This window comes from Puccinia triticina, chromosome 10A, assembly GCF_026914185.1.
Source record: "Puccinia triticina chromosome 10A, complete sequence".
NCBI lineage: Eukaryota > Fungi > Basidiomycota > Pucciniomycetes > Pucciniales > Pucciniaceae > Puccinia > Puccinia triticina.
Window position 1 is genome coordinate 2961651 of NC_070567.1, and position 69666 is coordinate 3031316.

Below are 69666 nucleotides of genomic sequence, written 5' to 3' on the forward strand. Positions count from 1 at the left end.
CTCTGAAGTGAGCAATTTGTCCTGCGTTCAACTTCACCGACTACCGCACTCTGATATCCATTTGCTGCCTTCCTATCAGAACCGTTGCCTGAAGACCTTCGACATGAAATATGTCATCCTTGGCACTAAAAATTTAATTAAAACACACGGTCTATACGTTGTTGGACGAGAGGTCAAGATTATTGGCCGTCTTGTTGATTTCGATATGGTGAACAGCATGGCCGTCGTTTTGGTATGCCACCACACTGGTTTTCTTCAACCTCTTACACAACAACCTGACAGGTGTCTCACGTGAGCATAACCAACGGACATCAAATTGGAAAATTCAAACCTACCGGGACAAACCTGTCCTCGCCTGTAGGAGGAGACTCGAAAAAAAAATTGTTCGTTGAACTCAACACAGCTGCGCACCCAAACTGACACAATTTTTCCGTTCATACAGGACAAAGTTTTCCCCAAAGGCGGTCCTCCGCGGCCCTGCCTTGGACGGGTCGCCATCAGCAGGCACATCGAAGAATGGAGCTGTCCCCCTCGCTCGTTGGCCGGCAAAGCCCCTAACTCCCACCCGTCAAGACCCAATCACCACCTCCACCAAGGGTAAAGAGAAAGCCGTGGCGCCTTCCGACGATGAGGAAGAAGACTTGTTCAACAATGACCCGGACCACGATGTTGAGCAAGACGTCGAGCCAAGCAGTCCGCCGCCGGCGGGACCAAAACGAGGCCGTCCCCGAAAATCAATTCTCCAAGACGCTGCCAAACGCATGAAAAAGTTCTGAATGGCGCAGGGACCGCCGGCCATTACCACCCTACCCGAAATCCCGACGGGTTGGCATCATTAAAGCTTGTATCACGGGGCCCCTTGTAAATATACCTCCGAATGTTTTCGGCGGAATGAGCCATCCAGTCTCATGGCCTTTGACTGAATTCACCAAACATGTATATAGATTTTGTAAATAGCACAGCGCTTTAGCATTGCATGTACGTGGCCCCAAACGCTTTAGAGTACAACTCAAGCGCGATATGCTGGTGTCCCCCCAAGTACTCAATGGTTGAATGCTTTCTGCCATCAAATTCGATTCGCCTGGTGGCTAATTATCAACACCCACTAATGCTTAACAGACGGAGTCGGCCCCACACCTTACGGAAGGTGTCGGCGTAATGCCAGAGCTCACTGGTGCGCCGTGAGGATTGTGCTTCGGGCACCTACACAAGCTCAGCCTAAGATGACGCCAATGCACGCGAATAAGGTGTCAATCGGGTCCTTGTTGGTCCTCAGGCTGCCACACTGATCGGTATCGAGTTGAATCACAAACTCCACTCTTGCCTCGCCCGATTTTAGAATGCGCAATGTGCCACGGGGGCTAAGGTGATCTCATCATCAAAATTGCCCCCTATACCCGGCATATTAAGTTTACCATGAAGCTCCTACTCAAACAGGACCACTGGACCGGAATTGTGCATGACAATCCTTACCAATATAGGTCGATTGGGCGTAATATTGCATGACAAGCCCGGGCCTTGAGGACCTGACCCAAATCATCAACTCAATATTTTATCGCACGCGAAATTGATCGCACCCTTCGACAAACGTGTTGGCCTAAATACACTCGATTCAACCGGCCCTCACATTCTATGTCGCCACGGGCACGGGCCTGCAACGTGGAATAGACCGCGCTTCGCTTCAAAAAAACCTGCAAGTTCAACCCCACTCGTTTGACTGCCAGTTTTGGGAGCACTTAAAATATCTACACGCACGCATATTCAGCCAGATTTCCTACCCAAACTACATAATCCATCGCCAGCGAACTTTCTGAACCGCAGAGACCGAAACACCAACAGCATCAAATGATTGAAACCAAAGGGAAAGTTTGGAACAGTACTCATCCGTCATATGAAGCGTCCCTCCGCAACTGTTCTTCTTATTCTGTCCCACATAGTCTCGGACAATGCACTCATGAATGTACCAAGTGCGGGGCGCTACACTTCAAGGACGAGTGCACCATTGCCGATCGCTCAAAAGCTGAAACTTCGTACTCGATGTGTTGTCAAAAGGACAAGGTCACTTTGCCGTCGACGGACCCCTCAGCTCGTGAATATCCAAGCTTCATGCAGAAACTCCTGCAATCCGTTGATAAGAGTAAGTTCCTCCACTCGATATTGCACAAATTTATACTGACTTTTGGCTGTGAGCAGAGTCGAAAGATTACCAAGGCTCCCTGCGAATGTACAACAACGCGCTCTCCTTCACTTCACTTGGCGCCAACGTCGATCCCTCGGTTCAAGGGCCATTCGGGATCAATGTATTCAAAATATCTGGCGCCTTGACCCACCAAATCTCTAGCATCGAACCGGCAAAAGGGACCGATCCTGGGTTCGCGCAAATTTACGTCGTAGGCGATAAAGGACTCGGAGAAGCCCAATATCGTATTGAGAAAGCGCAAGGGCGTGCTGGGAACACGGGCAGAGGGTCAAATATGGAGCCTGGGTTAATATTGAAACTTGTTCAATTTTTATCGGCGAACAATCCGTACGCCAAAGTGTTCCGGTCCGCGAAGGACATTCTTGAGCGCCGCAACGCAATGACTTTGAAGCTGCAAGGTGTCCCAAAGTCGGGCGTAGATCCCAAACAATACAACTGCCCTACTGCTAACGAAGTCGCCATGGTCGTACAGGGCGCCGGAAACGTTATTCAGCCTCGTCAAATTCTGCTTCACCGTAAGGACAACAGCCTTGAATGCATCTCGGATACCCACTCTTCTTACTTTCCTATGCGGTACCCAATTTTCTGGGGAACAACAATGGGATAACTTATTCTGTGCTTCAACGGAAAGGGGTAAGTCAAATGTTCCAAGGCCTGATTTGACTCAACACATCTGAATTATTATTTTGATCCCATAGTTAAGAAGCGTAAAGTCGGCCCGCTCGAATGGTTTGCGTTCATGCTATTCAAGAGGAAGGGGCGATTTTCGCCAATTCTGTACGGACGATCACTACTTCAGGAAATCCTGGTTGACATGTGCGTTTGCGTGGAACGGCAAAGGTTGAAGTTCATTGTTAGCAACCAAGCAAAACTCAAAGTTGGGACCTATACCCGATTGTTGAAAAGCCTTGAGAACCAAGCTACTATTACCGGCCGATGCGTAATTTTACCCGCCACTTTCATCGGCAGTCCTCGCGGCATGGAACAGCTCTACCATGACGCAATGGCAATCACTCAAAAGTTCGGCCCACCTTCACTGTTCATCACAATGACCGCCAACCCAAACTGGCCGGAGATAATTGCCGAAATCCCGGTGGGTGACAGTCCGGTTGATCATCCAACACTGGTGACTCGAGTATTTTACCTCAAAATGTGTTATTTGCTCTATGTGTTGATTAAGATGGATCGTCTTGGTCGAGTGATTGCCTTTGTCTTCACTATTGAATTTCAAAAGCGCGGATTGCCTCACCTTCACTTGATGCTTACATTGGACGAGCGGGACCGACCAACAACGCCTGAGGCGATCGACAAAATAGTTTCTGCTGAGATTCCTGACCCAAAATCTTCCCCAATATTGCACGGTTTGGTAACGGAGTTCATGCTTCACGGGCCATGTACAAGCCGACCATGCTGGAACGGAAAGTCTTGCAAGTATGGTTTTCCGAAGCCTTTTTCGGATAGGACAATTAACATCGATGGAGCTTACCCCGCTTATCGCCGGCGGGATACAGGTCGTTCGATAACTAAGCATACATCAACCTTTGACAACGGCTCAGTGGTGCCGTATTGCCCCTATCTCACTCGGGCGTTTTGTTGCCACATCAACGTTGAAGTTCCTGCGAACGTAGCAGCCATCAAATATTTATATAAATATATAACAAAAGGACATGACAGGCTTTCAATGTCCTTGAGCAGCGACGACGAAGTCCAATCATATATTGATGGGAGATATATCAGCCCCCCGGAAGGTGAGCAAATGTTCTTCTCGATGTCACTCAACTCTTACTGATTGAACCTCAATTAGCTTGCTGGCGGTTATTCAAGTTCCCTTTGTCAGGAAGGTCACCCGCGGTCACCCGGCTCAATATCCACGATCAGGACGAGCAGTTAGTCTACTTTGACGGCAAAGAAGGACTTGAAGGCCAAATAAACAGCGGCAAGGCAATCCAAACCAGCCTTACCCAATTCATGAAGCTCAACGCAGAAGACGCTGTTGGAGCAGACGGACGCAGGGCTCGAACGCTTTTTTATGAAGAAATCCCTGCGTATTTTTTGTGGAGTAAGGCAAATAAGGAATGGACTCCGAGGAAAACAAAGGTCGACGTAGTGGGCCGCATCTTCTCCGTCTCCTACCTGGCGGGGGAAAAATACTACCTTCGAGTTTTATTGCTCCACCGGAAGGCCTTCACATCATATGACGATATGAAGACGGTGAACGGATCGCTGTGTGACGATTATCGGTCGACTTGCAATCAGCTCGGCCTCTTAGTCAACGATTTCCTGTACAATGAGGCTTTGAATGAAGCATCGTTTGTGCAGTCCGGATACCAGCTCGCCATGTACTTCGCGATGATGTGTGTGCATTCGCCGCCATCCGAGCCGATGGTCCTCTTTGAAAACCATTACCTTAACTTTACGGACGATTGCTGCCGGGTCGACATGACCAAGCGCCACAGCCGTCAGCTCGACAACTCGGAACGACGGGTACTAGCGCTATTCCGCGTGGAAACGCTTATATCAGGGATGGGTTCATCTATGTCGACGGTGGGGTTGAAGACGACGCGCAAGGAGCGGAGGTTGCTTGCGACGATTGAGGCAGAGAAGTGCGGGCTTGAAGACCCGAACGTGATCCGGGGAAGGCTAGACCGGAATCTCGCGTCATTCAACCATCGTCAGCAGATATTCTTCAATGCCGTCGACGACGCTATGAAAAATAGGAAACCTAAATGTTTTTACCTGGATGGCCCCGGTGGCACAGGCAAAACCTTTCTGCTCAACACGATCATTGACAGGGCGGATTTGGCTGGGGTGAAATTGACGGTTGTGGCTTCGTCTGGGGTGGCTGCGTTATTGCTCAAACACGGCCGTACGGCTCATTCCGGTTTCAACATTCCAATCGATGTTGCAGAGGATGCTGAATGCAGTGTTGAATTGGAGACGCACCTGGGCGATTGGCTACGGGATACGCGCTTAATTATTTGGGACGAAGTTGTCACCATTCACAGAAATGCAGTTGACGCGGTCAACAAAACTTTGAAGCGCTTATGTCAATCGGATTTGGACTTCGGAGGGAAAGTGGTCATCTTCTCCGGCGACTTCAGGCAGATACTCCCTGTTGTGAAGTACAACGATTTCCCTCCCGCCCAATTTGCCACGATCAAGTCTTCGGCCATCTGGCCCGCAATTGAGAAGTACGGCTTAACGAAGAATATGCGGCTTGCCCAAGGTCGGATGGGAAACTTGACACCACAGAATGTTGCCTTCAGCAGAAATCTACTGTGTCTTGGCGAGGGCAGGGGGCAAAAGGCCGACTTCAGCGTTGTGGATTTATCCGGCGTAGCCGTGAAGTCGTTGGCGACCGCGGCCGAAATGCGGTCGGAATTGATCGCCTTTGTATATGGCGATCTGAGGCCGATCCACGACTCGGGCTTGAGTAGATCAGTCAACTACCTGAACAAGCGGTGCATATTGTCACCGCTGAATCGCGACGTGCGCAAGATCAACGAGGATGTTCTGCAAGCCCTGCCTGGAAAATCAATTGTTGTCAAGTCTCTTGACACGCCGGACCCTGACGCCTTTGGGTCTCTACCCGAGGAGTGTTTAAATAAAATTTCAATATCAGGATTTCCGGAACACGAAATCGTCATGAAGGTTGGAATGCCGTTAGTCATCATCAGAAATATGGCAATGGAAAAAGGTGTTTGCAACGGGTCGCGCATAGTTGTTGAGGACGTCTTGACCGGGTATATAATCGGCAGGCTGATGTCGGGGCCGTTCGCTGGGAATCTCGTGACACTACCGCGTGCAAAGCTGCATAACAAAGGGGATGCGAGATCAGGGCTCTCTTTCTTCCGTTATCAGTTCCCAGTTGCCCCTGCCTATGCGATGTTGGTCAACAAAAGCCACGGCCAAACTCTGAAAAGAGTTGGTGTTTACCTGGAAACCGACGTCTTTTCCCATGGTCAACTTTATGTTGCCTTATCTCGCGTGTCTGATGTACGCAACCTACTGGTGGTTAAACCGGCGGCGAGGGCCGGAGTCATGAATGTGGTTCATAACTCATAAGGCTTTCAATTGCCAAAGTTATCATTTCCGCGCGATCAACTGATGCTCCTTGGGATTAGTTCCTTAGATGTTGCAGGTTGACAGGAGGCGTCCGGACACTTCCTTGAGTTGGTGATTACAGCCGCAAAGACAGCGCAAACCTTAAGATTATTTGACAGTCGTCTTTGTTTCATTTCTCCCGTGAGAGAACATTTGTGTCTTGCCAAAGCTTTAGATGCGGCAAATAATTGGCCTTCTGATCACATCATCTGGGTAAATAGGTGCAATGGCATTTGGTGAGAGCACAATTTCCGAGTCAAAGCCGGCTCGGCTCGGGGGTGCGGATAAAGTTGGTGCTTAAATTTTTGCCGGGTGTCGGACGGAGGGGGAGAATATGTGTGCCAGCTCCTTAACCATGACACCGCTGGCATCTTCTCGTCGTGGCGTACGTCTTTTGGTTAAAAAGCCGGTCGTGTTATGAGGGCGATTATGCCCTCGTGATACGCAAGGTTATTGTTGATGTGCATTAGGTGTAGGGAGTTCATCATACATATAGTTGGGGAGAACAAAAAGGCGCATCGGGTTCGCGTCAAATTATGTTATACAAGCAATCAAAGCGAACAAAGATAGTGGACAGCGGCGAATGGGCGGGGTGTAATGATGCAATTTATAAAGCTGGGTAACCTCCATCGTGCTGGGGTCATGACAGGAAGATGATTCATCCTCGACGAACTTGATCGTGGCGGATAATCTGCCGAATAAGTGTTTACTTGAGTATTCATGAACCCAATGGGAAGGTGGCCAAGACTTACCTTGATCCTCATCATTTCATTTTCCGTTTGAAGTGAAGTGAGATATCCTCGGAACCTGACTCGGACACCGGGCTCAAAACCGCCTCTCAGTTCCAATGGGGCGTCACAATGCGCCATCACTACTCTGATTTTCAAGCCCAACGGGGAATCCTGTACGGTTGTTGTCAATGAACTAGACATTGTGCAACCATTGGAATTTGCTTTACCTTGATCCCCACATTGACAACAAGTTCATGTTGGGCAACAACAGTGTCATCCTTGTCCATTAGCTCGATAACATCGGTAACGCGTCCGACGCCAGTTATGATGAGCCGATTCATTAAATATCGGCAAATGACCGGGTATCGGATCCGGGCAAAAAGCGGGTTTATCTGCCAAGACAAGCCCGTGAAATGGTCAATGTGCATCGTCCCGCGGACAATATAAGTTGTGTCCACCTCTAAGTTGTGGCCAAATTCATGAAGGCAGGGAGCAGTTAACTCAACATGTTGTTTGTTGTTAATGGGGTGGTGGTTGAGGTAACGTGAAATGACGGTACGGGGCGGTCTTATGTAGACTGTGTAATTTTTGTTCAGTTTGCCTATTGCTGATTGATCAGTCGCCTGTAGGATGAGTCGGAGTCAGCTCACGTCGGCATCTATGGGCTTATCACTCACAATGTGCTTAATTTGTACCGCGCCTTCAAAAGTCAGCTCATCAAGAGATTCGTTGTCCGTAACCGCAATTAGGCTGTCCAATTCCGGTTGAGGATATGGCATGACTTGGGGTTTAATGTTGCAAGCTTGTTGGTGGTGGCAGGGTGAGGTCAAGGGTGGATGTTTTGCCGTATGTTCGATGGATGAAAGTCATCGAGGGAGGACTTGCCGTAGATATAGTGTAACTGGTGGCACGATTTCCTCCGGAATTATTGTCATTTCATCTGGCTTGCGTGGCACGACCGGTTTGGCTAACGATGTGTAAACTTTGGGTTCGCCTGGGTTAATCGAAAGATGAGTGTCGACCGGAATGGTCGAGTTAATCAGTAATACAGCAATGCCAGGCAGATCTGCAATGGGACGCGAGCATCGAGTGGCTGAAGCTTGACCCAGAACGTGTCTCTCGGACAACGGCAATAGTGACCCAAACGCGTGTCGGCCGTAATTCATGATTTATTTGCAGGCAAGATGAGCACATATGTATGTACTTATTAAATATGTTTAGTTTTTTTACTACTTGTCAAGGCCCATTGAGCTTGCAGCGGCTAGAATAGCAACCCGATATTTGTTACTTTATCGTTGCGCTACCGCTATGAGTAATGAGTCACCCAGTGTTGCCGTAATGCATGGCTTGCTTGTTACCAATCTCAAGGCTGGATTCCCCAAGTCATAAACACAGCCCCAAGTGATTTTTTGCCTCATGTTCACCAAAGATTACTCTTCATATTGCCTCCGTCTGGACCCCAACTCGAATTGTACTCCAAAGGCCCGGGGAGAGGCCAATTTATTGGATTATGCGTGCCTGCAGGGGAAAACCTGGATCTAGGGAGAAGCCTTGATCTTTGTTTTCATGGTTGGGTGTGTTTAGTAAACTTGGATGGAGGTGGTGCTGCTGGGTCTTGAGAGCTTACAACCCTGCAGCGGCGCAGCCGCCTTTGCCTCTAGTATCACATCCAAATCCTCATCCACAGCAGGCACAAGATTTGAACTTTCCAATAGCATTCAAGGCATCACCAATTCCATTAACTACCGGGTCCACCTTAATAAAATAGTGGGAAGTGGGGGCATGAGGACAGCCTATATCAGCTCAGGTGAAAACAGAGCTTCAAGTTGGAATTGAGCACATCAACAACTGGGTAGCAAAAGTCAGGTTAAATGAATCACACCCATCAATTCACCAACATGAAACTGATGCACTGATGTATGAAGGCTTATCTTATCTACTCACCCAATTCAAGAAAGAACTCAGTCACTGTGAACACTTGAGAGAAATGCTCAAGAGAAAGGGAAACTCCATTGAGGTAAGTGATTGTCCCTTGCACCTGAGGTGATATGTTTGATGCCATGCTAACTAAAATATTTTTGCTTCCAATTCATCATCTTCTCCGCCATTTTGTAGTAGCTGATGGTCCAATCAATTCACCAACAAATGTGCACTTCCTGGAATACTTCTTGCAAGGCCATTATGTCAAATATTCCAGCAAGCATAACTTTTCTGTGCCTCAAAATCAGCCAGGAATGGACCCTGATTTATTCAAACTCATGAATTCATTCACACACTAGTCATACAATCAATCTAAAGGCAAGAACCTATTCAGTAACCTGCAGGGTGTGGGCCCAACCCTTACTGATCCCCAGATTGTTGATATGGATCCCAAGTGTGTTCAAAAATCATCTTTTTTTCAATCATCCTCTTATGACTTCCACCATTTCTTTTGCTGATGTGTTTCCTTTTAGATCTTGGTCTGATGTGAACACCAGCAGTGAAGCACAGGAAATGAAGTTTGTGAAGCACTACATCTGGGAAAAGCAGTGGACTTGAAATGGGTAAAGCCCTGGGGATCACTGGCCCACCTTCTAAAATCCAGAAATGAAGAGCTACCTGAAATCTCTTACTTCAAAGTTTGATTCACTACCCCCTCCACATCACCCATTCAATCCTGGATCAACACAGTTGTAGCATTTTCTTCCAATTTACATTAACAATTCCTCTTGTCAATCCATTCATCTTCAACTTTTTTCTTGTCAATACTTATCAAATTGCCTTCTGGATTTCTTTACACATCTTACATTGTCTTTCAAAATTCTTTCAAAATTTGTATTATACATCCTCAGTCACATTTAACATTTTCTTGTGAATCCCCATCAAATTCCCTGTCCATAACTTGCATCATCTCTCAAACCACTTTCTCATTTTGTATTATACATCCTCATTCACATTGTCAATCATATGTGATTTCCGTTGAATTTCCTTTCAAATGACCTTCTCATCTTGCATCAGAGTCTACAAAACAGATTTTTGCCCCCAACAGTCATGGTTGTTCAACCCCTTGTTGGACATGGTTGTCCCAGGATAGGTCGCGGGACAGCGGCCAATCCGAGGTCTTGTTTGACTCGAGTCTGACTGAGTGCCTGGCCCGGAGTTCATGGGCTGGTTCTGGGTGGAACGGTCGCGGGCATGCTTCAAACCAGGCATGCGGCATGCTTCAAACCAGGCATGCGGGCATGCTTCAAACAAGGCATGGTTGTTCAAAGTTAAAACTGTTGTCGGACATGGTTTTCCGAGGAGAGTTGGGACCGGCGGCCGATCCGAATTCTGGCCAACTCAGTTCGGAGTGTCTGCTTGCATAAACACACGGTACTGATCAGCGGGCCGAGCCCGGAGTTCATGCGCATGTTCTGGGCGGAAGCATCGGGGGGCATGCCCTTCAAACCCGGGCAGGTTGTGGACGTATATACAGACTGCAGTATCTATGTACCGCGGCCTGTACTCGGCTCATTTATCTGACACAAGTGTCGGAATTTGTTTTTCGTTTTCGTTTTGGGTGGCACAACCAATGTCGGGCCAGTCGGCCATAATCAGCAGGACTTGGGGGTCCAGACCTGATTCATACACAAACTTGAACATATTTTAAAAGTTCCTCCTTGCTTGCGAGGCCAGATTCCATTCCTTGATGCACAAGAGACGCTCGATGCTTCTTGGTGCTATGTAGAGGTTGATTCGGATACCAACCGCTACCTGGGTACCGCCGTGTTTTTTGACCAAAAACAGGTAGAATACACATCCCCTCAATGACCGGCCATCAAGGGGCAGTCTGGGGATCCCCTCAACGGGATGACCGGTCGTCGAGACATCCCCTCGATGACCGGCCGTCAAGGGGATGTGTACTCCCGATGACCGAAGGTCCAGGAGATTTGTACTCCCCTCGACGCGGTCATAGAGAGGAATACACACACATCCCCTCTGAAGAGCAAAGATATCAGGATACGGCGAGATGAGATGGAAAAACTCCCCCAAGGGAAGAATAAGATTGCACCACGAGTAGAATATATATACAAGGTTGATTATGTAATTGGGTTGATGAGAAGAAACGTATAAAACCATAATGAAACTATGTGGTAAAGTATGTGATGAAGTAATGAAAATATGTAAAACAATGATAATAGTGTGATACCTAAAATGACGTGCCATAACACTCCCCCCCTCAACAACCCCAAAAAAACAGAAAACAAAGAGAACAAAGAGCCAAAGAATTGAAGGAAAACATAAAATCTGAACAGAGATAGCAAACGTAAGAAACAGATGAAAGAAAACAGAAACACACAAAGAGAAAAATTGAAATAAGAACTGAGATGACTGATGACGAGGGGGAAAATCCAGAAAACGCGCCAACAAAACGAGACCATTAACAACCTGAAGAGACCGACAAGGATGCTGGAAAGGAATAAAGCATTGTTGGTTAACTTCCGTCGAACCAATCATCACAAGGATCTTTAGGGCCTGGAAGGAGACGGACAGATGCGGGGGGCGCATGTCCCTTGCAGCTAGCGCATGCTGTCCCCCCTGTACTTGCCATAGCTTGTGACGGGCACCGCAGTCCCGTCTGAGTGGCAAACTCATTAACTTTCTTCCATCCCAACGCCTTAGTGAAAATATCGGCGAGTTGATTGTTGGTCAAAATCCAGTCAAGGCGGACTTTATGTTGATAAAGTAATTCGTTGATGATGTGAAATTCGCAATCAATGTGACGATGCTCCTTATGAGTACCGCAATCCTTGGAGATATAAACCGCGGCCTTGTTGTCGGAGAGGATTAAGGGAGGAGATGTCGAGAAGAATTTAGAGAGAAGGGAGGAAACATAGCAGGCGTCCTTAGAAGCAAAAGACAATGCCATGTACTCGGCTTGACATGTCGAGCGCGCGCAACATGATTGTCGCTTAGAGTTCCAGGAAACGGGCGCGCCCCAGACGGTAGAGATTAGACCGTGGACAGACCTAGACCCCTTGCCCCCCCAGTTGGCATCAACAAATGTCTTAACGGCATCAGAAACATCGCCTCCCGCTATTATCGGCAGGGACGCTGCAGCAGTGAAGCGAATGTAGCCGACAAGATGGTCGAGAGCAGCCCAGTGAGACGTATCAGGCGCCATTGAGAACCTTGCCAAGAAGTTGACGGCGAAGGTGATGTCGGGTCTTGATCCCTGAGACAAGTAGAGAAGGCAACCGACGACTGAAAGGTATTGTTTGTCCATTTCTCGAGAAGGATTGGATAGAAGATCAGAAGAGAGAATTGGGGTACGAGTCTTAATGCTGGAGGGAATTAAACTAGTGATTTTGTCGACTAGGAGAGGCTGGTCAATGCGAAAGCCGCCTGGTACCTCGCGCACTCTCAGGCCAACGATGCTGGACAAGTGGGAGTCCCATTTCAGATCAAGAACTGAGCTGAGTTTTGATTTGAGGCGTTCCAAAAGTGACTTAGAATTGGCCGTAAATATTCCGTCGTCAACATGCACCCAAAGAAAAGCCATCTCCGAACCATTGCGATATGTATAAGTTGACTGATCCTCTAGGTTTGGAAAGAAGCCAATGGAGGAGAGCCGGTCCTTGAGATGTAACCACCAGCAACGACTCGCCTGACAAGTCCCATAGAGGGCCTTGCGGAGCTTGAGCACACAACCAGGTGAAACCTTTACACCGGGAGGCGGATGAATGTAAACGTTGTGATCGATATCGCTATGAAGAAACGCCGACTTGACATCAAAAGACGCGACCGGCCAGGAGAAACGAGAGGCAATCGCAAGAAGGACTCGCAAGGACGTGAAAGTCGGAGTGGGAGCAAATGTCTCCCCAACGTTGACTCCATGAACTTGACGGAAACCTTGAGCCACAATCCGTGCCTTGAAACGAGTGATTTCCCCTTCTTGATTTCGTTTAAGTGCAAAAACCCAACGGCAGTTGATGACATCGAAATGAGTCAACATGGGAACCTCGTCCCAGACGTGAAGAGAGATCATCATTCCGACCTCATCTTCGCACGCGCGCATCCAATGAGTGCAGGAATCAGATTTAAGCGCCTGGTGATACGTGTCCGGAGCGCCGGAGATGAAAGGAGCAACAGAGACGGCGGAGTCCAGGCAGGCATCTTGAATGTCAAATTCTTTCATTAACACAAAATCACCGAGACAATTAACGGTGATGGCGCTTAAGACAGCAGTCAAATCGCCAGGAGCACTTAACGTGTACGGCAACTCGTTTTCATGAAAGGCAACCGACGCTCCACGCTCGAGCTTGTTGGAAACCGGATCCCAAAGTATCCACCCGTGCGCGACATCAGAGATGCCAACGTGAATCAGCTCCTTCGCACGAGCAACGAACTGCTTGGGATAATTAATGTCATGTAGATAAGCCCGGCAGCCGAAAACACGCAACATATCCAAAGACGGTTTAGAGTTGATACAAATCTCATACGGAGTCTTGGTTGCACCATCATGCACAACACGGTTGAACACAAACGTCGCCTGTTTCAGAGCTTGAAACCAAAGATGAGCAGGAAGCTTGGCATGCACAAGCAGAGTCCTCGCCATGTCGAGCAAAGTCCGATTGGTCCGCTCCACATTCCCGTTTTGGTGATGCTTGTAGGGAACCGACATCTCATGACGAATTTGATTTTCCTTCAAGAAGTTATTGAATTTGTTGGAGATGAACTCTCCGCCATTATCGGAACGAATGCAGAGAAGCTTGTGACCTGTGTGCTTGACGAAATTGAGGGCCCAGTCAATGACAGAGTTGCATGCATCAGCCTTGCGCTTTAATCCAAATGTGGACGTCATCCTAGAGAAAAGGTCATGGATGACGAGCCCATAAACACTGCCATCGATAGCTTCCGGGAAAGGCCCAACCAAATCCACTGAAACAACTGCCCCAGGCATGGTGGCGATGTCACGAGACGGAGACGAAACCGGGACATGTCTGCTTTTGGCCAATGAACAGGAGTTGCATTTCTTCACAGTCGAGTTGAAACGACGAGAAGGAAGACCGTGAACAGAATCATGTAGGATTGCGCGATTGAGTGTACGAACGGCCAGATGGCCCAACCTGAGATGCCAAACACGAGACGATACACTTGACAATGAAGGAGAAACAGGAGAGGACGAAACGCAAGGAGGAATTGAACCAGATAGAGAAATAAACCATCTATAATAATTATTTGTGTAGGAATGAAAAACGGAGTTGTCCTGATGAAATAGAAATCGACCGCTGTTGAAGGAAACCGAGCCGTCCCAACGATCGGAGAAACCAACCGACAAAACCGTACCGCTGACCCGAGAACACAGAAGAACGTTACTAAGCCAAAGATGACCAGTCGACCCTTTTATGACAACATCGCCTATGCCTTCTACGGGAAGGCATTCTTCGGACGCCACACAAAGCCGAATATTAGTAGGATTTAGAGAAACAAATATATCACGACGCGACGTTACATGATTCGTGGCGCCGGTGTCCACCAAAACATCCTCAGACCTTTCCGGAGCCGCAGAGATCGAAGCCAAAGTATTGTCAAGGACTTGAAGTCTGTTCAAAAGAACAGAGGACTTCTTGGGCTTCCAAGCCGGATTGGCTCTTCGAGGATCATCCAGCGGCGGAAGTCCATTCTTCGTGCGGGGACAGTCAGGGGCCCAATGACCCCAGTCCCAGCAGGAGCGCATGGGGATTCAGGAGTTATATGTGATTGACCCCAGGAATCAGGCGCCAGATGACCGGAGTTGAAAGTAGAAGACTGGCCAGAACGGCCCATTTGCCCTCGTCCTTGCCGACGACCCCGAAAACGACCACCTCGACTTTGTTGGGAAGACATCGCCATGACAGCTGGCTGAGGGCTGGAGGACGACGAACTGGCACTCACGCGGGTCGCCACGTTAAGAATGTCGGTGGCAGTAATAGATAAACTGGGAGAAATGTATTGAGTCACATACCGGCGCGGCCTCCGGAGCTGTCCTTGCTGCGGACTTAGTGAGAGCGCAAACCTAATCATGATGTATATAGTTCAACTTTATTCCACCACGTTGTACTCTATTCGTCATTCCCATTTGCAACTACTCACTCCGCACATCTCCTCCCGGCTGTCCGCAGGTATGCGTCCTCACTTCTTTCTCTCATCTCCCCTTCTAGTGTCTCATTCTCACCTGTTGTGTCCCCAGGTGTGCTTCCACCATCAGTCGTCGTGTCCTTGTTCGTGTAGCTCACGGCACTTCCCGTGTCATCTCAGGTTGGTATTATATTGTCATGTTTTCATTCATTCGTCATTCCCATTTGCAACTACTCACTCCGCACATCTCCTCCCGGCTGTCCGCAGGTGTGCTTCCACCATCAGTCGTCGTGTCCTTGTTCGTGTAGCTCACGGCACTTCCCGTGTCATCTCAGGTGTGCTTCCACCATCAGTCGTCGTGTCCTTGTTCGTGTAGCTCACGGCACTTCCCGTGTCATCTCAGTGCTTGCCTTCCTCGCCCTTTAAAATGGCAAGTCGGGCATCCATCGCGTTGGCGACGTCGGAACCGTGACGCCGAAGAGCAGAATGAAAGGTTAACGCCAGCAAATTGTCGGTAGTCCAACCACCCAGACGTGTTTCTAGATCGATTAGACCACGTTTGAATGTTTCGAAAGTCAAAGCAACCGAGTCCGACGCATCATCCGACGACCTCGCAATGTCCGCCCATTGAGTAGCAAGAACCGACCAAGACGCTCCAGCGAAACGCCCAACAAGAGACATCCAAGCTCCATGAGCGGTCATGCCGTTTAGTGAGGACCGGAGGGCCGGATCTATCGAGTGCTTGATGACAGTGAGGACTCCAAGCGCAGTCTCCGAATCATCCTCGAACATATCCCTATCAAAGTAGTTCTCCATGCGTATGACAGTCGCAACTAACTCTTTCAAGGACGCCGACCAAAGAGGGAAGTTGGACCCATCGAGGAGAAGAGACGGGCTTAATTTTTCACCGGCCTTTTGCCAGTGGAGATGGCTCGACACCGAGGAAGAAGTCACGGTGTTAGCTTTTGGAGGCTCGCTAAGCGCTTTGACAAGGAGTACTTTAAGAACTTCCTCATTGAGACCATCAAAACCATCCGGACCGAGGACCCGACGAAGAAGACCATCTCCAGACAGTTCGGTCAGATCCGGTTTGACGGAAGATCGTGGAGCCGGCGACGGAGACACTTCGGGAACATCACGACCTTTGCCCTTGTCAGACGGTCCGGGCTTGACAGCAGATTCGTTCGCCAGAGATTCATTCGGCGGAGGGGGGTTGACCAACGAACGCACTGACGGACGAAAGCTGGAACGCATGGCGGGGTTGACCGGCGCAGAGGAAACAGGGCGGAAGGTGAAATCCGAGGGAAATGAACCAGGAACAAGTGAAGCTGTACTAGCTTCGTCGTCGGACATAGACAGGTGTCCTTCGACAGAGTGAAAGGTTGAAACTGAAGATGCAGGTGACGGAGCTGCAGATCTAGGGGGCGTAACTCGAGCGGTGAAATCGGGGATGATAATTTCAGGATTCCGAGAGCAAGTTCGAACCATAAAAACGATGTGCAAACTAACTTCGCCGTGAGGTGATGCAAAGCTAATGCGTAGATAATAGAGTATATGGGGTAAAGTTTAATTGTAATCCCGCTGGTGACAGCGCGGGCTCATAACCTGAAGAGCAAAGATATCAGGATACATACGGCGAGATGAGATGGAAAAACTCCCCCGAGGGAAGAATAAGATTGCACCACGAGTAGAATATGTATATATACAAGGTTGATTATGTAATTGGGTTGATGAGAAGAAACGTATAAAACCATAATGTAATGACTAGATTACTACGATGAAGGGTCGGACAGGCCAGAAAAGATTTCTTTCACGAATGTCTACAGACGAGCTAATGACAACGACAGGCACACTTCAGACAGATAAAGGAAAGATTTCGTTGAAACTTCTCTTAAAAGATGGTTTGATATGATAATGTTTGTATTTGCGCTGATGTTAATGATACGAAAAGAACAAAAATATTACGATGGGGAAATGTACAATCACAAAGAGACTTCTTTTATATCCTTTTACAAAAGTAAATGCGCGCTTGTTTTCGGATCTTAGTCCTACAGTCAACTGATAAGAGGAAACTCGTATTTCCTATTCCCGAGGTTAGCCGTATCGGGTGTCGGAAATCCAACGGTAAACTGAAAACTTTAACAGACTAATTAAGTTAGTTTTATGCGTAAATACGCGTATCCTTCTTAGTCAACCTTAGTAATCTTCCCTTAGTTATAACACGTAAATTCCGATTCTCACAAATATGCTTTACCTTATACTGGTTAACAATAGTGGGATTGGTAATTTCCTTGTGTTGTGAAAGTTCAAAAGTTTGGAATGTAAAGGTCGAGGAATTTGGGCCAAAGAAAGCCAGCGATCCGAAGCGGGTGTCGCATTCTTCCATTGGATAAGGTATTCTTCGGTCCCTTTTCGTGGTGTCCTATGGTCCAATACCTCTGAAAACAAATCCCAATTAATATCCTTGACCGGCACTGTATATACTATTGGGTCAGAAACTGTCGTGCGGAGAGGGTGTTCAGTGGGATTTCTATACGGTGTAATAAGAGAATGATTGAAGACTGGATGGAGCTTCGGGTAGTGTTCCTTAATATCTAAACGAACTGCTCCGTCGCCTACCCGTTCGATGACTTTAAAGGGACCAAGATGGCGATAATCAAGTTTCGAATTTTCTCGTCTGGTCTGTATGAAACGTCGTGATAAAAGCACTAAATCTCCCGGTTCATAAAGCGGTGTTTCTCGTCGTTTCTTGTTGTAATAAAGTGCTTGCTTCTGTTTTGCCTCTTGAAGAGAAGCAACCGCTTGATCCTGTATCTCCTGCAAATCCCGTACTACGGTATTAGCGTTAGACTTTCCAGAAGAAATTGTAAGTGTGTTGAAACGAGGATGGAAACCGTGAACGAAAAAAAATGGAGAAACGCCTGATGACGAGGAGTGTAGATTATTAAGAGAAAATTCCGCCATGTCTAACTTGTCCGCCCAATCTGATTGATTGTATCCTACGAAATGACGGAGATAATCTTCTAATATTTGATTCATTTGTTCCGTTTGCCCATCGGTCTGGGGATGGTAAGCTGTGGATGTTGCGGCCGTAATATTCAATAATTTCAAAAAAGATTTCCAAAATTCGCTAGTGAAGGTAGTACCCCGATCTGACACTATCCTGTCAGGTAGACCATGTAGGCGAAAAACCTCTCGTCTAAACAACTTCGCCAATTCCTTTGAAGTCATGGATTCCTTGCACGGGATAAAATGTGCTGCCTTGCTCAAAAGATCCACCACTACTAAAATAGAGTCAAAAGAGCGTGAAACAGGGAGCTTGGTGATGAAATCCATGCCGATAACATTCCATGGCCGAGAAGGAATAGGTAACGGATTTAGGAGTCCTACTGGCTGTTGTCTGTTTGCCTTTACTCGCTGACAGGAGTCGCAGGAGGAAACGAACGATATTACATCCTTTCGGATACTAGGCCAATCAAAAGTTCGCAATATGAGCGAAAGTGTTCGAGCAATTCCTGGATGACCCGTAATTTCTTCTTCATGATAGATCTGAAGTACTCTTGGTCGAAGTGAAATAGGAACAAATACTCGGTGTCGAAACCAATAGCACTCTTGCGTAAAATGATAAAGGGCTTTTTCTTCCTCTGGAAGAGTTGAATATGCGTTCCGTAGATCCGCTAAAAAAGAAACAGAAACTGGTTGGAAATATAAATCATGCTCCTCCTTTGCATGTACTTCTGTTTCAATAGAGTTGATTGCAAAACGGGCTTGTAATGAATTAGGGATCTCAAGCTTTTCTGCCACCTCATAATCCGGTCGTCGACTAGGTGCGTCAGCGGGGTTAGAAGTGCCAGAGAGGTGAAATAACTTATAATTAAAAGAATCAAGAAAGGCGGCCCATCGGGCCTGTTTGGGAGATAGCTTTTTCAAAGTCATAAAAAACTTTAAGTTTGCATGATCAGAAAATACTAAAACCGGGTTGGAAGTTCCTGCAAGCCATGCTCTCCATTCTTCAAAAGCAGAATATACGGCATATAATTCCAAATCAAAGATAGCCCATGCTCGTTCTTGTTCCGTCAATTTCCTGGAAAAGAAACTGACGGGACGAAGTCGTCCCGTAGCATCAGGTTGGCTTAGAACTCCCGCTATTGCGAAACCCGAACTGTCAACGTGCACAATTCTGTCTGCTTGGAATGAAAAATGTGAGAGAAGGGGGGCAGATAAAAAAGATGATTTCAGATTATCAAAAGCCTTGACTGCGTCCGCTTCCTTCATCTTTGAAGGATGAAAAACTGATTCCTTTGTAAGGCTAGTTAAACCATTAGTAATATAAGAAAATCGCGGTATAAAACGACGATAAAAATTACAAAACCCTAAAAATCGACGAAGACCGCGCAGAGTTTCTGGCATCGGCCACTGCACAATAGTGTCCAATTTCTTCGGATCCATCCGAAGGCCTTGCGAAGAAATTATAAAACCTAAAAACTGCACTTCTGTCTGAAAAAATTCACACTTTTTTAATGAGGCTTTCAAGGAAAATTTGCGAGGCTTGGTGAGTATAGACTTTAAATGTTGGATATGTTCTTCCTCTGTTTTGGAAAAAATAAGGATGTCGTCTATGTATACAAAACAACAGACATCGATAAATTCTTGCAGAACGTGTTGAATGAACCGTTGGAATGTGGCTGGGGCGTTAGCAAGCCCGAAAGGCATTACCATATATTCAAAAAGACCCCATGGTGTACGGAATGCAGTCAGATATTCCTGACCGGGAGTAACGCGCAACAAATTAAAAGCCGATTTGAGATCAACTTTCGAGAGGAATCGGCATCCTGCTAAATTGTTGAGGAGAAGGGAAAGAACTGGGATAGGATAGCTATCGCGAACTGTCATCGAATTTAAACCTTGATAATCAACGCAAGGTCTATCATCCTTTCCTTCTGTTTTAACAAAAAAAATGGGAGCCGCGGCTGGTGATGATGACAGACGAATGAAACCCTTACTAAGATTTTCGTCGATGTACGAACGCAATTGACTGCGTTCACTCTCACTTAGATTGTACAACCCGCCAAATGGTGGAGTGCAACCTTAGTTGAATTTTCAGGTCAAATTTCGGACGAACAGGTGGTAACGATTGCAAGCTAGCTATTGTGAAAACATCAGCGAAAGAGCGAAGAGAAGGAGGTAATAACAATAATTCCTCTTGATTGAGATGTAAGTTATTAGTGATTGAAGCAATATTAAGGGATTGAGATGTTAAAGGAAAGCGAGAATTACGAAGGGGTGAGGAAAAATACAGTTGTCCGTTGGTGCCGCCAACCCAAGCATGGTTTGCCTTGAGCCAAGGGAGTCCGAGAATTACATCAACTGAGGATAGAGAAATAACATTAAGAGAAACATTGGATAGACGAGAATGATTCAAAAAATCCAAAGAGGCTATGCGGCCGGTCCAACACTTGTTGACATCGCCGGAGGAAGCTGGAGATCCATCAAAGCTTCTACATGAGAATGGAACAGATAGTGATGTTAGCCTTAACTGTTTTGTTCTTACAAAGTCTATGTTGATAAACGAGTCGCCGGCGCCAGAGTCCACCAAGGCCATTGCAGTAACCGAGGAAAGACCCGGTCGATAAAGCTGAATGGGGATAACTAATCTAGAAGGAGGAGATGCCGGAAGGGAAAGAGAATTTAAAGAAATAAAATGGGAAGGAAGCGAGGACTTGCCATCGTCAAAAGGTACTCCCGTCTCATCACAACCATACATCAACATGTCCGCGAAAGAGCCAGGCCCGATATGATCCCAAGAAGCAGGAATAGGACCGGACTTAGTTGCTGCCACATCGATCTGAGTGAGTTGAACGGTCGGAGGAACGCCCTGGGAGAGTTTGGTGAAAAGAGCGATCTTGTCTTTCATTTGAACCTCCACGTTAGGACAGGAGCGGTTGCTGATATGAGCTTCATCATAGGCCTTATGACATCGCTGGCATAGCTTGTGCTTAACACAAAGAGCACGATAAGCTGAAAATGTAAAACCGACACTTGCCGTGATAGCATCGATGTCCATGGGAGTAGCTGTTGAAACTGGAGGAGGAGGTGGAGGTCGTTGAAGTTGGAAGTCCGCACGCTTGATGGAAAGATTGGATCAAAGCATGTTGAGTTCGTCCAAAACATTAGACGCCAAAACGCAGAGCGCCATCTTCTGTTTCAGGTCGGTAGCCGTCTTCCACGAGTCCTTCTGGATAGCGATTTCGAGAATTTTCGGGTTGATAGCGGCCTTGTATACATCAATGCGACAATCTTCCGTTAAATCCACAGCGAAAACAAGAGAACGAAAAAGGGAATTGAAAACATCAAGAGGCCTATTGCCCTGTTTACAAGAATACAACGCTCTTTTCGCATCTTCAATACTACTACTATCGGCAAAGCTTTCCTCCAAATGTGATAAAAAAACACGCATAGAACTTAAACAAGGTAAAACATAAGGATCCTCAGCAGAAGCAGAATTGGAAGGTAGATTTTGAGTTCGCGCATTCTCCCGCAATACCGAAATCCACCAAAGATAGGAGGAAGCAGATTCAGAGACATTACCGTCCGCATGGCGAAAATGTCGAACTACCCAGTTGATTTTACTCTTCTCGTTAGGAAATCGAGATTCCACTTCAACCAATTGATCCTTGATGAAGTATAAGAATTTGTTGATTTCCTTTGGGTTACCGGAGAAAGAGGCATGGGTCATTACCGAAACATCTGAAAAGGACTGGTTCGCCGGAGGTGGGGGTTGAAAGGTAGAAAGTTGGTGACGAAAGGACAACAAGCGCTGGGTGACGTCCTGGAGATTGATTTTGATTGTATTGAGGTCGACTTTAAGATTGTTGATTTCGTTAGAAAGGTGGTCGGTCTTCTGTTGCTTGGACTGATGATTGAGTTGGAGATTGGAGAGAACATTGGCCAATTCCTGGACGCGTTCTTCTTGGTTGATATCCATTTCTAACAAATAACTAAGAGCACCGAGAATAATAGGACAGATGTTCTGAGGATTAGGATCGTAATATTTTTGTAATGACTAGATTACTACGATGAAGGGTTGGACAGGCCAGAAAGGATTTCTTTCATGAATGTCTACAGACGAGCTAATGACAACGACAGGCACACTTCAGACAGATAAAGGAAAGATTTCGTTGAAACTTCTCTTAAAAGATGGTTTGATATGATAATGTTTGTATTTGCGCTGATGCTAATGATACGAAAAGAACAAAAATATTACGATGGGGAAATGTACAATCACAAAGAGACTTCTTTTATATCCTTTTACAAAAGTAAATGCGCGCTTGTTTTCGGATCTTAGTCCTACAGTCAACTGATAAGAGGAAACTCGTATTTCCTATTCCCGAGGTTAGCCGTATCGGGTGTCGGAAATCCAACGGTAAACTGAAAACTTTAACAGACTAATTAAGTTAGTTTTATGCGTAAATACGCGTATCCTTCTTAGTCAACCTTAGTAATCTTCCCTTAGTTATAACACGTAAATTCCGATTCTCACACATAATGAAACTATGTGGTAAAGTATGCGATGAAGTAATGAAAATATGTAAAACAATGATAATAGTGTGATACCTAAAATGACGTGCCATAACACCCTCGACGGCCGGTCATCGAGGGAATGTCTCGAAGACCGGTTATCCATCCTGTCGAGGGGATCAGATCCCCATGATGGCCGGCCATCGAGGCGGCCCATCGAGGATGTGTACTCCCCGACGACTGCGGGCCCCGATCCCTATAGGGGCTAGGGGGTACTTGGGGGCGGTACCCGGGTACCGCACTAAATTCGGGCCAAAATCAAGTACATACCTCGCACCGCACCCAGCACGCTTCACGGGTGCGAGGCGGGGCAGGCAGCCTCTATCAAAACGGAACTCCTTGTTATTCAAATCATGATACATACACACTCCAATTTTGAAGCCAACTGAGATCAAGTCCAACCACTGTTTTGTTGAAGAAATATATCCTGTTAGAGTTGGTAAGAATTTGCCCATGCTACTTAATTGTGACCATCCAATAACAGCTGGAGTGTGTCTGAAGTGAAAGCCTCCCTTGTGGGCGGAATTTCAACAGGGAACGTAGCCATTCTTCTGCGTCACTACCCCGTGCTCATTCGTGTCTCTAGGAGTTGATGGCAGAAGATACAAAAGGTTTTGCTCAATGATCGTCTTTGGCACTTCTTAGCAGGATACACACGCGTCCTCACGCGTCCCACAGCCAGTTTGACAGGTATCTCAGCTTGGAATATTCTCAAGCAAGCTTGTCGACTTTATACTTGTTATTGCTACTTGGAAAGGATTGCTTGAGCATTATTGATTTTCCGTATATTATTGTTACATACTTCCAAAATTGGGGGCAGAGTAGAAGAGAATAACAGTATGTTGCTTGAGAATAACAAGAAGAGAAGATGAGAGGCTGCAGGTGGGTCAGACTCAAGTGATCATGTGAAAACCAGATGCAACATTATATACAACCAACCACATCACACAAAGTTGATGTGTGTGGTGTAGATTAGTAAGGGTACCCATTACTACCATGGCCACTGTCAGTCTTTAGACAATTTCTTTCCATTTACATGGACTCTGGATCTCATGTATGTCTAATCAGTTATTGGGCTTGCCCTTGCAGTCTCTTCCGTAAAATTCAATGCTTTGCAGGAGCAGCTTATGGCTTTTCCTACCAATGCCAATCTAATTCCAACATTCCCAAAATTCAAAATTCAAAGTGCCATTCTCAACTTGCTATTGTTAGTGAAAATTGACCTCTTGTGGGACTTGCGATTCCACATATTTTTCTTCCCTCTAGCTGATGTGCACGTTTCAAATTCACGATGCAGTCTGTTTATTTCCACTTCATATCTCAAACCAGCGTAATCTATTCATATTAGAAGGCCCGAAAAATTATTTGCTCACCATAACCCTTGAGTCTCCACTCTATCTTGCTGTGGAAGCCTTTGGGGCTAACGCTAGGGTTAGTCAAGCTGACTCACTAATTCTTTCTGTCACTATCCACTTGCGTTCAGCCTAGTCCTTCCGGTGAATCTAAAGTTGTGATTTTATGAGTAACAAGGAAATTTTACAGGAAACCAACATTACACACAAAGTCCTGACTGGCAAGCCATCAAGACAAGTTATTCTTTTGCTCGTGTATTGAAGCCTGATGATTTCTAAGCGATATGACGGGATTACCTAAGCTTGTTGGGGTCATCCATATATATCTTGCCGTGTCTTGTGTTGGTACGCGTCGGAGGCCATCCAACTGACCGGTTCACGCAAGCTTTCAAATGAAATGGGCGCTGCATCTTCTGGGTCTTACGCAAGCAAAAAAGTCATGGTTAAGAGGTGTGTGAGAAGTGATCGGAAGATTCAGACACATTTTAGCTTACCCGATCGAATGTGATTGAACATAGACATAACCCCTTGGGCCAAGGCTTTTGGGTCAAGACGATTGTCACCTTCGGCTACGTAAGCAACGAGCGTGTTGACCTCCACGGAGGCAGGGTCGGGGGCGGATGAAGTGAGAGCTGCAAGCAGTCTAGCGGCGAAACCGCCGGGACAAAAGATCGGCAAGCCCGGGGTATCTTGCGGTAGAAAACTGGCATATCTCTTCTGGATGATTTGGCGGAGTGCGGTCGGCGAATCCGGCTGGTTTGTAGCTCGGAGGTAATGGAAGAACGCCGATGGATGCTGGAGGTGGGCATCTGAGCGTGGGGCCGCATCGGCAGAAACTAGCACGAGAACTGAAGCAAATCCGGCCGTTGAGATCCACCTCTTCATTCTTGAAACATGCGATTGCTTTCGTGCCTTTTAAGATAAAAAAGGGGAAGTGAGATTAACAATGGTCTGCCAAACTGAATCAATTCATCAACAACCATCAAATCGGACAATAATGGTTTAATTGGTTTTACATTTTGTCTCGCGTACCTTGATTACTGGTGACCGTTGCTGGACAAGCGTATAGAGCTTGTCTCGACTCTGATAGACTTAAATCGGAGTAGTTATCTGGTTTCGCGTGTCTGGAGACTGGGGGCAAATGATCGATCGCGCCAATGACCGGAATGTGGCCTTGAGGATCGAGGATGCCGACCTTTTCGATCGGGCCGAGGTGAGTGCTGTGTATCATCAAGTCCATCGCCAACTGTGGCACATTGGCGAGGGAGACCACCGGCTGTGAAGGCCAAAGCAGAGAGAACGCAGAGTATGTGAGATATCGTCTTCAGATTCTTCCAGTGTGCTCGGGTAGAAATAATTAGTGGATGAACCAGCACCAAGATCGATCGTTTGAATATGCTCGTCCAAGTTGGGAGAGGTGGGGATGAAATACTGTGTGCTTTGCGGAGGACGCCGCGGAGTGGGACAGGTCAAGAAGCAAGCTCATGCGGGGTGGTCATCCACGCGACCTCACCGACTTCCTACCAAGCTCGACCTGCCGGGGTACCACTGACAGCTGCCCATCCTCCAGGGAGGACAAGCGATCATCCTCAAGCATGCCGGCCAAGACGCCTCGTGAGTCCCTTGGCAGCTGCCCTCTCTCACTGGCAGCGGCTCGGACTCTCATCACTTGGTGTTTCTTCCAAAAAATAACAGACAGGCGTACGAACCCATCCACCCGCCAGGTACGATCGAAGAGCATCTGGATAAGAGGTACCACAAGGGTCCGGTCTCGGACGCCGATCTGCAGTCGTTGGTCCCCACCCTTCCCCTTTTGCCGCAAACATGACAGACACAACTGAGGAGCGGAGGCATCAGAAAGCTTGCAGCCCGAGCCGCCCAAAACGACGCCAGCGGAGAATGGAGCGGACCATCTGCCGAGTCTATCGAGCTGCCTGAGTCTTCGAATCGATCGCTACCACTCGGCTGAATGCCCGGGCTTGGGCGTACTACTCGTCCGGCGCGGACGCCGAGATCTCGCTCCGGGAGAACCGCGCCGCGTTTCAGCGGGTCTGGTTCCGGCCCCGGATCCTGCGCGATGTGCGGACGATCGACTATTCGTGTGTCTTGCTCGGCTCTCGGTCCAGCATGCCCATGTAAGCCTCCCTCTCCGTCCTCTGCCTCTCTCCTTGCCGTTCTCAACAGGCGCTTATTGGGGGTTGTGGGTAGATATATCACGGCGACAGCACTGGGAAAGCTTGGCCATCCGATGGGCGAGAAGAACCTGACGATCGCCGCGGGCAAGCAGGACCTGATCCAGATGATCCCCACCCTTGCCTCGTGCACCTTCGACGAACTCGTCCAGGCCCGGATCCCGGGGCAGACCCAATGGTACCAGGTCCATGTCACCACCGACTGCGCCAAGACCGCCCGGCTCGTCCTCAACGCCGTCCAGGCCGGAATCAAGGCCTTCTTCATCACCGTCGACGCGCCCCAATTAGGCAGACGGGCGAAAGACATGCGGCTCAAGTTTCGTGCCCCCTCCCCCCCTCCTTGATCGGCGTGTTCTCTCCCGCTGATATGTTGGCCGCGTGGTATAAGGTTTGAAGATTTCGGCTCGGACGTCCAGAATAAAAATAACGAAAACGTCGGCCGCAGTCAGGGCGCCACGAGAGCTATTAGTAGCCTCATTGATGCCAATCTTTCGTGGGCCGATATCCCGTGGCTACAAGTCTTCCAATCCTTCTGAAAGGCGTCCAATGCTGGGAGGTATCCCTTTTTCTTTTCTCTTTAAAAAATAATAATAATAAGCTTAATGTAAGTTTTCTGCGGTGATATAGGATGCAGTGCTGGCGCAAAAACACGGCTTGCAGGCAATAGTGCTCCCAAACCACGGCGGGCGACAGCTAGACTACAGCCGATCGGGGCTAGAAATGCTCGTGGAAGTGGTGACTAAACTCAAGAGTTTGGGTGTGTGGGCGCCGGAGAAATTCGGGGTGTTCATGGACGGCGGCGGGCGAGCGACGTGTTGAAGGCGCTGTGTCTGGGCGCGACGGCGGTGGACATCGGGCGTCCGTTCTGTACGCTTACTCGGTCTATGGCGCACAGGGCGTCGTCCGGGCTATCCAGATCCTCAAGGACGAGCTCGAGATGAACATGCGGCTCAGTTTAGCTCTTTCCTCCCTTGTTTGCCCCATGTCATTCTCTCACTCTGACCCCCGTTTGTAATCTCCTCCAACGTCCAGTCGGCGCCGCATCGCTCGATCATCTAGCCCCCGGCATGGTCGATATCTCCGCACTCACCAACCGCATCGTCGACACTACTCCACACTTCAAGGCCCAGCAGAACTACATCGTCCGTCTCTTCTCCCTCTTCCACCTATCACCTTTTATTGACTCTTGTTTTCGTATAGCCGTTGCCTCAAATCAAAGGCTCTAGACTGTGACATTCTCGGAAGGTTTTTGTGTCGGCATTGACACTTCTCCTCCCTTGTCCTGCTTGGTTATCAACACAATCCTTGTGTGAATAATGTATTAGCATGTTGGCTATCTTTCTTGTCCTGTTGAGGTGCGCGAGAGAGGGATGGAGAAGAGCGTGCTTACGAGTCTTCGTGAGGGGGCAAAGACGAAGGTGTCGCAGAGGAAGAACAACGTCCACCAGATAATCGTCCAGCTCGAATACACCACCAATGCTTTGCCCGGGGGGCGGACAAGCAGCTTGGGCATGGCCGTCTGGTGCCGAGGCAGCCGGGCGAGGAAGTCCGGCGAAGGCGGGAGCACGTAAGTGCCTGCCGAGGGCCCCAGCACGTAGATCACCATGTATCCTGTATCCCACCACCATCATCATCCGCATCAGCCTTTGGCGCTGCCTTTTGGGCTGGGAGATTGAGGGCAGCTGCCAGACTCACCCGGCATGCTGGCTAGCCCTTCCCGGTTTGCTGACACAAACGTCGTCCGCGGCGTCGACGACATTACGTGCTCCTGTACTCCAGCTTGGCTGAAAAGACATTGGTGGACTAAATTTCACAGCAGGCGGGGATCAGTCTGCCGAAGAAGGGGTAGTGATAGTTAGAAAAAAGGAAGGGCGGAAGACCTGTGGCGATGAGGACGCCGAGCCGATCAATAGGCCTCCCTGTGGGGAATTCGAGGAGGGGCTTCAAGAAGTATCGAGCAAACGAGACTGACGAGGGAGATGCCCCATGATTCGGTCATGGCGAACTTGCGGGGGAAGATGGTGAAGTCGACGGCGAGGATGGAGAGGGCGGTGAGCAGGACGAGCTGGACGCGATAGACGGTGAGGAAGGGCTGGTGGAAGCGGAGGGGGGGCTGAAGCCGGGCGTGGCGGCGGGATCGAGGAGCGGAGCCTGCTCGGTGACTGTCCCGGCCTGCCGCGCCGGGCTCGATCGGCGCTTGGCCATCCCCAGCGGCGCCAGCGCCGCCTCCTCCCGCGCCCCTCCCCTTCGCCCCCACGCCATCAAAACGCACAGGCCGAGAACGTCGGTCGCGGGCCAGAGCCGGTGGCCAAGCACGGTGGTGATTGCCAGCAAAGGCATGACCAGCGTCACGCTCTCGAGCGCGGATCGCCTGGAGCTGGCCAGATGGGCCGGCAGGGCGCGGTGCAGGAGATGAGTGAGCTGGAAAGAGCTCTGGCCATCAGTGCTTGCTGCTGCTTCGGTGAGTGGCTCTCGGACTCTTACCAGCAGATTGGCCAGGATGGCAACGATGTCCCCGCCGGAACAGCCCCCGAATCCTTCCTTCGCCGCCCGGTAGCTGCTGGTAGCTGCTCATGGCATCGATTGACGGCGAGACTGGCGCTGGTTCTGGCTTGGTCGCTTCTCTTCGATCCGGTCTTCTCAATGGCTTGGCGCCCAGGTTGCACAGAAATCACAGAAAGATGCTTGCATTGTTATGTCACAGGATTCTGCGTTACTTTTAGTGACGGGTCGCGTGGCTTCTTCACCATCTTCTATATTCTACACTTCTCGCTAGTGCGCTTTCCTCCTTGGAAAGCATGCACGTGGTTTTATATTGGAGCCGCTTCCTATTCTTGGAACGCCTGCTCCAACGAGTTTCTTGCTGACTCAGGCCCTGGCCAGGCTTCGCAGTGCGCGCTGGCAAACAGGGGGCTTGGATTTGAGCTGTTACTTTTCAAAAGAAATGAGAATTGCATAGGGATCGGTGATCAATGGCAGAGCGATGATGATATCAGAAGGAAACAAAATGTAAACAAAAAATCGTGCCCTAGAAATATTAGATCAGGTCAGTGGGTTAGCCAAACGAGGCGAACCAAGAGTAGTAAAGCTACCTACGCTTATGACTGGCTCGGTCGTTCCTTCAGCTTTTCTCGAGCGTTTCGCAGAGTTTCTAATATCTTACAATAAAGTTTCTCAGCTGGCCAATGATCTTTATCTCTGACTTTAGGATCGCGCATGATTTCGGCAAACTGGTAGACACAGTCGATGAGAGCAGAATCGGCGTATGTATCTGTGAAATCCTTTGTCAGCTTGCTGGGGTTGTGGATGGCAAAAAACTTGAGGCTTCCTAAAGTGTCTAGGCCCTGCTGATTCCATCCTGTTACATTAGATGGTATCCTTTCTTTGGCAGGATAATGGATGCAAATCCATATCAAAACCCAAAAGAAGGATTCCAGATCATCAACGAAATCGTGGTTCTCGCCGTTGAGCAATTGGATCGACATGAAAACTTTGGTGCCGGTTTTGGCGTGGCGCTCTTGATCATTCTGGATAGGGTATTCAATCGCCACATCTAGGTCGATCAGGAAGGATTTTCGATCGGGGTCGTCTGTCCGGCTATTGATCATGAGGTTGTTAGTAGAGATATCTCGGTGAAGAAGACCCGCCTCCAACAAGTCCTTGTGACCTGTGATACAGCCCTCGAGGGCCTCCAACAGACGAATCGGACAATCGACATGATAGATGGGTTCCCCCACGTCTTTGAGAATCAACCGTCTTTGAACCCGATTGGTAAACTTATTTGGCACTAGTGGATCGTGGGACTCGTTAGTGAGTCGCATCTTGGTGCAGTTGTCGAAATCGGTGCCCCCCCCCGAACGTAGGATCTTATGTCGACTTGCTGGCTAGCCACGTGGACGTCTTCATGATGATGATATCTTGCAACATTGCGAGCGTTTTTTGTTGTCACCTTGCGGAGCATAAGACCTTCTTCTGTGTGGTGGTCACGTTGCCAGGAATCCTTGATCAGAAATTTTTGATCCTTATCTCCAGGGAGGTGCGCTTGCCAGCAGGTCGTCCCACGTCCGCAGATTCCGGGCGCTCGGAAGATGAGGCGGTCTATTACGAATTTGTGACCAAGCTGGGTGCTAATTGAAGCCTGTCCGTCAGTATCATCGAAGGTCGAATCGAAGCCAAGGACTTGCTTATTGGTCGTTAAAAATATCACAATGAGAGTGAGGAACTTGTCAAGGTCTTCTTTGGCGCTTTGGATGTTGAGTGATTGGAAACCAATGGCTCCGGACCTATCAAACTGCCAGAGCCTCACCAAGGTCCCGCAAATTGTAAACCCAAGGACATAGCTTCGGGTGGGCTGAGCTCGGAAGACTTCGCAGACGTATTTGGCCAAGTCAAGACCAGGATTGATTTTTTGGCTCTCCTCAAGGTCGAAAGGGACCAGAACATCTTCGATGTGATAATCGTCCTTGGAATACTGGGACATGATCGCCCCATCCAGCATGCGTTTTGACTTAATGCCCTCTATAGCTACCGTAGGCTGGGACCGCCAAGCGCGTGAGTGCTGAGCTGGTACTTTCGATTTCAGCGAGGAAGCGATTTGTTCGATACGCGGTGACATCCATTTCAACACAGAAGTCTCCGAGGTGTTTTCTAAACGTTCTCGAAACTTTTGATTTATAAAATCTTTGTGGGGGTTCAGGAGCAAGGCGGGAGTGTGATTAGGCAGGAGCGATTCGGATTCGGTGTGATGTTTGATGAGATGATCCAAAAAACTTGGAACATCCAGAAACATCAAATGCTTCAATTCTCGTTGGAGCGCAGGACGGATTTCAGAAAGCTTGCCCGAAGAATCTACAAAGCCGGATAGGGTGCCGGTCCTCACGGGAGTCGCTGTGGGTGATGGTTGGCGTGAGGAGGTGGTCGATTGGAATGACCGATTTCTTGGGATGTTGAATTCTTTGTCGAAGAACCGATACATTTCTAGATCGGATTTAGGTTTCGCTACAAGCAGGGCCGTGATAAGAGGTCTGAAACTGTTGAATTTACCGTCCACATAAAGGCGACGAATTCCTCGCGCTGCCTTATCAAGTGGTCCATCAGGATCTGACTTGATCATTATCCCTGCAAGCGCTTCCATAAGCCATTCTAGCTGGTTGCTGATTTCTGTAAGATAATAGATGTGAGATGGTCATTGCAGGTGTGGTGCAGGGTTGATGAGTGAGTGCGTGGCCATGCTTACCGTTCTCATCACGCCCATTCCAGAAATTCTCGGTGCTGTAGATCCCTCGTGAAGTCAGCTGATTGCGCAGAATGTCGTACAGCAATTCTTTTTCTGTTTCCATGGGGGTGAAGGAGGACTGAGCTATGATGCTGGGGTGCGGGGTGGTGAGGTTTGCGTGGTTTGGCGGTGAAGGTGAAGAGTGGAAGTCAAGCTCGGGGAAGTTGCTCCCCGAATCACCAAAGATCAGCGGGGAGCAGTCGGTCCCCCCGCCAGCTGGTGCCACCTGGAACTTAACCCCCGTCCCTCGCTGCTGCTTGCAAAGCAGGCCTCCAATAGCCCTTGGCCAGAGACTTGCAGACCTTGGTCGCCCTCTAACTTAACACAAGTCCCCCCTGGTGGGAGGCTCGCTGTGGCTGGCCGCGAAGCGGCCCCTCCCGCAGGGAGGAACTTGCGCGTAATGTTGAAATTTTGGCTGGGAAAGAAATCACAAATGGCTGGAGGGAAAATATTAACCCTCAGCCAGCCTTCCCCTCAGGTCCTGTGGACCTGCCCCAGAGCCAAAAGATACTTCTGGACCTCAGCTTTCATTTGGCACCAGTCTCATCTCCTCAATCCAAACCATTTGCACTGTACTAATGTTTTAAAAATAGAAAAACATGAAGAAATGTAAACTAAGGATGCACAACCATCATGCCTAGTGGATCCTGGATCCGCAAACCCGCAGATCCTACACATGTAGTGTTGCATTTTGTTGCAGATAGGAAATTAAATTGTGCATATTATCAGAAAATCCAAAAATGGATCTTGAGAGCAATGTAATATCCTTCAGGATTCCTTGGACCTTCAAAACGGATTCCTTCAATCAGTTTTGGAAATTTTTGCTCAAAATTTTGGGTGAGGGTGCGCATCAGCACTGCCAATGAAACTGTCTATGCAGTTTTTTTTGTACATATTTTGCTGATTTTCAAATAAATATTTAGTGGTTTTGGGGTTGAATATCCTTCCTTTCCCTGCCAGACTTCAGACATTAGGCGTAAGCCTCTCCTGCGGAGAGCCCTCCGCTTGAGAGGCTTAGTTAAGCTAGGGTCGCCCTACATATTGAACTAGTATGTCAGGCTTTGAGGCTGAAAATTGCAGTCCAAAATTTGGGCCTACCCAACCGCAAGCTTTTCAGGAATGGCTGTAAGACTGCGCTTGCAGATGCATGCAAGGCTTATTGGTCACTGAGGCCCCAATTATAAACAAATTTTCAAGTTTTATTTTAAAATTATTTGAAAAGAATTTCAAAACAAAAATGAAATTAAAATGTTAGAGCTACGACAAAAGGCTGCAAGGATGAGGGAAAAAAAGCTCAGAGGCGGAGAACAAGGAGAAAGAAGCCCTCAAAGAAGGCTAAAGCTGCTAGCTTGTGAGGAGGAAAAAGGCTCCTCACTGCAAGAGACTGGAAGATGGTCTCAGGGATAAGGCACAGAGAACAGATGCTGTCATTTCCATCTAAGCGGAGGATATATAAGCTATGACAACTGGGGCTGAGTTGTGGGACAGAAGGTGACAACATGCATATTCAATCTGACAAGAGAGGAATGAGTGACAGGGAAGCAGAGAAAATGGTGAAATTCCAACAAAATGAAAGATTTTTGATTTCAAAATTCTCTTGGAAAAGCTTCAAACAGCAGGGTACACATATAAACATTTGTGCATCCCTGACAAGTAGCCTGCCGGAGTGGGCAGGCAGGGGCAAGATGTCTGTGAGACGGGCAAGCTAGATAGAATACAGCTTGCCTTTTCAGCCTTGGCTGAATGGTGTGACATTTCCCGCGCAGCTGCCTCCATAGACATTCAGATCATCAGCACCAAGATCAAAGCCGTATTGTCAAGTATTTTTTCTTGTGCCTCCGCTGCCAAGGTCAGGATCATATTGCCCCTGGTGGTCCTGGGTTTCCTGGGGAAGTTTTTTTTTTCCTGCAGGTGTTTGTAACCGTAGGCCATCAGGATTTTTGTAGTGACTGTGATCCAATTGTGGAACATTGAGGCAATTGGGTACATATATTGGCACTGCAGAAGTAATTTTTTTCATGTGCCAGCCAACCCCCCCCCCCCCCCCCGGCAAACTCCGCCAACCCAATACAGCCATTATATGGGGGGGGGGGGGGGGGGGGGGGGGGGGTTCTGAAGCACCAGTTGCCTGGCAACCATACAGGCATACTGCCTGTTCAAAATTTTGATTTCAGAAATTCGGCTTTCTGAAATCTTAAACACCCCTCCCGGGTGTGTTTGAAGAGGTTTGAGATTATTTTGAAATGAAAAGAAGCCAAAACAAAGTTGGTTTTGATTTCAAAACAATTTCAAAATAATCTCAAAATAGTCTTTATAATTGGGGCCTGAGTTTCCGCTACACAGCGTGACAGATCAAGAATTGGCGACGCGCCTCAAGGGCGTCACAGCCTCAAAGCAGCACTTGCGCGCCCCCAAAATGCCACACTTGCGCCCCAACAGTTAGCGCGCCCTGAACGCACCTAGGGCTACCCAGGGTCGCCCCCGCGGCCGGTGGCGAAACTGGTACGCCCTCAGGATGCCTCGGATACCGGTGCCGGCCTGGGGGCGACCCCGTCGCTGCCCCGGCGACGGTCGGGCTGTTGCGCCCTTGGGGCCCTGCAAACCGCCAAAGCCCCCCAAGGGTGTTCCTGACCCCCAAGGGATTTCCAGCCCCCACAGCCTCAGGTACGGCCTAACAATCACCCTGTGACCACTACAAGCAACAATGGGCATTTACTATACAGATACTGGTATAGTATTGTTATCATGTTTTTTGGTCCAATGATGGTACTGTTATTTCCATTTTCTGCAATGGATTGTTAATACTATATCCAATTACATGAGGGTTTTTTTTTCTTTTGCAAAATTCTATATCCAAATGAAGGAAGAAAAAAAAACTCAATACTATACTGGCCAGATGTGGCCAGTACCAAGACTTAGTAGGGATGGAAATCTATCCATTTCTTGGGCTTGAGGATCAGATTACCCAAAGCCTTTCTGGCCTCAGCAAAGTCCCCTGAGAGGGGAAAATCCTCACAAAGCCACATAAGGCTGCTGATGGACTGTGAAATAGTTGAAGGGAGCAAACAAGAGCTACACATGTCTGCAGACGCACAGAAAAATCTCTCAACGGAACAAGAGCTACCCAGCATTCCTAAATAAGTGTGTGCTATTGCCGCAAGGACCAGGTAGGTGGCATGGCTTTCCTGTACAATCATCAGGAGCTCACATGTCATTGCCTTATGTTTACACCTGGTTAAGTGCGTTATTGCGGTAACAATGGGCAAAAAATGTTACTATACCTGTATTTTTTGTTTCAGAAAAAAAACGGAATACTATATGGACCACTTGCAGCAAGGACCAATACTAGTACAGTTATTAGTATAGGGTGGTACACCCAGTCCTGTAAAATAACAGAAAGGCCTGCTTATTGTAGAGTATAGTATAGGCCTATTGTTGCTACAACTCAACAACATGAACTTGAAGCAGGTTGCCAATGCCTCTTCACATCAATTTCTTTTTTTTTGTCTCCTCAGAACCACCTCAAAGATCCTCTGCCACGTTGTGGTGTGCCGCATGGTACAGATGTAGACTCAGTTCAAAGCATTGCGCGCTGGCGCGCGGCTGGTCGAGGTGCCCTAGGATTCAAGCTTCAAGACTCAAGACTCAGTTCCTTTCAAGATCTTCGCGACGCGGCGCGCGTCGCGCCTTCAAGACGTGTTCAGGATCACCCTTTCCCTTGTTTGTTCTGCTTGTTCTCTCAGGTTGTTGTTTTCTTTTTCATGGATCCTCTGTTTTATTTTCCTTTTCTCTACTGCGCGCTTTGGATGGGTTCAGTGGGGAGGGTTTGGTTTGTTCTCTTTTGTGGCCTGCTTGTGGTTTTGTGTTGTTTTGTTTTGTCTTTGTGCGCACGCGGGGTGTGATGACTGGTCCGCAGCGCGCTGCGCCTCCCTGAGTCTGAGTTCAGCCCCGAACTCAGACGAGGGGCGGCATGGAACCTATCTGATCCGAAGTCAGAAAATCCATCAAAATTTTATCGTGGATCCCTTTTGGCGCACTCCACGCCCGATCCTGAATCTTATTGATCCCACTCGAGCTTCTCTTATCTTCTCTTTTCCCCTCTTACAACAAACCGCCGACGCGCGCTCAACGCGGTCGTAAAATCATTCCCCAACCTCATCGCTCCCTCGATCCTCAGCACTCTAACCGACCAAACAAACCACCCGGAGGGCACTCATCTCAAAAACACTCTTTCCCTCCAACAACTGCCGCCGGCCCACGCACGGACGGAGTTCCACAACGTGAGTGCTTGAGAAAACAACTTTTTTTTTACTTTTCATTATTTTGTCCCAAAATTGTTGCAAAACACTTGGAAGTGCCTGACCAGATGCCAAAACAATGCTTCCATTCATTGAAGTGGGTGTGTAGTGCGGCTGTCAGGAGGGGCCTCCTGATCTCATCCGCACCGGCAACCGGGTGGTTTGAGCCCCGCAGGAGCCATACTTTTGGCTTGGCTGCCCTTGGGGCCCCCTCTCAGCCCAGCGGATCTGGCTCTGGGAGGTGTCACAGTGGCGCCGCTCAAGGTGAGAAATGCATCATGGGCAACCCGGTGGGGCGCTCCTGGGACCATTAGACCCGCCCCTGATACGCCTTGGGGGCAGCAAGTTACGAAGCGCCCTGAGGGCGTTCCATGCCCGCAGGGTCCCGGCGACGCCCCGGAAGCTGCCCCCGGGGCGTTGGGTTCGACCTGCTGTGTATTTGAATCACACCAAACCCCCAGCCGACTTTTACAAGTCCTCACAGACTACAGCAAGACTCCATAATTGTACAACTTGCCTGCCATCACTTTGCCCCTCATTCTCAAACAGAATCCATCCATAAAAATTTGGACTTACTTCGCGCACTGCAAAAAACTCTTTGCGCACTGCACAGTGTGCAAAGTCCCCAAACACTTTGTGCACTGCGGGAGAAATATCAAAGACTTTAATTTGTTTTTCTTGACCAATCAATAGACAGGCTTCTTATTGGCCTATGTGAATTTTTTGGGAGTTTTTCCAGATTTCCTTGTATGCTAAAAAAATTATTAAAAGCAAAAAACAGATGTGTTTGGAGACTTTGCACACTGCAGGTGAAGGAATCAAATTTTTCAAGATTGTTTTTACGAATCAATAGGAAGGCCTTTGATTGCCCTCTGCGCATTTTTAGGAGTTTTTTGAAGCTTTTTTGTATGCTGAAAACACACATTAAGAAACAAAGCAAGTACAGTCATTTGGGGACCTGGAATTATGGCTCCCACATGCCAAAAATTACAAATAATTTATTAAACATGATAGATAAATATTCAAGGGTTTCAGAACTTTATGGCCACTTTGTGCAAGAACAAGGCTTTGAAAACTTAGGAGATACCACCACTTACTGGTGCACTTTCCCAGATTTCATGCAAAATTCCTAATATTTCAAAGCCATATTCTTGCACAAGTTGCCAAAAAGTTCTGAAACACTTGAATATATATCTATCATGATTCAATAAATTATTTGGAAGTTTTGGCATTCAGGAACCTTAATTCCAGGTCCCCAAATGACTGTGCTTGCTTTGTTTCTTAATGTGTGTTCTTGGCATACAAATGCCAAAAAGCTCTGAAACACTTGAATATATATCTATCATGATTCAATAAATTATTTGGAATGTTTGGCATGCAGGAACCTTAATTCCAGGTCCCCAAATGACTGTGCTTGCTTTGTTTCTTAATGTGTGTTTTCAGCATAAAAAAAAGCTTCAAAAAACTCAAAATGAGCAGAGGGCAATCAATGGCCTTTCTATTGATTCTTCAAAAAAAAAAACTTGAAAAAATTGATTCCTTCAACCACAGTGGGCATAGTGTTTGGAAATTTGCGCACTGCACAGTGCGCAAAGATTTTTCCGCAGTGCGCGAAGTAAATCCAAAAAACAATTGTGGGAAGCCATAAGGTTACATGCTTGGGGTAATGGCTCCATGTGTGCTTTTATACAACATGACTGAGAAAAGCCGCTAAGGTTGGGACACATTGAAATGAAGATGAATTGAAGACAATTCATATCTATCCAAATAGTAAGCTTAAAGAATGTGGGTGTTGAGTAGGATGAATTACTATTCACTAGCAAAGCTTAAGAGTTCAAAGAAGAGCATTGAGAATGATGTATGAACAAATGGCAGAACAGACATTTGAGAGGCAAGAGCGCTAGATTGGAAGACCTGCACCCTTTCTGCATGCGTAGGTGGTAGTTTTGTGCCTGGAGTACTTCAAGTTTCGTACATCTGGAGCAAGATTCAAGAGATGTTAATTTTCGAGGAATCGTGTCATTTGAAAAACAAAGGGTGATTTTGGGACTTACAGTCGTCTCTCATGTCACAGACAGGCAAGTTGATAACGCAATCTTCGCTCATGATGTCGTTTGGAGAAACCCTGTGTGACAAGAAATTATTTAGCGACCAAGAAGTTTCATTGTGTTGGAAGGTGGAGAGACTCGCTTGGTTATGTCAGCAAAAACATCGTGCTCAAAGTTTCCGTACTTCTTTTGGCATTCCCAAGAGTTCTTGACAATGTATTCAACGCTGAAGCCGTATTTGTTGGTAACAGAAGATGCACCATAAACAGTGTTGATTGTCTTCTTTTTGTGAGCCCGGACAACATTGAACAGTCTGTGAAGATACGATGGGAAAATCAAAATTGTCAGCAGCAGTGCGTGGTGTTGGAAAAGTGGAGGATCCATACAGTTTCTGATTGGGGTCACAGTACGAGAGATGGTCATTTCCTTCACGCGCTCCGCCAGGGCCTTTGCCGTGGCAATCATCCTAGGTCATGTTGAAAATGTTAGAGCCTGTGCATGAAAGGGTACAAGTCACCAGTCTCATTGGTGATTGGGGACTTACGGGTGTGATCGTGACATACGCATTCTGGTGGTAATTCAATTCAAATTTGTTTGAGTCAGTACACACACTTAAGGTAATAATTGTAGGTGTGAAGCAGTTTGTTGTCACTTGCCTGTGCTCGAAGTAGCCTTGCCAACAAGCGACCTTGGACAACACGCATGATTGTTTTTTCGGTGGTCTCCATGAGGCCAACGGGTGATGCTGGGTTGAAGAAGTGGCCGCCTGCCAAAACCTTCGCTAAACCGTTTTCAGATGTTATTCCATCTGTGAAAGACTTTTCCGTAGCTTCGGTGACATGCCGCGCAAGCTCTCCTTGGGCTTGGGTAATGTAGAATGAAAGCTTAGACCACTACAATAACCAAGTACATGTTAGTGCGCTGACGAACAAGGAGGTGAGTTTCCATGTCTACTTACGGACACGAAGGATGCGGTCTTGGGTGCGCCTTGGATCCAAGCTGCTATGCCCGCTCCAATACCCGTCAAAAATAGAATTTCAGCTGCGACCTGAAAAGCACCGAGGACTCCACTGGCAAAAAAGGTGATGAGAAGTAGGGCAGTTGCTCCATAAGCGATTCCACGGTACATGTCGGTGAAGATCCACTTCAAATCGACCTCAAATCTGGAGTCAGAAATGTTTTCGATGCTGGATTTGTGCAGACATTGCTTGAATCAGTTTCGGGGACAGCAAAGACTAATGTGGGCCAATCTGCTTACAGGTCTTGGCACATAGATGCGGCGACGGCTAAAAGCAAAAATTTGTGAGCATAAAGTTAGTCAAACTGAATCTATCCAGTGACTTGGTCTACTCACCTTGTAATTGGGAGAGGGAATAGTTGATCGAGTCCGTCAAGGCGTTCATGAAGGAAGTGTATTCCTGAGTAGCGTACAGCACCTGCCATGCGGGAGCTTTGACAGGATGACATAGCTAGCACCGGACATCATCCAAGAGAAAGTGGCATCAAATTTGTGGATCATGAGCCTAAATGTTCAGGGAGGGGGTTCTTACTTGACCGGCATTGCAGTTCTCCCCGATTCCGCATATGAAATTTCTGGCACCGTTGGCAGCAGCGTATTGCTAGAGAAGGAGACGGTCAGCAAAAGGCGCGTTACGGGGATGCACCATGGCTGAACTACTGACAGCCATTGTCATGTTTTGTCCTCCAGGTAGGCTCTTCAATGTGTTATCAATGTCGAGGAGCTTCCATGTATCAGGTGTAATTGGAAGTTTCTGGCAGGCGCGAGGATCGCTAGGGGTTTGTGGAGTAGATGCACCTAGATGAAGCAGTGAACTTTTAAGCCCGTTGAAATCAGAACAGGCTGGGAAGCGTAAACTTCGACTAACTGGTAACGCTCGCTGGCGTTGTTACGGCAGGTGCACTGGCAGGCGACGCTGGTACTCCGGCGGCTGACGGATGCAAATAGGTTAGGCGGTCCGAGATTGAACGAGTGCAAAACTAGGATGGTGGCGCGGAAGCTTACTTGGGAGAGCCCGTTTCTGATGGGTGAACGCTTTATGGTCTGGCACTTTGGCCTCACAACTCGCTGGCAGCAGCGAAAGCGACGCACAACACACAATCGTGAGCTTCATCAATTGAAGTCCCTTGGACTGAGTCCTTCGCATGTCGATTCGGTCAAAGGGATAGTGATGCGTGGTGACGGAGGTATCCTCGGTGGTTCTAAATTATGAACTGAACGAAAGTATGTTTGATAGGAACCGGTAGATGGAAAAGATGAAGTGCCTGAGTGAATTCTCCCGACTTTTGTGCCCTCAAATCTGTTTCTAGTCTTGAAGGGCTCTGACGAATTCAGCGATGCCAACTGAGACACTACTCCAGTCCTACGTGTACAAAATACTGTGTCCTTAACGTGTAGCTGGAGCTGTCCAGACGAGGACTTCGAGGCCAGAGCCAGAAAATGGCGGAGGAGCCCATGATCCGAACTTGCAAGACAGCGTTTCACTGATGGAGAGCACCAAGGTGAAACACTTCTACAGATCCATATGTGTGAGGCTGTATTCGAGACTCGCCAGCGCTGAGTGGTCGAAAAGTGTAATTTCTAACTTGACGAAGTATACGGCCTGCGGGACGGCGTCCCCTCCAAGTACAGATTAGTCTATAAGTTGGGTTGCTCACTGAATCAGATAGTTAGATTGATTGCCAGGCCCCCTATGGTGGATACTAAAACCGAGACGCTTGGCACATGGACGCTGGGATTATCTGAGAGAGAACAGCAGTTGTTCGGGTCCGAACTCAAGCCAAGCCAAGGCTTCGGGGTTCGACTCGCGGAGTGGGCCTCTGTCAGGAGGGACTCCCTCCGGTCGGCGCCGTGCGACCGAGGCCGGCCGGACCCCGAACCGGCCAGTCTCGCGCTATCCAACCCGAGTGTATGCGCCTCGGCAGGGAATCGGGACCTCATGTGTTATCTAACTTAACTAAGCCCCTCCCTTTGTGGAGGGGGGACGCCGTCCCGCAGGGACCCCTTCGGAGGTCGCTTCGCTCCCCCGAGGAGGAGGGAATTAGCTAAGTTAGATGTGTTATATGCTCGGGCCCTCTGAAGCGAAGGACTTGGGGTCAACCCAGTCATGAAGGTCCACACCTCGATGACTGCTATCACGACACCGGTCATCGAGTTTTGGACGACTGCCGGTCATCGAGGCATACTTCAATAACCGGAATGATACCGGTCACCAAGGGACACGCGTGTACAATGACTCACACCACAGCTTCGATGACCAAAATCATGTGTATGTACCAGTCTGTACCAGTCACTGATATGGGCACATTAGGGCACATCATACTTGAGACTGGCGTGATGCCGGTCCAATTTGAAGGTGTGCAACCAGTTTGTTTTGGCAAGATTGGCGGGCCAGTAATACATAAATACATAGCTCACTTGTACCCTTTGTACACAAGTCCTAAGTTCAACCACCCCGATGTTGTACACAATGGCCAAGGCCAGCCCTCCGCTGAATCCGGTTGATGTTGGCAATAAAAATTTTCGCAAGGATGTTTGCACCCTGTTGGTGTATCAATTCATACCTGGCCAAATTAAATACAGCGTGCGTGTGGCTAGCATTCTGGCAGGGAAAGAGCTGTAAAAGCCCACCAGCACTGGTTTAAAATGAGAAGGATTTTCGTCGTTTGCCACCCCACTCCACCAGTCCACACTTCCTCCTAGGATTACCCACTTATCAAGACGTGAAAGCTGCGCTGTCCATCGAATCTTCAACCATCCCAATACCCTTGATCCAACCATCACAAGATGCTCCTCTCCGTCCTCTTGAAATTGTCGTTGGTTTTGGCATGCTCAGCGGCAGTCAGTCCCGCATTTAAGTGCGGAGACCCTGCCATGCCATGGGGAACCTGTGCCAACGTACTAGCAAGTGAAGTTTGGGGTACGTGTTTTCTATTTGTTGTGAACTTGTGCGTACATAGCTGACCCGACGGCCAACTTCGAACGTTCCCGACTCTACAGCGATACAAGCCCAGCCGCAGGCCCAACACGAGTTCCGCTGCGTCAGATATCCCGTTTATCCGGGCTCTAAACTCATTCCCGGTCGAGAACCCACAAAAGCGCAAATGTGCTGTAAGAAGGAGGCGTATGAATCAACTGACAAGGGGGTGCGTTAGCAAATCAACTTTCCAGCCTATCTATTTTGTATATACACATCCTTATCTCAAAACCAATTAATCTGAAATTTTCCTTGATTTCCTAGGTTGCGATCAACGGCAAGATGAACTCATTAGGCAAATTCGGCGAGTTGTGTAGCCTGCCCACTTCCTGAGCCATTCAGTTGGCCTCTACCTGCCACTTTCCTTTCACCACAATTGCTGCACCACTTGAATCCTATGAAGTACGGAAATTAAATCGTTACATCCTATCACCCGAGTTTGTCATGTTGTTGGTGTGAAATGTGGGCATGGAACTCTGAGCCGTTGAGTTTGCCTTCAGGCTTTTGTACAAAAACCCTCTGATACCTAAGGCTGTGGTGTGAGTAAAACTCAGCCTTTTTCTAAAACGGACTGGCGTGTGGAAATCCAGTACGCTTGGCATCAGTTGCCCTCGAGAGCCTCAGACCCTAGTCCCTACGAGGGCTGTTCAGGTTCTTGGGCTGCTCATCGCATTGCGCCGCTCGTAGGGAGGGAGGAGGATTTGGCTAAGTTGACACGATCCCCTCGGTCGTCGGCGGCCGGGAGACCGGCGGGCAGGTGGCGTGAGTTCTCAAGCAGCGCTTGAAGAAGCGAAGGTTAAGAAAAGGCGGAGCCAGAGGGGACGACATATAGAGACGAATGATTGATTGGATATGCTTTGCATTAACACCTGGGGGGTGAATGCGGTTTGATAGGCTATGTATACACGGGAAGACATAGAGCGAAAAATCAACAGGCCAGATTGGTCACCCGCACATTACCTGCCTTCTCGTCCCCGGCGTAGGCCAAGACGTATTTGGACGGATGCCAGGCAATGCTATTGACAGGATAGGTCAAGTTGTCGATTTTGCGGACTTGCTGCCCTGTTGATACCGCCGACTATGGTCCGACACGCGCAAGAGAGATGTCAGTTGTTTTTGGGGTTGCATTTGTAAAAGAGAAGGGGGGGGGGGGAGAGGAGACTGACGACGTCGATAAAGAAGTCTTTGCCCGCAACCGCGATGAAGTCGCCATCATAAGAGAAACTGATCGTCCGTACATCCGATCTGTGTTCAAGAATAGGCGCAATCATTCGCATCTCAGCGCGATTCGCATGCGGATTGAAGGCGAGAATGGCTCACTCCAGATGGGCAAAGGTGTTGACGCAATAGAATTCTTCCAGGTCGATCAGGCTGACTATTGAATCAGCGCCACCTACCGCGATGTATCTACACACGCATATCCGTAATTAAAGAGCCAACCATGCGACTGGCGTTGAGATAAACACATTCTCAAACGCTCTTGCATGATTTCCTAGACTTACCGTCCTCTAGGGTCAATATCTAGAGGCAAAAAAAGAGATGATGATCGTACAGTTAGACGAGATACTTGTTATTTTGTTTACTTGTTCAATTCTTGATCAACAAAAGACAGAAATTGACATACCGATGCAATTGATGACACAAGCATGGGCTTCGTATCGGTGAAACTCGGTTAACTTGGCAGCGTCACCTTCTCTCGAGAACGCGTAGGTAACCACGGAGCCGGCGCCGGTGGGCACGAAGAGATAGTCGCCCGAATGGGAAAAGGAGACCTCGTTGATTTGATCTTTTTGTCCCTTTAATCATCATCATCATTCATTCATTTGTTCATATTACCAATTCCATCTCTACTCTTCCCGATAAATGCTGGAACCTGAACAGATGAGGGAAGGGACCAACTTCACTGGCGGTAGGACTTCTGGAATATTCGACGTGTTCTGCGAGTTTTTTACCGGTCGAAGAGTCGTAGAATTGGAGCCGGTCTTTGGAGTCTCCGATCGCGACGATCGACGCATCCGGCGACCAACAGAGATTGAGGAACGAGAGTTTCGAGTCGTTTTCGACCGTCCGGATCGGTTTGGATCCCTCTACACATGCCGAGCCGGTAGTACATCGGTCAATGGGGGAAGGAGAAGGAAATCGGTGGATGCTCCTCACGTCGGATGTCCCAAAAGCGCAGCGTGCCATCCTCTCCCGCGCTGGCCAGTCTTTCAGGATGAGTAGGATCCCATCGCAACTCTGGAACAGAAAGAGACGGTTAGAGCCTCCTGTCCCCTATCTCTCGCTCTCTCGGTTCTCCTTTCTCTGTTGAGTGAGTCTGTGGATGGTTGAAACGAGCATACGGTTGATCCGACTGGAATGGCCCTTGAGTTCGGCGGATGCCTTGCCGTCTGATCTAGAGATAAACGTCCGGGGTATGGTTGGAGGATGGCGTCCATGGCTGTTAGTGGGGCTCGCTCTGATGGTGGGCAAAGTAGGGGCAGCGTACAGTCAGCTCGCTCTGGGTTCCATATTCGTATCCCCTCGTCCTTCGATCCGCTCGCCAGTTTCCTTCCGTCGACCGACCAGCTGAGGGTGAAGACACTACAGCGGACAGGGGTGAGTTCCTAGGGTGCGGCCACGGCTCGACGCAGAGAGAGACTCACGGCCCGGTGTGGCCGGGGAGCAGTCGAGTGGCGGGTGGTTTGAGAGCCATCGGCGTGGTTCCGGGTCGAAGTGGCGGGCGAGCGCCGCACTGGAGGCTTCCTTACCGCTGCCCCCGCCCGCCGACTCCCGCCGAGAACCACCCACGATGGCCAGCCTCGCACGACACCTCCGGCCTCTGGCTGCACGCCCTCGTCTCCTCCGCAGGACGCTTGCCACCGCCACCGGGCAGAAGCCCAGACCGGCACCCTTGCAGCTCGACGGGCTCAACGACCATCCCGAGCAGCCCAAGACCCATTTCGGATACAGGGACGTCCCTGAGCAGGCCAAGCAAAGCCTGGGTATGTGTGTTCCTCTGACTGCAGGCCGGTGCCCGGGAGGCAGAGCTGACGGGCAGTGGATCTAGTCGGGCAAGTGTTCAGCTCGGTGGCATCGTCGTACGATGTGATGAACGATGCGATGTCGCTCGGGATCCATCGATTGTGGAAGGACCACTTCGTCAAGTCGCTCGACCCGCATGGGGACATCCACTGTCTCGATGTGGCCGGCGGGACGGCGGACATCGGGCTGAGGATCCTCGACCACGCCCGACTGAGCCACTCCGACCGCCAGACCAAGGTCACCATCCTCGACATCAACCCGGACATGCTCGCCGAGGGCCAGAAGAAGGTCAACCGGACCATGTACTACGGCGGCGACCAGATCCAGTTCAAGCTCGGCAACGCCCAGGACCTTCGAGCCTCCGCGATCGAGGACAACTCCGTGGACCTCTACACCATCGCCTTCGGGATCCGTAACTGCACTCACATCGATGCTGTCTTGAAGGAGGCCTATCGGGTCTTGAAGAAGGGCGGGAGGTTCAGCTGTCTCGAGTTTGGCAAAGTCAACAACCCCTTGTTGGCCGGGTAAGTCCTCCCCTCTCCTCCCCCCTCTCCACAGCAACAGACCAGACGCTCACACTCCCCCGCCCCAACCATCCCCCACCCACAGAGTCTACGAGATGTATTCCTTCAACGTGATCCCCAACCTCGGCCACATCCTTGCCTCCGACCGCGACTCGTACCAATGTAAGCCCATTTTCAGACTCCTTTTTTTTCCTGCTGTGGACTCTGAACGAATCATTCATCGCTGTAGATCTTGTCGAGTCCATCCGGCGCTTCCCCACCCAATCCAAGTTCGCCGAGATGATCCAGGAGGCAGGCTTTGTCCTTCCCGGCGCCCACAAGCATTTGTCTAAAGAGCAAAACAAGGCATGGGAGGACCTCACCTTCGGCGTCGCTGCGATCCACAACGGCATCAAGCTCTGAGACTCCCTCGTCTGACCCATCCACCAGCTCCAGACTTGAATCTCACTCCTGTCTGTGGACACTTTGTATATTCTCAGCCACACAAACATACTCAAAAGTAGCCTCCTATTTATTTATTCCCGTGCTTGTATCACTTGCTTCCAGTCGATGTGCTCGTGTCTCTCGATAGAGGCAGGCATGAGTCCCTATACCATGTCACGTGTCAATCAACCATGTTACCCTCTAAACTCAACAAAAACAGATGAGAATGTTACAACAATGATGTATCAGATGCCATATATATACTTGCTTGTTTGAAAGGTATAATCAATATCCTGTTATCCTTGCCTCATGGTTATGGGAAGGGCCATACTTTATGGCGGGTGGTTTGATACTCCCGAGAAAAAAAATGCTATTGGGAGACTTCTCTTTGACTCTGTAGGGGGCTACAGAGTCAGATCTACAGCCTCTGGGACTAGATTCTAGATTACAGGCTACAGATCTGGCTCTGCAGGGGACTACAGAACCAAAGGGAAGTCTTTCAAGGAATGTTTCCTGTGTCTGTTTCTACTCCTCCCGCCACTTGAACTGATACCGCTACATTGAGCCTAGGGGAAATTACTTGATTTTGCGTCCCACCAAACCTAAGCACTTTCTGAGAAGGGAAGGTCAATTTCAACAAGGGATGACTGCTGATTGTGCCATCGGCATGTGAAACACCGTATCCTTGAATCAGATAACTATGCAAGTCCTGGCCGTCAATTTATCCAATGTTTATCACACACTCGACAATTTAAAAGATAGTACGCATGCCTGGCTGTTTCTGTCAGACTTGCTTGGCTGAGGAATCAGCTGCTACTGCGTATTCTCTCCTTGCATATTTCTCTCGCTTGTTTGAGCGGCACCCTTTCAAACTTTGTATGCTCATACCTGTTTGCTTCTGCTGTTGACCGCCGGTTGATTATGTAAGACCAAGGCAAACATGCTGTGTAGTAATTCTTCCTTGTCCCTGATCAAGAAATCTTTGGATCTTTTCTGTGTTTCTTTCCTGAGTATTGATTTAGGTGCTATGGTAAATATGAGATGCATAAAATGGCTAGGAGCTGGTTTCTTTATGCTTCAATGCTGGGGAGGCATGATTCCTGAACCTGAACCAATGGAAGTGTGTAAGTACTAGATATACCCCTCCGATGAATAGCTAATGAAAGGGCGGAATTTTTGGATGGAAATTACATAATTCATCCTTCCTTGTACTGATTTCATGAAACACTCCTTCAGTCAACAATATCTATCAACATCCCTCATTTGAAGGAATCTCTTGGGGACCTAGATATAAAACTCCAAAGAAGAAGTATCACCTTGATAGGATAACAGAAACACTGCAAAAAATTGAAGGTAAACCCTTTTCCAAAGAATCCTGGTTGCTAGTTTGAAAAAAAAATGCTGATCTTGGCACATACATCAAACAAAGATGGTCAAAGTCGGTTATCCAACATGATAGGTATGTACCCATATTTGCTAACTTTTGGAATCAGAAGGCAACTGATTCCAGCTTTGATTAAACAATGATTATTGGAAGCAGTTAAAGACTTGGCTTCAATTGTATGCCACGGAAGGATTGACCTTGAGGGATCATGGGAAAAATACATGGTTAAGAGTAGGTTTACCAGAATTTCAACAGAGTCTAAATTTCCAAGCACTCCACTACCAGAAAAGAATGTGGAGAAGCTTCTATACAGCTGGTGCAGTGGGAGTTTTGTTGGTTGGACACGGTTAAGTACTGATCCCAAAGGTTGGGAGATTTTGGTTGCTAAAAGTACTGAACTTCAAAGATTGAAGGTCAACCAAGGAACAGTCAGCCTTGCAATTGATTTTCACACATTCTCAATGGCTTGGAAATCCTCTTTTGTTTATGACTCAATTGGTAAGTCAAACACTAGCTTCATCATCAGAAACTTAAGTGCAAGGCTTCATAGCCAATTCTGACATATTTGAATGACTGAAAATTATTTCATTAGCCTATGCATTGGTGCATTTCCAAATTATGTCTGATTGGCCCAAATTTAGGGGAAATGCCTTAATAGAAAGACTCTCCAAAACATGCCATCAAAAGACACTCTCAAAAGCTGATGCTTTCCAGAGGATAATAAAAATGATTAAAGTTGCCAAGCCATACAAGGAAGAGCCCATAAAATTTGATACAGAAATGGTGTACCCACTTCAAGCACTAGAGGATTGTTGGTAATAATTTCTTTTTCCTCAGTACATGATAGCTTTTGGGGTAATTGGCATGCCTGATAAAAATTTATGTTTTTGAAGTCATTTTTGTTGCTCAAGAGCTGAGGCAGCCATTTCATGATGAAGAAAGTTTCTTGATATTTTGGGAAAGGATGGATGAAGTTGCAAGGCAAAGTGGGTTAGAGGATGCAATGAAAAACTTCCAAAAAACTTGTTCCTGCTTTATCAATGGAAGGCCATTTGACAACTCAATTGAGTATTACAAACTTCTTTCAGAAATTGGTTCAGATATTCAAAGTGGAATTGAAGATGAGAAGAAGAAAGCTGGTTCTAATCAGGTCTTTGAGCTCCACAGATATGCAGGCCCAATTGATGTTGGAAAAATAAAAAACTTTCTTCAGGATTCAAATAAAAATTCAAAATCTGTTGGAGCAATGTTATTTTACAAAGTTTCATTAGCAATAAACTATGTTGAAGAGTTCTTGCAAGATGCAAGAAAGTCAAAAATAATCCTCAAAAACTTCATTCCCAAGCCCCGGGCCAGAAAATCACAACTACTTGTGATAGGTATGTCACTCAAATTTCAAGCATTTATGTTGAAAATATTAAGGAATCTTAATCATTTCTTTGATATTTCATCAACCTGTCTTCTTTTGATTTAGCATGCATTACCTATGAGAACCTTTTGCCTATATACCAGGACAATGAATCTGTAATAAACTACAACTTCAATGTTGAACTGGAAGGACACAAATTTCCTTTTTTGGTTCAAAGCTTTTTCTTTAAATTTTTGGGCAAAAACCATCAATCTCTCAGGAATCTTCAAGCAGAATTAACAGAGGTGGTAAGCACACTTCATGGAAGTTTGGAAAATCACTTTAGCCAAAAATATAGGGAATTGAGAACTAAAATTGCAAGGTTGGAGCTCGAAGCAGGAATGGGATTCCTCACCCCAGAAGAAATCAAAAGAAGATATGACAATGAAATTTTGAATGCAGTTATAGAATGTGAAGCTCAACTTATGCTTCCATATGACAAAGTTCTTCTCAAAGAACATAAAGTTTCCTGGAGATTGGTCAGATCATTAATTTTAGAGTACTTCAGCTCTATTAGTTTTCTAAATGCAGAGAAACTCATCAAATTGCTAAAAAAAGGTCAGGCACTTGCAAGAAACTCACTAATTATCAATCGTCTTTGTGAGTAAATTTATACCAAAATAATCTATTTGATCTTAACCTCAGCTCATCTAGTTGAATGTTCTGAAACCATAGATAATTGCATGATGATTAAAGATGAAGAAGAGAAGAGCCAAATTTTCCTCCATGTAGGAGAAGAATTAAAATTGCTCAAGGATAATTTGAAGCAAGAAGAGTGGAAAATATTATGGGACATATATCAATCAACTAGAAAGAAAATCAAGCCATCCCGTCACTCATTTTGGAAAGATCAGAATATCCAGAAAATTTCAAAATTGCCATATCATTCTGCCAAGATTTTGGATGATATATTGTTTGATTGTTCGAAGAAACACTTGCTTACAGAGTCCACAGGAAGAACTCTTGAAGAAGCTTATGGAGCAATCCCAAGGGATTATTTATCCAAAGAAGTTAAGCAGAAACTAGACATTGTTTGTGAACTTTGGAGGATTCAGGATGTTGACAGGAATTATGTGCTCAAGACAAAAGAGATCAAATAATTTTTCTATTATTTTTCAGATTCAAATAATAAACATCCAGGTTGAAAACTATTTCACAAATTAGAGCAATTCTAGAAACTCTGAACTTATTATAGTAATATTCTAGTTTTACTGGCGTGTTTGCAGCACCCAATAACTAACAAAACTCTGGGTAGGACAACTACCAACTAGCATCAAATTTTCCAATTCTTTCTTGTTGATTTCAGATGTACACAGAGACCTGCTGACACCCAATGTAACTCAATATCAAATTATGTAGAGCCAGATTTACTGGTTCTGGGTGATATCCTGAATTCTGTCTATTCAGTTTTTTTTGCATGTAATTTGTTCATTGTTTTGTGAAAGCTTTTTTTGCCCCGTAGTTTTGATAGCATGATAAATCTAACTTTAACTAGAGGCCAAGGCGGCTTCACCGCTGGAAATAAAATAGTAATCCTCAAGTATTTAATTAAACCTGCTACCCAGAAAGCCTTTGACCATCACCAATGGCCTGGGGGTGGATTAGATTTTTTGAATGAGCCTCAAGGCAAAGGAACTATATTTTCCCAGATTCTTCACTGTTTTCCAAATTACCAACTATCAATAACAACACTAGAGGCCAAAGCGGCTACGCCGCTGCAGGGTCTAAGCAGGTTTAAGCTCCCTGGTCCCTGCATGCCCCTTCCTTGCTGAATGGCCTCACCTCCACCAGATAACCAGTCCAACTCATTAGAATATTTTCAATCTATTGATTTCAGACAGGTTCATCAATCTTGGAGTTTGCTGCTTACAAAGTTAGGACTCCATAAATGATTATTATCTCCAGTTCTTTTGGAGAACCAAGCATCCCGTCCCCACTTGTAGTGTTACTATTCCAAAAAAAAGAGGGAAGAAGAATGAAAAAGATATCAGCTATGTGATCTGTCAGGTGTACTGGGGAAAGTAGGATGAAATGAGGCCACCTCAAGAAGAAATAATTTTAAACATCTTCATTGGATTCTTTCCAGTTCAAGGTTGGAGATACTTTCATCATGCTCTTCAAATCCGGATCATTCATAGTGGTCTGAGGCTACATGTCTAACCAACTAATTTTTTTAGTCCCAGACATGTTAACATTCATTCAAAATTGTGGCTCCTGTTCAGCAATATTCTTTTTGCTAAGGTGTGGAGAAGTAGATAGTCAAGACAGACAACCAATTGCTCATCAAACATTATAAACATTATGATAACCCGCGGCCAGAGGCAAGAAGTCCACACTCCAAAAAGCCTCACAAAGAATTTCGCGAAGAGCAAAGAGCTAGTTAAACTGGGCTCACAATGGTGTAGTTGATGGTGGGACAGTAGGGCTTGGAGCAAGAGGGATGTAGAATCATTGGTTGGGAGGGCAAGCGGGGTTGGATGGATCATGGAGGTCTGGGTGGGGGGCTGCAGAGCCAGTTGGTGATCTATCTGAGCGTGGTCGATGGAGTGGAAAGATGAGAAATCAATATACAATTAACAACAAAAGAACAAAAGTACCTCTATAAAGAATTATTATGTATATATATATGTGAGTGTGTGTGTGTGAAAAGCTTCCCGAAATCGTCTAAGATAATAAGATTAAAGAAACGGTATAAGGACAAACTACAAAGTGAAGAATCTGTTGCTGGTAGAGGAGTAAGGAAGATGTCAAAGTAAGAGAAGACAGCCCATATATGTATATATATATATTATATATATATATATATATATATACATGTAGGAGCACGTTAGGCTGGATCTTAATGGTGCGCCGAGGGCCAACAGAAAGTCATAGATGGGGCCGAGGGAGCGTAACTCAAGGCTCGAGATGACGTTTTCAATCCGGATCACCTGGTTCTCGAGGATCGCGGCGAGAAGGAAGCCTTCTCGGCCAGTTGGTGTATGTATACCACCCCGCCGAGAGGAAGCCCTCTTGGCGAGCTGGTGTACGTGTTCCAGCCCGCCGAGAGGAAGCCCTCTGGGCGAGCTGGTGTACGTGTTCCAGCCCGCCGAGAGGAAGCCCTCTGGGCGAGCTGGTGTACGTGTTCCAGCCCGCCAAGAGGAAGCCCTCTTGGCGAGCTGGTGTACGTGTTCCAGCCCGCCGAGAGGAAGCCCTCTCGGCGAGCCGGTATATGTATACCAGCCAGCCGAGAGCAAGCCCTCTCGACGAGCTGGCGTGAAGCCCTCTCGGCGAGCTGGCGTATGTATACCAGCCAGCCGAGAGGAAGCCCACTCGGCGAGCTGGTGTATGTATACCAGCCAGCCGAGAAGATGCCCTCTCGGCGAGCTGGTGTATGTATACCAGCCAGCCGAGAGGAAGCCCTCTCGGCGAGCTGGTGCATGTATACCAGCCAGTCAAGAGGAAGTCTTGGCTGGTGTCCGCATACCAGCCCGCCGGGAGGAAGTCATTTTGGCAAGCTGGTGTACATTATACATACCAGCCCGTCGAGAGGAATCCCTCTCGGCGACAAGCTGGTGTGTGTGTACCCACTCGCCAAGGCGGCGAGCTCTTCGTCGGTGGACTCCAGCCGGATCGGGTAGGTCAGCAGATGCCCGTTCAGGAGCTTCAATTTTGGCCGCTTCGGCGCGCTCCCTCCGCTCCCGCCTGCCCCTCCGCCCTCTTCTCCCCCGGGACCGGCTGTCAGTTTGTTCGTCTGGTGCGGCGAGCTGGGGCTGAAACTTAAGGGCGCATGGACCGTCGCTCCGGACACTGTGACCATTCGGGTCCAAAAAGGGACATTGTCAATCTCCTTAAAATCTTACATAATAAGAATTGCTTGGGGAAAAGGAGGAAGGGAGAGAGGGCGTACCAGCCTCGAGTCTGATGACCAATGCAGCCAACTGTCTGATGTGATTGACATCCAGCATCCTTGGGGCCGGTTCATAGACTTCATCGACCTTGGAGTCGGGCCGCCGAGCGAGGCGCCCTGGTTGTTGATTCTTCCGGCCAACGAGCGCGGATAGATCAGCGAGATGAACTCGGGCATCTCCAGGCCTTTCAGCCGCTTCTTGCCGATCTCAGAGACCCCGAAGTCCATCTTGCAGATTGATGCCACATCTTGGCGTGTCACTGGGGATCTGCTTCAAAGTGCGGGTTACCCCAATGGATGCCCATCCGCACGGACAGCCCGAAGGCTGAACTTGCCTCAGCAGCCGCCAGCGGGGCCACGCCGCCGTTCGTTGAGTTCCTCGAGTTCGACCTCGCCAAGATGGCCGCGGGGAAGAGGCCCTGGCGAATTGCTGAGTAAGGCGGTGCGAGGCGTCGTCAGGCTCGCAAATGGCAGGGTTCGCCGGGGCGCCTAGGGAGTGGATGTGGCAACGGGGTGCCTCGTCCTACTGAGGCGTGGAGATTGTAGTGAGGGATGGCTGGAGGGCGGACAGCCATGGCTGCAGATTGGAAATAGTGGGACGGTGGGCGGTGGCGACGGCGTGGCATAGAGTCATGGCCAGAGGGGTTTTACGACTGGTGCGGTGTATTGTTGAGGCTGGATGCGGGTATAAATAGAGCGGAAAGAAGAGGGGAGAAACCCCAGGGGCATTGGTTTCGTCCTAACCCCTCCTTGGAGCGCCCTAATCACTTGATTAGGCCCTCCTTGCAAAACAAAACCAACCGGCCCCTATTTGCTTGTTGCTGCGGCACGGCTGGAGGGTCGTCCATAGGACTCCTGAAGTCTTCGGGGACATTTCAACAGACTGCAGGTGTCTTTAGTGTATTTAGGGGCCTGAGGCCTCTGAAAAAAAATTCCTCCTTCAACCTTAAACGACAAACGCCCACCAGCAGCCAAAAAAAAAAGATCGCAAGACCACCGCGTGGGCAGCCGTTGGCCCCCACTGGATCTGCAATGGGGGAATCGTTGCGACTCCAAGCACCCTGCCTCTTATACTCATTTGGACTTCCACCCTGAATACAAAATGCTCCATTTTTCCATTGACACCCTGCACATTCGACGGGTTTAGCATTCCACTTGCACCGCCTTCACATTATGTTGACGGTGATTGCTTTTGGCGGCACTGCGCATTCAACGGATTTAGCATTCCACTTGCACCTTTTTGAATCCACTTGCACCGCGTTCATCACATTCCACTTGCACCACGTTCAACAACAGGAGTTAAACATTTCCATGTCCCGGTTGCCTTTTTTAATGTTCACCATAGTGCTCAGAAAAAGCGACGAAACAAGCAACCATCACCCACAATACCTCATCCTCATACGCGTCTGTTCAAGGTATGAGTTACCCTCCTTTGGTAACATCGGAGGGCCGGAATCAAACAGTGCTTAATACATCTGTCAAGTAAAGCTTTTCCGGCTACCAAGTTAGGCCGCTCAAGACACCGTGGCCGAGGAACTTTTAGAACATTCATACTTACCATTACCGGAGCAGTATGCTGCTCCCGTGAATCAGGGATGAGATCTGTCGGTGCAAGTATGAACCCCTGTAAAGTCAAGCACCTGTCACTTCTTATTGCTGAGCACCACTGCACGCGATGCCTTTTACCAAACTCACTGTCAGCTCAGCAGTCTACGTCGCAGACCGTCCTCGCATTGGCTCAAACAACCTATCATATGTGGCATGTCTTCAGCCTCCTCCCGTCGCGGTAGCATCTTCATGACCACCCTACTCAACAGCTTGGCGAACTCGATTAGTCAATCCAACGGCAACCGGGGCTCGATTGACGACAACACCCCAAGGATTCGAACCCGTCCAAGTCTGACCGCTTGTCCTCATCCTTCCCAGAGATTGAAGATGACATCAACAAGGGCTTCTTTGATTATGTCAAATTCCCTCCTGAATTTGGTGTCCTCAACAACCTCGCCCCCGCCCCAAGCTCATCCACCCCCACCTCCACTTCTGGCGCTGCTCCCCCTCAGCCCGCTCCATCCGCCCTGCCTGACCCACAAGGTAAACAACCTGTTCGGGCACGTGGGCTCAACTTGCAGACTTTTCTGCGCTCAAAGCTTCAGGCGCGCACCTTGATGGCTGAACGTACCAGTAAGAGAGTTTCAGCTCAACCCTGCCGTCTATTCCTCTCTCATTGTTTGCTTATTTCCCTGCTCATTTTCACTGCTGCCCATCAAGATTCATCACAATTCAGAGAGAATATCTCCACATTTGAAGATCAAAATGACAAGCGTGTTGAGGATGGCTTAGAGATCAAGACAGGAAGCATCCATACTGCCAAACTGCGGAGCTGGAAAAGTAGCTCACTCAGCTCTGCAAGTAGTCACACTCATCAATTGGGCCACAACAGTTATTTTCAGCAAGTACATGGCCAGAAATCAAAATACAAATGGATCACTGTCCCCTTTCCGTCTTCAAACCACTTGATTGCCTCTACCTCACAACCCAGCGAGCGCCATGCTTGGTTTTCTAACAACCGTTCACCCTTGAATGGGGAAGAGACTCTTGGCTTGTAGAGTGATAGTGTGGGATGAAGCCGTGGCTATGCATTGACAAGCAATAGAGACCGTAGACAGGAGTTTGAGGGATCTCACCGGGATAACACAAGTGTTTGGTGGAAACCTTGTGATATTTGCCGGAGACTTTCGCCAAACCTTACCAGTGGTCAAGAGAGGTGTATTCCCGCGATCAGAATTTGCAACAATGAAGACCTCATACCTTTGGACCGACATTACCACCTATTCATTGAAGGAAAATGTTTGCTTGGGGCTAGGGACAGACTATGAAACTACATCCAACACTTCTTTTGCAATTGAACTGCTGCGGATTGGCAAAGGCTTATGCCAAGATAGCAATATATCACAAATAACACTGCCTCATATTTCCCGAATTGCATTGAACCGGTATGAGTGATGTCAATTGAACCTGAGTATGTTTGCATCAATTTATTGATGGGTTGCAAGTTCGAAAGGAGGCAACTGTCGGAAACTGTTGATTTGGATGCTCCAGTATCAAGGACTAAGCGAATTTTCTCGTTGTCGATTGGACCAACATGAAACGTGTTCTCATCTTCAACAAAAAATCCAGTATCTTCAGGGTCACTTCCTGTAGTTTCCGCAACTGCCTTGACAACATCTTCATTCTTGGATTCATCAATAGAATTTAACCGCTGAGTACGAAGTTTCGTTAATGATTCAATTAACTGGTCCAATTCTTGATCACTCATTTGAGGCTTAGCAGAGGAACCACTCGATGCGTTGTTACGATTTTTGGTTGGAACAACACTTCTGAACTTCTTCTCAACCGCTTTAAATTTGTCCTTGTTTGGTCGAGTAAATGGCCTGGACAATAAAGCGTTAATCAACGAGGATGCGTTAATTGAAGCAGTCTGATCAATCCGGCTATGTTCAATATTCATTCGAGTCGCCAATTTTTCAAATGTGAAAGGAGTGACATCAAATAGATTTTGAATAAGAGAAGCCAATGAATCATCATGACGGAAACTTTTGAGAAAAAATAATCCAGCCATAGCCGTATCGACTTGCATATTTTTGGAACCTATTTGAGCTGACTTAAGTGAGGTATACATAGTTTGAAATTTACTAATATGAGTAGCAATAGACGTTCCGGGAATGAATTTGAGTTGAATGAGAGCGTAGAGTTTGTCGCCAAGTTTGATTAACGAACTTTCACCGCAAGCTTCAGCTAAATCTTCCATAGCCTTTGAGAACGTATCGGCTGCTTGCACAACTGGGTATAGATCGGCTGATACACATAACTCAAGAAGAGTGTAAGCGCTCGAGGTTTTCTTGCAAAATTTTTTCTCCTTCTTGTGTTCTTCACACCAATTTGCATCGAAAACCTCCTCATCGCCACGACCGATAACAAGATGTTTAAACGATTTTTTCCATTCGGGAAAATTATCACGACAAAGTTTTGTGATTCGTATCTTATCGCTTCGATGATCATTATTGCTTGCCGAGGAGTCATTGACTTTAGGAACTACCGGAAGTTCAGCCATCTCGTTCGTATTTATCTAATAAGTGTTTTTCTTATTTTGAGTTCTTTTAACTGTCAAGTAATGACTCTCGCTACCATGTGAAAATGGTAGAAGATTACTTTATTGCAACAGTTATAAAGTAAAGAACTCAATAAAAGTAAAATACACTTGAGTAACAAAAAAGTAAACAGATTAGTTTTATATGACTTAATTGTAAATGATTAATAATATGAAAAATACCTAAAAAGATCTGAACCAAATCAAAGGAAAATCTCAACACAACAATAACGACCACGACGTTCAACACCAGGAATAACACAACGAGACAGCCTAAGACAAATGATAATAAGCATAAGATGTTAATAATACTCGGATAAGATATCGCTTGTTGATGTAAGATAAGAAACGTCTACCTGCCCAGAGACTGAATCTAGCTCTCCTGAGAGTTTAGAGTCGGCGAGAGTTAAGATTGAGTTTTCGATTTGATTGATTTTTGTACGAAGAAGAAAGACTTCGAGGAGTATTGGAGTCAATGAAAAACAGTGATTGATAATGAAGGCAAAGGTAAGGGACAATGGATGGAACGGAAAGGGGGAAGAATAAAGATGTCGGCGGATAGATTGTGGATGACGAAAGTTTAGACCGCGGGGTTGAGATCGACCATCGTGAATTATGTAGATCAAAACCATATGCATGGCGCATGCATACACGTCATCAATGTGCGGGGTTAAAACTCAACATGGAGTCAAGCTGGAGTCTTACGCGTTACCGGTTGATTGCACAAGCAGAAGCATTTAATGGTGCTTTGCAGATATCAATTCAATGGCGCGGTTAGATGTTGGAACATACACAAATTATCTAGCAGAGCGTTGTATCTTGACTCCATTAAACAAGGATTCAAATTTCATCAATAGGCAAATGCTTAAAGCTCTCCATGGGGATGAAATGGTATCAACCTCTGTTGACAGGCCAAATGAAGATGTTATGGAAACTTTATAACTGGAGGGCTTGGCCAAAATCAACTTCCCCGGGTTTCCCAACCACCTCCTCAAGCTCAAACCGGGGTGTCCAGTTGTGTTATTGTGGAATCTGAGTATTGACAAGGGTCTATGTAATCGCACAAGAATACTGCTTCTACAGGTTTGGCCAAACGCTCTAGAAGGTAGGATTTTAACAGGACCTCTTGAAGGAAAACATGTCACAATCCCACAAGTGACCCTTTTTCACAAAGAGGATTCATATGTTAAAATTTCATTCTACAGGTATCAATTTCCTGTTGCTCTGGCTTTTGCCATGACTATTAATAAGTGTCAAGGGCAAAGCATGAAACAAGTGGCATTAGTCCTACATAATCAGGTGTTTGGCCATGGCCAATTGTATGTTGGCTTATCTTGTGTACGTGATGTAAGGAATCTGTTAGTAGTACAATTGTCAGATGGTCAAAATGTTAGAGTTGTAAATGTTGTTAAAAAATCTGTATTTTTGTGATTTTCTTCTATTATTGTGTGGAGCGAAATGTAACTCATAGAATAATTTACAGCCAGTAGACTTTAATGGCTGATATAGTGGAAATGTAGGCGGCGCAGCCGCATTTGTACTCTAGTTGTAATAGAAATACGCCAAAACTTGAATCTAAGTTTCCACAATTGTGTGGATTTAGGAAACTTGGATATTTGTATGAGTGGGAGGTATTGAAAGATTGATGGATCCCCAATGCCCCATGCTGTTCCTTACACTTCAATTATAGCTGGGGGTCAGTTTCAACCCCATCTTCTGTTGCACTCACACATTCTGAGCAACATTAGTTGGTCACTGCTGGGAAATTGCAGGTCAATTCATATTCTTAGGGCCTTTAAAATAGTTCTAAGAATATTTTAGCATAATAAATTTGGAAAATTTCAACTTTCATGCCCTGCAGTACAGACCCTTAGTGAAAAATGAAATGAATAATTTCACTAAGTCCTCCAGAACTCTCCCTAACATGAGATTGAAATCATGCATTCATATTCTCTTTCCCTGCCCAGTTCACTTGATTGGTTTCATCACATACCCATAGCAAAATTATGAACTTCAAAGATCCTGATTAAGTGTCAGGGGTGGTCTTGATAGTGACACACCACTTAATAACAAGATTCTAACTAAGGCAAGTGATAAGGGTCAAACGGACATTGACACAAGCTTCCGATGAAGTAAAGATGAAAATGAAACTGGATAGCAAAGAGGGAGAAGAAAGCTAAGGATATGAAGAACTATAAAAGAAGAAGTAGAAAGCTCTAATCACGACTAAGTTGTAATAGCTTGGGCTTGGTATGGTTCTCATTCCAAGAATATTTCTAAGAAGAGAACTGGGGAATCCTCACTGCAAAAAAAACTGTGTCAACTGTGAGCAGTTGACATGCGGTAACTCTCAGGAAGCTTGTGGTGTTACACCAGCCTTACTCAAGGTTTGACTCAACCCAAGCTTCAATGCACAGTCACTGTGCACCTTGCACAGTGACTGTGCCAACAAAGACACTTGTGCATTCAGGTGGAGTTACAATGGCAGCTTGGCTTGAGTATCCTGCATGTCAACTGCAAGCAGTTGACCAAGTTTTTTTTACAGTGCCTCAATCCAAGGAGGTTCCCTAATTAAGTGATCTCTAATCAATGCTCTTTGAAAGTCCTTGCTCAGATAAATATCCCAAAGGAGGCCATACAACTCCAAAAGCAATAAATCATTCCATTGTGAGTGTTAGCTCTTGCTGCCATCTCTTTGCCGCCTTATGGCATATTGAGGTACTTCTTCAACACACTTTAGGCTGGCATTAAGTCTCTAGTGTTGCTTTCATTTGAATATTCTGGAAGGCAACATAATTTTTAACTGGACAAATGAACATATAAAGACCCCAATCCAGTATTTCATCCCTATCCATCTCATTTATAAGCTTATCACCAAACTTGATGGCCAATATTAAATCATTCAGTCACTCTTAGCAACACTGGGTCAATAAGATACCAGTAAAGGTAACGTATCAATATTGTATTGATTTTTGGTGCGTTATTGTTACTGTTACCAGTAACGGCAGTGTATTACCAATATTCAGTTTGAGTTTTGGTTTTTTTTCAAGCCATTACAATATTGCCGTTGATATGAAGTCAATATCGCCACAGTGTTGAGATTTTTTTGGCTCTTTTGGCCTTTTTTTTGCTCTAATACTGCAGTTACCACGTTATCTGCGTTACCATAACGGTAACGGTATGGTAATGCAGATAAAGTTTTGATACACGCAGCGCGCAAAAAAACTCTTTACTGCTAACGGTAATGGGGATTGATTCAATACAAAATTTGGCCCAATATTGTATCAAATTGTATTGAACCAGTGTTGCTCTTAGACAAAATTTCTGAGGTTTAGTTTGCATTGTTGAGGGCCATTTGGATACAAATCAAAGCAAAAGGGTGATACTTAATGAATTGACAGGCCTCTATCTCAACAAATATATTCTGCAGTTTTGAGCGATCAATTTTTCTTACGGCAACAAATGCCTGGCATGATGTCACTTGCACATATGACCACAGCAGATTAAAAACAGATGATTGAGTTTCATAGGTCATCTGATTCAGTAGCAAAGTTGAGATGAGTCAGTCAGGCAGTTCAGCTGTCAGTTGTGCAGGTTGGTGAGAGCAAAAATGTATGACAGAGAAAGCTGCCTGCCAACATCATCCAGCCATCCTACATGTTTCTAATCACTTGGTGCTCCAAATATAGCATGCTTTGCTGTTTCAAGTCAGCTCTGGTAACCCCTTAAATCTGGATGTAGTATTAAAAATTTGGAATGATGGCTTGCAGCCAGCTCACCATTTTTGTTTTTGGAGGAATTCACAATGGTTGCTTTTTCATGCTAGTTGGATTGGAGAGGCATCTGCTTGCAATGATAGAACTGGGTATCAGAGTGGAGGTATCCGCCAAGGGTGTTAGTGTTTCATGATGATGGTACATAGAGTCAATGAGCAAGTTGGAAAAAGTGTTGGTCAGGGCGTGATTGCGGAGGTTTTTCTGGAGCTCATGAAGGTGTTGCCGTTGCCGAGGCCTGAGATGACAGCAAGATAGATTCCTAACATAGACATGTAGATGAGCAAGGGGAGGACGGCAGTACATATGAACCGGGCGGAAAAGGAGTTAGAGGGGAACGCGCAGGTCCCAGAGCTGCTTGATGGTCAGGAGTCCGACCGCGGTGATGGTGAAGACGTCAATCCATTTGGAGGATAGCATCAAGTCAGGCTGATGCCGGTGAGCAAGAGCCAGATCTACCATGATAATGAGGAGGGGCTCGAGTGGCTGGTGTCTGGAAATCAGTTCGAGTCCGCTGCCGAGCCAAGGATTGGTTATCGACAGGAGACGGTCAGCGGTGGTGTCTACCCGGCGATCGAGAGTCATGCCGCCGGATAGGGTGAGATCCGGAGTCCCAGCCTCTGCTAAGCAATCAGCAGTCGCGGCGTCTGATAGGTCTCGGAACTCGCGGCGTCCGACAGGTAATTGCAAGGTGTGGCGCCTTCTAGGCCAGCCTTGACGGTCGGTAGACCGGTCAGCAAGATGAGTTCTGACCATGGTGCCGTCCATTTTAGTCACTCCAAAGGCCTCATGAATTGCTTGAGCGGCGGGAACTGTTTGAATCCAAGACGGAATCAATCAAATCAGTCAACAAAATGAATAAAATAATCAAGCTTGAATCAGCATTGTGTCAGAATTTGGCTTCATCTAACTTGGGTGGACGGTCAAAAAGGTCCAAGGAGGGGGCAGGGGTTGAAGGGCAAGGAATACTCAATGGGGGGTTTCAAAGTTGAAATCAGGTCGCGCAGCACCTCAATCAGGTCCGATTTCCAGGAAAAAAACATCACCGCCAAAAACACCAACCTGGGGGCTCTACTTTGAACACCCCCAAATGCAAGAATCTCCTGATCTTGCATCAGGAGTTTCCAACCTGGAGGCAGAAACCTTTTGTCTGTAACGGGTTACCTCCCAGAGTCCGGACTGGTCCCTACTAAGTGCGCACACACAACTGGTACACGCATCATATAATTTTCAATAATCACTTGATGACAGGTCTGTCCCGGTCATCAAGTGTTGTGAGTACACCATGGGGCGGTTTTCTGGGAAACTGCCGCATCCGATGGACGCTTTTTCCCTGGAAGCGTCTGGGAGCATCCAATGGACGCTACGGGGCAAAAGCATCACTTGGATGGTTTTGAAAAGCGTCCAAGTGCCGCTTTGCTGGCCAAAGCATCATTTGGACACCCAAAAAATAGCATCCATTGGACACTCTCCTCCAGGAGTGTCCAATGGACGCTTTTCACGCAAATGTGCGCTCCAACAATCAGACACTCCAGCCAGAGTGTCCAATAGACACCACAGAAAAAAGTCCCATCAGTAACTCTCAAACAAGAGTGTCTGGTGGACACAAGAAAATCTGTCCACTAAACACGCTTTTTTCAGGCCGTCCAATGGACACAAGAAACACTGTCCATTGGACACTCTCAAACAAGAGTGCTCAATGGACACCAAACATAATCCCCTTGGAAACCCTCAACCAAGGCTGTGCAAATGATGAAGAGTGTCAGATCGGCGGAGGAGTGTTGTCGGTTGCGGTACTTAAACAATGAAGGTCCCTACCCTTACAGCGATTGTGTGTCTGGCATACCACCCGCAAATGGGTGTGGTTTTCTCCGCAGCCACACCCAGTGGTTTTCCTGCGGAACTCACGCGGCCCCCCAAAAACTCGTGCAGCTCCTGGACCCCCTAGCTGCGTATCATTTGGGGTGCTTATGGGGCGGACCGGTCATCAAGGAATACACCTCAATGACCGGAGCCTGCCGGTAATTGAGGTGTACAGGTGCCTTGATGACCGGAGCCAACCGGTCATCTAGGCAAACATCTTCATGACCCACCAACTGAATGGTCATTGAGGTTGTATAAAGGTACCTCAATGACCTTATGAACGGTCATTGAGGTCTACATAAACCTCGATGACTGGCCAGCTGGCTGGTCATTGAGGTAGAGCCAACCGATCATCAAGGCATCAACCTTGATGACCGGAGCCGGCCGGTCATTTAGGTGTATGTATACCTCAATGACCATTTGAACGGTCATTGAGGTTTATGTAAGCTGGCTGGTCATTGAGGTAGAGCCAACCAATCATCAAGGCATAAACCTTGATGACCGGAGCCAGCTGGTCATCTGTATACCTCAATGACCATCTCAATTGAACGGTCATTGAGGTGTATGCCTTGATGACCAGTTGGCTCTGGTCATCAAGGACCTCAATGACCGGAGCCGGCCGGTCATCAAGGACCTCAATGACAGGAGCCGGCCGGTCATCAAGGAACTCAATGACCGGAGCCGGCCGGTCATCTGCATACCACACCTCAATGACCGTCTCAATTGAGACAATCATCGAGGTGTATGTGTTGATGAACGGTTGGCTCCGGTCATCAAGGTACCTATGTAGCTCAATGGCCAGCCAGCTGGCCGGTCATTGCGGTTGTATGTATGTATACCTCAATGACCAGAGCTGGTGGTCATCAACACATAGAGAACATTCATCAAGGTGTGGTATCCAGATGACCGGCTGGCTCCGGTTATCCAGATGACTGGCTGGTTATCAAGGTGTATGCCTTGATGATTGGTTGGCTCTGGTCATCAATTACCCATGTACCTCAATGACCAGCCAGCTGGCTGGTCATCAAGGTGTATGCATACCTTGGTCATCGAGGTTTATGCCTTGATGATCGGTCGGCTCTACCTCAATGACCAGCCGGTTATCAAGGTTTATGTATACCTCAATGACTGTTCAGAAGTTGATTGAGGTACTTCTATACAACCTCAATGACCATTCAGCTGGCCGGTCATCAAGATGTATGCCTAGATGACCGGTTGGCTCCGGTCATCAAGGCACCTGTACACCTCAATGACCTGCCGGCTCCGGTCATTGAGGTGTATGCCTTGATGAAAGGTCCGCCCCATAAGCACCCTAAATGATATGCAGCTAGGGGGTCCTGGGGCCGCATGAGTTTTTGGGGGGCTGCGCGAGTTCCGCAGGAAAACCACTGGGTGTGGCTGCGGAGAAAACCACACCCATTTGCGGGTGGTGGCATAGTTGGAGAGGGTTACCTATAGGGCTCTCGCTTCAGCTAGTATTGATGCAGTTGCCTACCTGGAGGCTGTGCTGAAGCCCAATTGGGGGCAACTCATTTTTTTGTCCCAAATGAAGTGTAGAGACCATCCAGCGGATGGTCGTTCAATCATCTGCTAAATGTTCCTGGTCCGTACATGGGATGGGTTGTCCAAAACATCCAACGCGAGGGAAGTACAATATCCGTCCAAAGGATGGACCCCCCCGCGCCAGAGCCGGACAGCCAAAGGTGCAACCATTGGTCCAACCAATGGATGTCCTGGATGGCCTGTGGTGTACTCAATTGATGACCAGTACAGACCTGAGCAGCCATCAAGTGTTGTGTCACTCAATGGTTGGTACAGAACCAACTCGCCATCAAGTGTTTTGTCACTCAATGGCTGGTAGTAGTACAAACCCAACCGGCCATCAAGTGTTGCACTGTTGTGTCACTCGATGGCCAGCCCAAACCCAACCATTCATCAAGTGTTGTGTCACTCAATTGCTGGTACAGACCCAACCAGCCATTGAGTGTTGTGTCACTCAGTGGCCGGTATAGACCCAACTGGCCATCAAGTATTGTGTCACTCAATGGCCGGTACAAACCCAACCGGTCATTGAGTGTTGTGTCACTCAATGGTCGGTACAGACCCAACTGGCCATTGAGTGTTTTTTCACTCAATGGCTGGTAGTAGTACAAACCCAACCGGCCATTGAGTGTTGCACTGTTGTGTGACTCAATGGCCGGCCCCAACCCAACCGTTCATCGAGTGTTGTGTCACTCAATGGCCGGTATAGACCCAACGGGCCATCAAGTATTGTGTCACTCAATGGCCGGTACAAACCCAACCGGCTATCAAGTGTTGTGGCACTCAATGGTCGGTACAAACCCAACCGGCCAGTGAGTGTTGTGTCACTCAATGGCCGGTACAAACCCAACCGGCCATCAAGTGTTGTGTCACTCAATGGCTGGTACAGACCCAACTATTGAGTTGCGTGCGTGATCACGGACCAATTGAGTGTGTGCCGGCTACCACACTCGATGACCGGTATGCGGGTGTGATTGGGGATAGGTGAAAACACCCTCTAAGCAGTGTTTCTGACCAGTTTCCTGCTCCTGGACCTGATCTCCTGGAGCCTTTTTTGAAGAAGGAAATCAGGTCCGCAGGAGAGGTTCCAGGTCCATTTTTCTTCCTGATTCCTGGGACCTGCGCAACCTGATTTTCAACTTTGAAACCCCCTAATATTGACTATCCCAGCGGGGCTTTTCGAGGGGTTTTTCTCAGAGTTGGCACAAATGGCGGTCGTGGAGAAATCAGGAGAGGAACTAGCCGGCAGAAGAATGCCAGTAGCACAAGGAAAAACCAAGCAAGGGGAGTGAGAGATGGCACACCTGAGAGCCTCTGATGGAGCTGATTGTTGGTCACCAGTTGCCAACTGTCTTACAGCCAAAATTCTCATTGCCACCATATCCCAATAGCTTCCCTGTGAAAAAAACTCAAGAAAGTGCTGTCAGTTGACATGCGCAATCCAGGTTCAGACTTCAATTTCATCCAGGTTTATTCCATGATTTATCACGGGGTAGCTCAGCTTTGAAAGAACATAGTGAGCTTTGGCTCAGACAGTAGTTCAGTGTTGGACTTGGTGCACAGTCTTTGCATGTACCAAGCATATACCTCAACACCTGCACAGTACTGCTCACTTTTCACCAACAAGGGGATGTATGTACATACACATACATACATACATACAAGCCCTTGTAAACCAGCCCTTGGGAGGAATCCCTCCATGTCAACAAGGATACACACCCATGTCAGCCAGGAGGAATATCTCTTGGTCAAAAAGGGCATACATGCGCGCATAAGTATGTTGACCAGGAGGAATCCCTCCCAGCCAACAACCATATACAACAGTGTCAACCGGGAGGAATCCCTCACAGCCAATAAACATACACATTGGTCAACAAATATATACAAACGTGTTGACCAGGAGAATCCCTCACGGTCAACAGCCATTCACAACATTTGACTGGGAGGAATCTCTCATGGTCAATGAATCTATACTCTAGTTGACCAGGAGGCATTACTAGTTGACCGGGCAGAATGCCTCCTGTATGATGACTATACACACTAGTTGACCGGGAGGGATTCCTCCCGGTTGATTGGGAGGAATGCCTTCTGGTCAATGATTATACACACTAGTCGACCGGGAGGAATCCCTCCCGTTTGATGAATCTATACTCTAGTTGACCGGGCGGAATGCCTCCCGGTCAATGACTATGCACACTAGTTGACCAGGAGGTATTCCTCCCGCTCAATGACTATGTACTCTATTTGACCAGGAGGGATTCCTCCCGGTCTTTGACTATGTACTCTAGTCAACCGGGAGGAATGCCTTCCGGTTGAAAGCTATTTGCAATAGTTGACAGGGATGAATCCCTCCCGGCCAAAGACTGTATACTCGAGTTGACTGGGCGGAATGCCTCCTGGTCAATGACTATACACACTAGTCAAACGATTCCTCCTGTTCAATGAATAAGTACTGTAATCAACCGGGAGGGATTCTATACACACCTCCCAGTCGATGACTATGTACTCTAGTCAATTGGGAGGAGTTCTTTCTGGTTGATGATTATACACACTAGTCAACCGGCAGGAATCCCTCCCGTTTGATTAATCTATACACTAGTCAACCGGGAGGATTCTTCCCGGTTGACAGCTATTTGCAACAGTTGACTGGGAGCACCTGTGTCAATCCGATTCTTCCGTTTTAAACCAAAGATAAATTTGCCATTATCTTTGGTTTGGAACCGATGGGAGGGCGGAGCTGGATGGAGCTGATTGGAGCTGGCCTGGGTAATAAATTCCCCCAAACAGCCCCAGGCAGAAAATGTTTCATAGCCTACACCACCTGCAAATGGGTGTGGTTTTCTCCGCAGCCACACCCAGTGGTTTTCCAACTGAACTCGCGCGGCCCCCGGGAACCATCATTCGGGGTAAACATAACACGCCCGGGCCGGTCATCTGGCTGGTCACATGACGACCAGCCAAGTTGTACAGCTTGATGAACGGCGAGCCGCGGGTCATCAGGACGCACTGATGACCGGACAGCTGGGTGGTCATCAAGGTATACATGCCTCAATGACTGGTCAGACGGCTGGTCGTCAAGGCAGACAGCTCGATGACTGGAGCCGGCCGGTCATCAAGACGGTAGACACTCAATGACCGGCCATCTAATCGGTCATTAAGGCACAGATACAACTCGATCACCGGCCAGCTGGCTGGTCATCGAGGTGTCCTTGATGTCAAGGTACATGTACCTTGATGACCAGCCATCTGAGCAGTCATCAAGGTATACACCTCAATGACCGGCCAACTGGCTGGCCATCAACATATGTACCTCGATGACCAGCCAGCCGGCTGGTCTTCGAGGTATGAATGTACCTTGATGAACCGACCCGAGCTGGCCGGTCATCAAGGTGTATGCCTTAATGGCCAGTTGGCTCCGGTCATCAATGATCAAGGCCTTGATGACCGGCCGGCTCCGGTCATCAATGATCCAGCCTTGATGACAGGGATGATCAAGGTGTATGCCTTGACGACCGGCCTGCTCCGGTCATCAAGGTGCCTGTATACCTCGACGACCAGCCAGCTGACCGGTCATCGAGGTACAATTTTGATGGCCAGCCAGTTGGCCGGTCATTGAGGTGTATACCTTGATGACTGGTCAGACGGCTGGCCATCGAGGTATACATGTACCTCGATGACCGGAGCCAGCCGGTCATCAAGGACACTTCAATGACCAGCCAGCTGGCCGGTCTGAGGTGATCGAGGTGTATCCTTGATGACCGGTCATTGATCAGTGTCTGCCTTCTTGATGACCGGCCGGCTCCGGTCATTGAGCTGTCTGCCTTGATGACCAGCCGTCTGACCAGTCATTGAGGCATGTATAGCTCGATGACCGGCCAGCTGTCCGGTCATCGGTGTGTCCTGATGACCCGCGGCTGTCCGGTCATCGGTGTGTCCTGATGACCCGCGGCTCGCCGGTCATCAAGTTGCACAACTTGGCTGGTCGTCATTTGACCAGCCAGATGAACGGCCCGGGTGAGTTATGTGTATCATCACCCCGAATGATGGTTTCCGGGGGCCGCACAAGTTTTCCGGGGGCCGCGCGAGTTCCAAGGGAAAACCACTGGCTGTGGCTGCGGAGAAAACCACACCCATTTGCAGGTGGTGCTAGTGGTTTGCAGCTCTGCTGCAAACCAGGTAATAGGCAGGTTGCTGGTTCAATCCCCCCTGTCCCCATCCCCCATTTGGGGGATAGGGGGCAGGTTTTAGGGGATAGGTTTAGGGGTTAGGGGTTAGGGGTTAGGGATTAGGGATTAGGGGTTAGGAGGGATATGAAAAAAAAACTTGGGCAATACTGGTCAGAAGCGTGTGGTAACCTTTTTTTCCGCAGTTCTGACACAGCTCCTCCCAGCTCCATCCAGCTCCGCCACCCCATCGGTTCCAAACCAAAGATAATGGAGAATTTATCTTTGGTTTAAAGCCGATGGATTGAATACCCATGTCTCACTGGGAGGCCAGTCAACAAGTGTGTACAGTCGTTGAACGGAAGGGATTCCTCCCAGTCAACTGTTGCAAATAGCTGTTGATTCCTCCCAGTTGACTAGAGTATAGATTCATTGACCGGGAGCAATTCCTCCCAATCAACGGTTGTGAATAGCTGTTGACCAGGAGGGATCCGGTTGACTGGGGTATGTAGTTGTTGACCAGGAGGGATCCCTCCCGGTTGAATGTTGTGTATTATCATGTCAACTTAGAGGGATCCCTCAAACTCATGACAAGGGCTGGTATTACATCATCAACCCCATGTATACAAAATATGGCTTAGGCTGGAGTGGCTGGGCTGCCCAGCTGGCTTGGCAAACCTTGGGTGTCCCAGCTGAGTGTTTGCCTGAGGGCTCAGAGTCTTCTGTTTTGTATACCTCAGTCAAGTGCAATATGCACTAAAATTAAGTTGAGCACCTTCCAAATATTCCTGGAATTCATTTGTATGGGACTGGTATCAACTATGAATGGACTCAAGTATGCTGCATGTCAACTGACAGCAGTTTCTTGAGTTTTTTTTCATAGTGCTTGGTACCTGGGCCCTGGTAATCAAAATGTAACACCACCAGGCTGGACAACACCTGGTCAATTGCCCGCTCTTGCGCAAAGAAAACTACTCCCGCAACCACCAGGCTGTTGCTGGGGAGACTCATTGTTGCCCAGATACTTGTCAGAGCTGGAAGCGTTGCTGGCAGGGATGCAATAGTAAGGGTTAGTCTGTCATTGGGATGGAGGCCTACCAGGGCAATGGGTCAGTGCGTGAGCTGTGTGGAATCAGATTTGGTTGGAAAGGCCACGGCATACATAGCTTTTACATGCAATCTAATTTGTATCTTTGGCTGAAGAAAACTGCCCAGTATGAAATCAGAGTGGGCATTTGGTGGCAGATGCAGGGGCTTGCCGTTAGCGGCAACCGGAGAATGAGTCGTGTGTCATTAGGCTGTGGTCAGGGCTGAACGGGTGTGTGGACAATGGTTGACATGACCAGGTAACGTTGGAAGGTTGGCAAGCGCTGTGCAGGAGCCAGTGTTCTATGAAAGAGGGTAGAGAATCTGCCGCTGGACCCGGGTGCCGCACCCGTTTTACCTGAAAAATAGGCACCCGCACCCGTACCCGGCACCTGCCGGCGGGTGCCGCGGGTGTACCGGCGGTGTACCGGCGGGTGCCGCCGAAAGGATCCCTTCCGTGAGACGAGGCTGTTGTAGTCTTGTCGTCCGCAAGGGATCCGCGGACAACGAGGCTACAACAGCCTCGTCGCTCGCAAGGGATCCGCGGACGACGAGGCTACAACAGCCTCGTCGCTCGCAAGTGAT

At 47.7% G+C, this 69666-nt stretch overlaps 14 protein-coding genes across 14 annotated transcripts in view; 5 read left to right on the plus strand and 9 right to left on the minus strand.

Moving 5' to 3' along the window:
- Window positions 1-776, plus strand: part of PtA15_10A285 (uncharacterized protein) — a gene marked incomplete at both ends in the record, with an annotated part of 1964 nt that extends 1188 nt beyond the window's left edge. The window contains one exon of the mRNA XM_053160445.1: window positions 502-776. Coding sequence (XP_053024419.1) covers window positions 502-776 — 275 coding nt within the window. The remainder of the gene's footprint in view (window positions 1-501) is intronic.
- A 7048-nt stretch (window positions 777-7824) lies between these two features.
- Window positions 7825-8201, minus strand: PtA15_10A286 (uncharacterized protein; the record flags this gene model as incomplete). The annotated part of the gene is made up of 2 exons (XM_053160446.1): window positions 7825-7936; window positions 8008-8201. The coding sequence occupies 2 exons, from the start codon at window positions 8199-8201 to the stop codon at window positions 7825-7827; spliced, it is 306 nt and encodes a 101-aa protein (XP_053024420.1).
- A 16158-nt stretch (window positions 8202-24359) lies between these two features.
- PtA15_10A287 (uncharacterized protein) lies at window positions 24360-24932 on the minus strand (the record flags this gene model as incomplete). Its single annotated transcript, XM_053160447.1, has 2 exons — window positions 24360-24466; window positions 24542-24932. The coding sequence occupies 2 exons, from the start codon at window positions 24930-24932 to the stop codon at window positions 24360-24362; spliced, it is 498 nt and encodes a 165-aa protein (XP_053024421.1).
- Window positions 24933-25188: 256 nt separating this feature from the next.
- On the plus strand, window positions 25189-27472 carry PtA15_10A288 (uncharacterized protein; the record flags this gene model as incomplete). Its single annotated transcript, XM_053160448.1, has 10 exons — window positions 25189-25260; window positions 25603-25661; window positions 25743-25810; window positions 25987-26182; window positions 26256-26555; window positions 26628-26757; window positions 26867-26996; window positions 27061-27192; window positions 27272-27381; window positions 27440-27472. 10 exons carry the CDS (start codon window positions 25189-25191, stop codon window positions 27470-27472), a joined length of 1230 nt encoding a protein of 409 aa, XP_053024422.1.
- A 100-nt stretch (window positions 27473-27572) lies between these two features.
- On the minus strand, window positions 27573-27998 carry PtA15_10A289 (uncharacterized protein; the record flags this gene model as incomplete). The annotated part of the gene is made up of 2 exons (XM_053160449.1): window positions 27573-27850; window positions 27935-27998. The coding sequence occupies 2 exons, from the start codon at window positions 27996-27998 to the stop codon at window positions 27573-27575; spliced, it is 342 nt and encodes a 113-aa protein (XP_053024423.1).
- Window positions 27999-28145: 147 nt separating this feature from the next.
- Window positions 28146-28814, minus strand: PtA15_10A290 (uncharacterized protein; the record flags this gene model as incomplete). Its single annotated transcript, XM_053160451.1, has 2 exons — window positions 28146-28660; window positions 28724-28814. The coding sequence occupies 2 exons, from the start codon at window positions 28812-28814 to the stop codon at window positions 28146-28148; spliced, it is 606 nt and encodes a 201-aa protein (XP_053024424.1).
- Window positions 28815-37712: 8898 nt separating this feature from the next.
- Window positions 37713-40025, minus strand: PtA15_10A291 (uncharacterized protein; the record flags this gene model as incomplete). The annotated part of the gene is made up of 13 exons (XM_053160452.1): window positions 37713-37789; window positions 37867-37937; window positions 38003-38173; window positions 38247-38326; window positions 38405-38428; window positions 38517-38753; window positions 38819-39047; window positions 39119-39146; window positions 39215-39329; window positions 39411-39479; window positions 39543-39676; window positions 39747-39809; window positions 39884-40025. 13 exons carry the CDS (start codon window positions 40023-40025, stop codon window positions 37713-37715), a joined length of 1440 nt encoding a protein of 479 aa, XP_053024425.1.
- A 1640-nt stretch (window positions 40026-41665) lies between these two features.
- Window positions 41666-42188, plus strand: PtA15_10A292 (uncharacterized protein; the record flags this gene model as incomplete). The annotated part of the gene is made up of 3 exons (XM_053160453.1): window positions 41666-41798; window positions 41879-42024; window positions 42120-42188. 3 exons carry the CDS (start codon window positions 41666-41668, stop codon window positions 42186-42188), a joined length of 348 nt encoding a protein of 115 aa, XP_053024426.1.
- A 595-nt stretch (window positions 42189-42783) lies between these two features.
- Window positions 42784-44550, minus strand: PtA15_10A293 (uncharacterized protein; the record flags this gene model as incomplete). Its single annotated transcript, XM_053160454.1, has 10 exons — window positions 42784-42933; window positions 43022-43100; window positions 43176-43262; window positions 43358-43376; window positions 43480-43651; window positions 43755-43942; window positions 44013-44093; window positions 44198-44245; window positions 44344-44438; window positions 44501-44550. 10 exons carry the CDS (start codon window positions 44548-44550, stop codon window positions 42784-42786), a joined length of 969 nt encoding a protein of 322 aa, XP_053024427.1.
- Window positions 44551-44646: 96 nt separating this feature from the next.
- Window positions 44647-45805, plus strand: PtA15_10A294 (uncharacterized protein; the record flags this gene model as incomplete). Its single annotated transcript, XM_053160455.1, has 4 exons — window positions 44647-44839; window positions 44905-45403; window positions 45489-45565; window positions 45633-45805. 4 exons carry the CDS (start codon window positions 44647-44649, stop codon window positions 45803-45805), a joined length of 942 nt encoding a protein of 313 aa, XP_053024428.1.
- A 6572-nt stretch (window positions 45806-52377) lies between these two features.
- On the minus strand, window positions 52378-52735 carry PtA15_10A295 (uncharacterized protein; the record flags this gene model as incomplete). Its single annotated transcript, XM_053160456.1, has 2 exons — window positions 52378-52407; window positions 52508-52735. The coding sequence occupies 2 exons, from the start codon at window positions 52733-52735 to the stop codon at window positions 52378-52380; spliced, it is 258 nt and encodes an 85-aa protein (XP_053024429.1).
- Window positions 52736-52764: 29 nt separating this feature from the next.
- PtA15_10A296 (uncharacterized protein) lies at window positions 52765-53082 on the minus strand (the record flags this gene model as incomplete). The annotated part of the gene is made up of 2 exons (XM_053160457.1): window positions 52765-52926; window positions 53035-53082. 2 exons carry the CDS (start codon window positions 53080-53082, stop codon window positions 52765-52767), a joined length of 210 nt encoding a protein of 69 aa, XP_053024430.1.
- Window positions 53083-54268: 1186 nt separating this feature from the next.
- PtA15_10A297 (uncharacterized protein) lies at window positions 54269-54847 on the plus strand (the record flags this gene model as incomplete). The annotated part of the gene is made up of 3 exons (XM_053160458.1): window positions 54269-54341; window positions 54434-54688; window positions 54792-54847. The coding sequence occupies 3 exons, from the start codon at window positions 54269-54271 to the stop codon at window positions 54845-54847; spliced, it is 384 nt and encodes a 127-aa protein (XP_053024431.1).
- Window positions 54848-60754: 5907 nt separating this feature from the next.
- Window positions 60755-61183, minus strand: PtA15_10A298 (uncharacterized protein; the record flags this gene model as incomplete). Its single annotated transcript, XM_053160459.1, has 1 exon — window positions 60755-61183. The coding sequence occupies one exon, from the start codon at window positions 61181-61183 to the stop codon at window positions 60755-60757; it is 429 nt and encodes a 142-aa protein (XP_053024432.1).
- Window positions 61184-69666: the final 8483 nt, after the last annotated feature.